Source organism: Lycium ferocissimum, chromosome 10, assembly GCF_029784015.1.
Source record: "Lycium ferocissimum isolate CSIRO_LF1 chromosome 10, AGI_CSIRO_Lferr_CH_V1, whole genome shotgun sequence".
Lineage (NCBI taxonomy): Eukaryota > Viridiplantae > Streptophyta > Magnoliopsida > Solanales > Solanaceae > Lycium > Lycium ferocissimum.
In genome coordinates this window covers 41,714,099-41,786,187 of record NC_081351.1, presented here as the reverse complement: position 1 = coordinate 41,786,187, position 72,089 = coordinate 41,714,099, and the positions used below count along the sequence as shown (strand labels likewise).

At 34.5% G+C, this 72,089-nt stretch overlaps 4 protein-coding genes across 4 annotated transcripts; 3 read left to right on the top strand and 1 right to left on the bottom strand.

Annotated features, from left to right (window-relative positions):
- The first annotated feature begins 11,871 nt into the window (after window positions 1-11,871).
- On the top strand, window positions 11,872-18,254 carry LOC132033908 (uncharacterized). Its single transcript, XM_059424054.1, has 5 exons — window positions 11,872-12,092; window positions 13,179-13,252; window positions 13,326-13,429; window positions 13,556-13,618; window positions 17,696-18,254. The coding sequence occupies exons 1-5, from the start codon at window positions 12,034-12,036 to the stop codon at window positions 17,954-17,956; spliced, it is 561 nt and encodes a 186-aa protein (XP_059280037.1). The 5' UTR covers window positions 11,872-12,033; the 3' UTR covers window positions 17,957-18,254.
- A 1,202-nt stretch (window positions 18,255-19,456) lies between these two features.
- Window positions 19,457-27,801, bottom strand: LOC132033907 (uncharacterized). The gene is given in 8 exon segments (XM_059424053.1): window positions 19,457-20,595; window positions 20,598-20,622; window positions 20,805-20,876; window positions 22,468-22,653; window positions 23,100-23,223; window positions 23,670-23,821; window positions 24,457-24,535; window positions 26,740-27,801. Coding segments are annotated over 8 exon segments (1,905 nt in total). The 5' UTR covers window positions 27,237-27,801; the 3' UTR covers window positions 19,457-19,825.
- An 8,384-nt stretch (window positions 27,802-36,185) lies between these two features.
- LOC132033906 (fructose-1,6-bisphosphatase, cytosolic-like) lies at window positions 36,186-41,005 on the top strand. The gene is made up of 12 exons (XM_059424052.1): window positions 36,186-36,600; window positions 37,844-37,891; window positions 37,982-38,056; window positions 38,139-38,200; window positions 38,280-38,346; window positions 38,447-38,560; window positions 38,713-38,799; window positions 39,382-39,452; window positions 39,536-39,601; window positions 40,262-40,348; window positions 40,435-40,510; window positions 40,592-41,005. The coding sequence occupies exons 1-12, from the start codon at window positions 36,439-36,441 to the stop codon at window positions 40,700-40,702; spliced, it is 1,026 nt and encodes a 341-aa protein (XP_059280035.1). The 5' UTR covers window positions 36,186-36,438; the 3' UTR covers window positions 40,703-41,005.
- Window positions 41,006-44,088: 3,083 nt separating this feature from the next.
- Window positions 44,089-62,931, top strand: LOC132033904 (exocyst complex component SEC5A-like). The gene is made up of 21 exons (XM_059424051.1): window positions 44,089-44,670; window positions 45,819-45,970; window positions 46,059-46,153; window positions 47,227-47,421; window positions 47,513-47,640; window positions 47,765-47,923; window positions 49,916-50,020; window positions 50,610-50,684; window positions 53,847-53,984; window positions 54,071-54,262; window positions 54,594-54,737; window positions 55,935-56,061; window positions 56,134-56,344; window positions 59,376-59,491; window positions 59,572-59,803; window positions 60,164-60,257; window positions 61,248-61,325; window positions 61,400-61,456; window positions 61,608-61,757; window positions 62,123-62,338; window positions 62,484-62,931. Exons 1-21 carry the CDS (start codon window positions 44,251-44,253, stop codon window positions 62,703-62,705), a joined length of 3,306 nt encoding a protein of 1,101 aa, XP_059280034.1. The 5' UTR covers window positions 44,089-44,250; the 3' UTR covers window positions 62,706-62,931.
- Window positions 62,932-72,089: the final 9,158 nt, after the last annotated feature.

The window sequence follows — 72,089 nt, the reverse complement described above, 5'->3', positions numbered from 1 at the left end:
AATTAGAGTAGGCTTACCTTGGTGTTCTTGATGATGGAAGAGGGTAGGAGGTCGTTCTAGGACTTGAAGGAATGAAAAATAATGATTTGAACTGATATGACGAATATATACCGTTTCCGGAAAATTAAATTTTACACTCGCTAAATACCGTCGTATTTTGAAATACTGGCCGTATTTTGAAATACTGGCCGAATTCCGTATGGACTGCACTGCGTCTCTTCAGTAAAATAGCCATAATTCTTTGTACATATGTCCGTTTGACCCTCATAATATACCGTTGGAAAGGTATTTCAAAGCTCTACAACTTTCATCAAGGAAGTTTCCCAAATTCCAAATATGTTTTGAAATACAGGCCGTATTTTAAAATACGGTCCGTATTTAAAGATGTAACCTCTAAGTGTCAAATTCCGGTAACTCGTAAATCTTCGGGTACCGCTTACGACTTGAAATACGGGCCGTATACTGGAATACGATCACTGTTATGGGCGTAAACCACCATCTTACAACTGAAGAGGAAATTTCAAATTCCCACATTCTTTATCTGGTTTTATAAGTCTAGGATCATGGTCAAAGCTTAGGTTAAAGGTGTTGAACCCCCTTAGGCTAGATGTATAAGTCTAGATGTTGAACCCCCTTAGGCTTCTTCGTATGTTTATTTTTTTATATTTTGAACCCCCTCGACGGAAATCCTGGCTCCGCCACTAGGTGTTACAGTAGGTTTGTCCCTGATTATAGAGTGTGTAATATATAATTATGAAGTATGTTTCATGTTGTTAGCACGTAGTTTAGTCACCAATTATAATATAGTTAAAAACATTTCATGTTGTTCACATACAGTTATGTCACCAATTTCAAGCAGTTAATATGTAGTTATAATTATTAACAAGTCATCACAACATTTTCATTAACGTATGGTTAACATTACTCATTGATTATCATCATTAATTAAATCACCAATTTCATGTTGTTAAAATATTGTTCAGTCACTAGTTTCAGTTTTATACTTTAGATTGTGATACGCTCAAATTACATCTACTAAATGGCGTAAAGCGGACGTGGTCAAATATAGTAACCCAACTAGGTTGGGGTCGAATCCCACAGGGAGTAGGGTGTGAAAAGGTTACTAAGGTAGTTGAGTAATTACTTGCGGTCTACTTTCGTATTCCGGTGAGGTTGTAAAAGATTATTTTGTTTACTAACTATTTTGCTTTGGTTGTAATTAGTTGGATTAAAAAGAAACCAAAGTTGTGTCCCCCCTTAGATGAAGTGTAATGCTATGGGTATTGATCTTGATATAATTCTAATGTATTGTTATACGAATGCACTTAACCTCTAATTGACTCCCTAATATTTCCAATAGTTAAGAAGTATTTCTCTTTATGATTTTCTCAAATATAAAAGAGTTCATATGAAGAACGGTTAATATGTGCCAAGTAAATTCCTCTTATTCCTAAGTGAATTTATTAAACGAGGGTTAAAGCCCCGACTTCTTGTTACCTGTTCTTGCCAAACCCTAACTTATTTTCCCAAATAAAGCAAGGTTTATGGCTTAAGTTAATGTTTGCAACCATCAACTAACATTGAAGAATAAAGAAGAAGTAAACCCTAACAATCCATTATGCATATATCAATCCCAATTATCCAATCATCTAACACTCATCATTGGGTTCACAACCTTATTATTAAATTTAGCTACTCATATTGAAGAACGAAGAGCAGAATATTAAAGAAGTCATAATGCTTACTATTGATTAAAGAAGACGAAAAGTAATTGTCTTATTCACCAAAAGCTCCAAAAACAATGAAGTATTCAATGCTAAGAAAGTAAAGTAATTATATCTGACCAAGAATGCCCTACAAGAACCCTACATTAGGTATTTACAATGGTCAAGTCGTGGAAAATATTGTGACAAAATTGCCCCTGTCGGATCAACATACGGACCGTAAATATTATACGGTCCGTAAAATCTTCAACTCTAACCGTAAAATCCCATCTTGAAGTCCAGTTCTACGCTCCACTTTGACGGACTGTAAATATTTTACGGTCCGTAGATCTAGACTGTACATTCTTCTCCAAGTTTGAGACGTCTTGTTGCTAATCTACGATAGGATTTACGGACCATAAATAATATACGGTCTCTGTACTTTCAGTCGTGAATTTCCTTTCAAGTTAGCAGCTTTCTATCACTGATCTACGGTGGAATTGACGGGCTGTAAATGATATACGGTCTGTCTTTTTGCTCCGTGAATTTCACAGCTTCAGTCACTTCTATTTTTGCACTTCTTTTTAGTCTCTTTTCATGAATTTCCCCGACTTTCGCCATTAACACAATAAATACTTACAACATGTCAAAAACACATCAGAAACACAAACTTGCTTGAAAACAAGTGAAACTCGCCGTTAAAAAGCATCAAATGTGCCGAAATTACGTGTCACATTTTTTATTAAAAACCACTATTAGGTTGTAGTAGTTTATAATAAATCAGTAGATTGTTTATAATGCAGACTAAAGTTATTATATAATCAATAACAAGTCATCACAACCTTTTCATACATATTGTCAACATTATTCATCAATTATCATTATTTTAGATCACCATTACGTTAAGTCACTAATTTCATGTTGTTAACATATTGTTTAGTCACTAATTTCAGTTTTATACTTTAGAATGTCACATTTCTTAGTAAACTATTATTTTTTAAAGTAAAAGTTATTGTTAGATTATACTTAATAATAAATCAGTAGACTATTTTTTATAACGGGCAGACTAAAGTTATTGTATAATCAATAATAAGTCATCACAACCTTTTCATTAATATATTATTGTTATTACTTAAGTATTAATTAACATTATTTTAAACCATTATTACATTAATAATAAGTCATCACAACCTTTTCATTAATATATTATTGTTATTACTTACGTAATTAACGTCATTTTAAATCAGCATTACATTAAGTGTCACCAATTTCATGTTGTTAACATATTGTTTAGTCACTAATATCATTTTTATACTTTACAATGTCACTTTTTTTAATTAAAATAAAATTTATTTATTTTTAGCTTTTGAACACTTTTCAGTTGTTTCTGGCCTGAAGGCAAACATGAAAAGAGCTCTCTCTACATAGCTGAGGTAACTAGAGAATTTAAAGATCAGCTGGTGGAGGAAATTTAATTCTCTGAGAGCAATCTACCATTTATATATCTAGGGGTCCCGTTATCCTCTAGAAAGCTGAATGTTAGTCAATGTATGCTCTTTGTGGAAAAGATTGTTGCTAAAATTAGGTATTGGACCTCCAGATTCTTATCATACTCAGGTAGACTACAACTCATTAAAAGTGTTCTATTTGAAGTACAGACATACTGGGCACATGTTTTCTTGCTTCCAAAGAAGGTCAATAAGTTGATCACCAGTGTATGTAGACAGTTCCTATGGCATGGCACTAAGGAAAACAGCAAAAGGGCACCAGTTGCTTGGGATACATTATGCCAACCAAAGTCCACTGGAGGGTTGAACATCATTAACTCAGTACTATGAAACAAAGTTGCATTAGGCAAGTTGCTTTGGATTGTTGCAAAGAAAAAGGATAAGCTTTGGGTACTTTGGATTCACAGCATATACATCAACAGGAATGATGTGTAAACAACGGATACACCCCAGCAGGCAAGCTGGCTAGTCGAAAAAAATTTGATGAATAATACTACTGGGCTAACAGCTATAGATAAGTACACAAGTGGAGACAAATACATTATCAAGAAGCATACAAAACAGTTGTACCTGTCTGGCCTAAAGTTCCCTGGAAATCATTAACACTGCTATCCGGTATGCTTCCTAGACATCAATTCATATGGTGGATGGCAATTCAAAGGAGACTGACAACTGTGGACAAGCTACTTACATGGGGAATGCAAGTTGCACAAGAATGTGTTCTTTGTGAAGAGGATAGGGTGGAAACACAAGATCACTTGTTTTTTCAATGTCCTTATTCTAAATTTATTTGGCAAAAAATGTTAAGTTGGCTGCATCAGACTAGGTCAATTCAACAATAGGATGCTGAAGTGTCATGGATAGCTCAAAGAGTTAAAGGCAGAGATCCTGTCTAGAACATCACTGAGTTTGTATTTGTTGTTGTTGTTTACCACATTTGGATTGAGAGGAATGCTAGAAGATTTCAATTGAAGAGGAGAAGCAAAGAGGAAAGAGTTAAGGAAATAGTTCTGATGGTTCACATCATAGGACAAAAAAAGTCATTGGTTGCCGATTCTAGCCCAACTAGATAATTATCTTTGCTAGGTTAGATAAGCAGTCGTTAGTTTATATTTCCCAGATTCTAATTTTGTAGATCCTATCTCAAGAGTCCCATCAGCAGGGGTGTAAATACTTCCAGTTGGTTGAATAGAAAACTTACTTTCGACCAATAAAATATATATATATATATATATATATATATATATATATATATATATATATTAGATGTTAGGTTGTACTATAATAAATCAGTAGAGTGTTTATCATAATGTGCAAACTAAAATTATTGTTCAGCTTCAACCTCAAATTTGAATCGATTTTTAGGTTTTTTTTTTTTTTATGAAACCGTATGTTTTTATATGAACTTGTAATTGTATCAAATAATTAGGTAGATTTATTATTTTATAAAAAAAAATGGAAAAATACTGACTAAATCGAATAAATATACATGTATAAAATATATTCTATGTGTTTAATTTAAAAATACAAATCATTAAAAAAACTACCTTAGGACTCATAGAGGATTTTACAAGATGCCTCACACGTGCATCTCATGTCAATAAATTAAAAAAAAAAAATCTCACATGTATTATTAAACACACAACATTTCAAAACAAACAATTACTAAATTGACTAAACGTTTACTTCTTTAAAATTATAATTCAAGTGGTACTATTGTCATGGATGACTTCATGGTCAAATTCTCAAAAGCAATTTATAAAGAGGCAGTGAAGGCAATAGTTTTTGTTCTTAAATCAACTTTTAGTTCCTGCTCTTTACGTGAATTGTGCAACTCTGTCATTCCATCGGTATAGGTTGCCTATGCACTTATCCAATCTTGGGGGCCGGAAGCTTGTACTTATTATTGGATCTATACTTTCCCTAGTTGGAAGCGCCCTCATGGTTTGGTTCTCAAGTAATATTGTAGCATCAGTAAGGGTGGCGTTCCTAAATCAAGTTAGGGTTTTTCTCTTTAATTTTTCATTTATACATTTTTTTTCTCAATATCTTGTTGAAATTAATTAAAAAAAAATAAAAAAATTAATTCTCTTACACTACATATCATACTTGAAAAATTTATAATTTTACAGGTGATTACTTTCATATGTGTCGAGATGAATGTAGGAGATGCGCAGCACGGATCTCACTTATTTTCAATTTTATGATGCTATGTGGAAGCACCATAACCAACGCCGTCAACATGGCAGCAGCCTGTGACCTCTGATCTGGATGGCATTGGTCCTTTTGCCTGTTGTGGACTTTTGGCCTTCCCACTCATTCCATTGTCTATCTTTGTTAGTAAGTCCTGAGGATTCTCATTAAGAGAGGGCGAACTGACGAGGCAAAAGTGGCCCTCGGAAGGATACGCATAAATGGAGTGAAAGCAGAGTTACGGGACTTAGCAGGCTTGATAGAGAAAGAAGGCAAGGTGAAATGCAAGAGATTGTCACGTTCACCACATTTAGTGGTTAACATAGCATCCCAAATTCTACAGCGAGTCGTAGGTTTAGACTCCATATTATTCCTCCGGCCTATGTTGCTTCAACCCATAGGATATTCCTACCATCCCTCCTTTCTCACGTCGCTCATTGCTAGAGTCGTTCGAACTGGAGTTATCAGAATTACTTATTCGACTTACACCTTTTTCAGCCGACGGAGGACACCAGTTTCCACATGTGTAGGCAGTTGCTAGCCCAGACATTTTTTCATCTCTTTTCTTGGTTAGATTTCTCTTAAAGAGGTCATTTTCTTATTATCTAAATTAACATATCCAAAAAGATTGTCTTATTTTGACTTGGCACTAAATTTAAAAAATAAAGGAAGACTTTTGAAATGTGTGGTCCAAAATAAGCCTTAGATATTTGTGTGGCTGTAAATTATCTCATAAAGTTAAATTGTTTCTAAATATAGAAATGTGTCAATCTTTTTGGGACAAACTAATAAAGAAAGTAAGACAATCTTTTTGGGACGGAGGGAGTATAACTTTTTTCTACATTTCTAGGTTTGTTTGTTAGGTGTCTTCCTTTCTAGAGGAGATCCTATCTATCATCTTTCCAGACAGAATCCCGATATTGCCATATCATTTGTCATTCCACTAATAAGTTTGTATTCATTTTTAAGTGGACCTATCAATTGGACTGGAGCATCTTACCCCAAAGGAATCACACTACTGGGGGCATCTTTGGAGATGACCACGTCTTTATTCATGACACTAGTCATGAACCCAGTGATTTTGTGGCTTCTTTGTGTCATGAAATCTTGGATCTTCGCCTTTTTGGCTGTCAGTGCTCTATCTTGAAATCTTGATATGGATATTCTTAGCATATGACTTAGCATATCACCCTTTTTATATCTTTTATAATACTCATTTTTGTTCATTCATGTCTATATATATGGGTGTCAAAACTATGAAAATCGACTACCGAACCTAAACGAATAGATTTTTAGGTTCTTTTTAATGAAACCGTGTTGTTTACATAAATTTATAATTGTGTCAAATAATTAGGTAGGTTTTTTATTTTATAAAGAAATACAAAAAATATACTGAACGAATCAAATAAATATATATGTGTAAAATATATTTTGTATACTAAATTTAAAAATAAAAATCATTGTAAAATTACATTGCGCCTCAGAGAGGATTTGACAAGATGGGTCGCACATGAATTTTGTGCATTATATGTGCATCACACGTGCATCTCGTGCCAATTAAAAAGAACTTTTTTAAAAATACATATTTATTATTAAAACACAACATTTCAAAGCAAACAATTAATAATTTCACTAAACGCTTACTCCTTAAAGGTTAGATTCAAGTGGTACTATTGTCATGGATGACTTCATGATCGATCTCAAAAGCAATTTACAAAAGAGGCAGTAAATGCAACAAGAAATAGTTTTTGTTCTTATATCAACTTTCAGTTCCTGCTCTTTACGTTTATTGTGCAACTCTCTGTCATTCCATCAGTATAGGTTGTCTATGCACTTATCCAATCTTGGGGGCCGGAAGCCTGTACTTATTATTGAATCTATACTTTCCCTAGTTGGAAGCGCCCTCATGGTTTGGTTCTCAAATAATATTGTATCATCAATAAGAAAAATTTTACAATGGGAGAGGCATATGTATGACATGGTCTGTAGAGCTGCCAGTATGGGCTTGGCCCGCGAGGCCGGCCCAACCCAACTCTTTATTTAAGTAGGGTTGGGTTAAGATTTTTTTTGGCCCATATAGAAGTGAGGCTCAAAAGCCCAGCCTCTCTTGGCCCGCCTAGCTTCAAGGGTTGGGGTTTGCCGTAAGCCACTCGCGCCTTAAAAGAATAATAAATTAATTAATTTTAAAAAAAATATAAGTAAATTAAATAAAAAGATAAAAAGTAATGAGAAAAAAGAATGTACTTACTACTGAGTAATAATTGGAAACTGGAGTAATAATTTTTAGTCTTAAAATTTATATTATGTTTAATTTCTTTTGAACATGATCTGAATTAGTGATTAAAAATAAGAATTTATATTTTTTCTCTTGAATTTTTTCTTCTATGATATGGATTTGCGCAAGAATGAGTGGTAGAAGGTTGTATTTCACATTGCAAAAGTTCTATTTCATATTACAAAAGTTTCATGTTCAAATTGTACCAAGAATCACTTAAAAAATGTTATTTCGGAAGATGATAAAAACTTAAAGGGCTAGCCCGTCCTAACTCGCGGCCCACTTAGGGCTGGATTGGGCAGCCATTTTGCAGGCCCTTCAATTAAAAGGATCAGCCCGTTCTAACCCATTTAATTCTTTGGCCCTTTAGGGCTGGGCCAGCCCATTTTGACACCTCTAATGGTGTGTGAGGGACTATTTAATTGAATTATAATGTGGGACCCACCAGTTTATCCTCTCATGCTCCTTCTTTTTCATCCTCTTCAATTTCTCTCCCCTCTTTTCCTCTTTTTTTCTCATTTTCTGTTTTTCATTAATTTTTAAACCCTTTTCCCCTCTTCTCATTTTTTGTTTTCATTAATTCTAAAATCAATTCTATTATACACAGATCAAAATTTCTTTAAGATATTCTTCCATTTCGTTATCCAATTTTTCAATTTCTTCTTAATAATTCAGTTAAACTCCGAACTACCTTAAAAGAAAATATTTGGCCTTGAAAAAAAAAGTTTAAATTAAAAAACTAATAACTAAAGATGAAATTTAGGATACTTCAAAAAGTTTTTTTTTAATTAAAAACCACACAGCATGGAGTTGTTGGTGCTTTATTAGGAAAATCAAGATATTTACACAAGTAGACCCTGAATCGTAGCTGTGCAAAAATCGGTTTAACCGATAAACTGGACCAACAAAGTTTTCAAACATAACTGGTGTGGCCTCTCACATCTTTCACAAAGTTATATCACTGAAATATACTTAAAAAGATAATTTTAATAAGACCTTATGTTCTTATTGGGTTACCGATTATCCGTTAATAAAAATGTAAAAATCAAAATCGAACTGGTAGTCCAATAAAAAAAATTACAAAATCGTATGAAAATCATTAACTCAATAACTCTATATCGGTAAATCAATAATATTTTTTTCGTTCAATTTTATCAGTTAAACTGATTTTTGCGCTACCCTATTCAGGGCTTTGATGACACTTAAAATTTTGAATTTCTCGGGTGTAGAATGTAGTAACTTTGAATTGAATACATACCAAAAAAAAAAAAAAGGAAGAACAATAACTTTTCCAATGTGGTAGCGTGGCAGGTGAAGAGAAAAGGAAAGGTCACTAGCGAAAAGAGCAAAAATGTGAGACCGACTATGCACTTGTCAATTAATAGACACCCTCACACAACTATGACATGGCATACCTCACACATAGTAAAACTTTTCCATCAATAGGGGTGGCGTTCCTAAATTAGGTTAGTGCATTTCTCTTTAATTTTTCATATATACGTTTTTTTCTCAGTTTCTTGTTAAAATTGATATAAAATTTAAAAAAAAATTAATTCTCTTACATTGCATATCATAATTGCAAAATTTACAATTTTACAGGTGATTACATTCATATGCGTCGAGATAAATGTAGGAGATGCGCAACATGGATGTCACTTATTTTCAATTTTATGATGCTATGTGGAAGAACCATAATTGCACCATAACCAACTCCATCAACATGGCAGTAGTCTGTGACCTCCGATCTAGATGGCGTTGGTCCTTTGCCTGTTGTGGACTTTTGGCCTTCTCACTCATTCCATTGTATATCTTTCTTATTAAGACCCCGAGGATTCTCATTAAGAAAGGTCTAACGGACGAGGCAAAAATGGCCCTCGGGATGATACGCATAAATGGAGTGAAAGCAGAGTTGCGGGACTTAGTAGGCTTGATAGAGAGAGAGAGTGCAAGATGAAATGCAAGAGATTGTCACGTTCACCACATTTAGTGGTTAACATAGTGTCCCAAATTCTATAGCGAGTTGTAGGTTAGACTCCATATTATTCATTTGGACTATGTTGCTCCAATCCATGGGATATTTCTACCATGCCTCCATTCTCGCGTCGCTCATTGCCAGTGTCATTGGGACTAGAGTCGCCAGATTTACTTATTCGGCTGACTCTTTCTTTGGCCAACGGAGACACTAATTTCCACATGTGTAGGCATGTTCCTGGCCCAGGTAGTTTTTCATTTCTTTTCTTGGTTAGATTTCCCTTAAGGAGATATTTTTTTTATTATCTGAATTATCATATATAACTTTTTTCTACATTTCTAGGTTTGTTTGTTAGGTCTCTTCCTTTCTAGAGGAGATCATATCTATCATCTGAGCAGACGAAATTTCGATATTGTCATATCATTTGTCATTCCACTAGTAGGTCTATATTCATTGTTATGTGGACCTATCGATTGAACCGGAGCATCCTACCCCGAAGGAACCACACTACTGGGGCACTTTTAGAGATGATCACGTCTTTATTCACCCAGTGATTTTGTGGCTTCTTTGTGTCATGAAATCTTGGATCTTCGTCTTTTTGGTTGTTGGTTCTCTATGCTTGGGAATCATGATATGGATATTCTTAGCATATCACCCTTTTTATATTCTTTCGAATTCTCATTTTTGTTCATTCGAGTCTATATGTATATATGGGTGTCAAAACTATTTTGAAAATCGATTGAACCGAACCCAAACGAATAGATTTTTAGGTTCTTTTTAATGAAACCGTATTGTTTACATAAATTTATAACAGTGTCGAATAATTAGGTAGGTTTTTTATTTTATAAAGAAATATCAAAAACATATTGAACGAATCAATTAAATATATATGTATAAAATATATTTTGTATGTTAAATTTGAAAATACAAATCATTATAAAATTGCATTGCGCCTCAGAGAAGATTTGACAAGATGGGTCGCACGTGCATCTTGTGCATCACAAGTGCATCTCATGCCAATTAAAAAGACCTTTTTAAAAATCACATATTTATTATTAAAACGTAGCATTTCAAAGCAAACAATTACTAATTTCACGAAATACTTACTTCTTAAAAATTAGATTCTAGTGGTACTATTGTCATGGATAACTTCATGGTTGAATTCTCAACAGCAATTTACAAAAGAGCAGTGAAGGCCATGACAAATAACTTTTGTTCTTATATCAATTTTCGTCTCCTACTCTTTACGTTAGTTGTGCAACTCCCTGCCATTCCATCAGTATAGGCCTCGCCTGAATCCATTCTACACCTGGATGAATCAACATGAGAATAACATAAAAACACAATTTTCTTGCATGAAATTTTGAGGCGAGCCACTACCGGTTCGTGGAGGTTTTAAATTTTTTATCTTTACATTAAGTATTTTCAATGTGATCCGAACATGACAAGACGGATGTACTAGTACTTTACTGTTTGCTTCATGACTTTGAGTATTTTGGGTACATGTGTTGATGTGTATTTATACAATTTATTTCTATTCCACACTGTCTATCTACGAAACTTCTTTAGTATTATTGTTATTGTGCTTATTTCATTGTTATCAACATGTTTAGTCTAATGGTTTCGCCTAGCGGGATAGTGACTCATTGGTGCCTTGTCGCAATTTAGATGCATGTCAAATTTGAATCGTGACAATAGTCATTTATCACCATGTTGTTTTAGTTAATTTTAGCAAAATTTACATGTGGCTTAGGTTTGTGGTTCAGTTTAGCTTTCTAATATATTCTTGATATATAAATAAGATTATTTCAGCTATTATAATCATCTTTGAAGAAATAAAATAGTTTTAGCCCAAATATTAGCTCTTAGTTTTTACTTTCTTGTCGTATTTACTAAAGTTCCATGAGCCCAAATTCCAAATTATATCATGGTTGGAACGACAATACGAGAGAAACTTCGACTATAAAGTTTTGAGCTCTTAAAATCGATGAGAATCCTGGAGGTTGCCAGACGAGGGAAAACGAGCATGCATGAGAGGAGAGTGTTTTCTGAACTAAGGGTCCCACTTTTGTTGGGTATATTTGTTAAAAATACCCACAAGTTCCAGTAATTCTAATATGGTCCCCTCCTCACTTAAACCAATTTTTAATTATTTCTGAGGTAATAAAAAAGAAAAATAAAAGGGAATGGAAGTAATTTCCTTCATTTGAGACTAATACGGTGTCGTTTCAGTTAGCCAAAACACTTACTTGGTTTGGCCGGGAGCCTCATCACCGCCCTTTATTATTGTCTGTGTGATATGTGGCTAATGATGTAAATTCCATATAATTGGCCAATTAATTAGAAGACAAGAACAAAATAATATAGAGTTGGGTTATAGCAATGGTGGTGGCATCAGCATTTTCAAAAGAGATGGCCATCAGAAAACGTATTGCCAACATGTAATCTCTTTAATCCCTTCACCTCTCTTTTTATCTATGTACTACGTCTTTTTTACTCTATTGTAACACTTTAAATCATTAATCAGTGGATTAATATTTGTTTATAAATTTTGTAGAGCTGAGAACCTTTTTTTAATTTTGTGGTTTGCTAAATTTGTGGGTATCTAGAGAAATGTAGGTTTGTGTGTAAATAATGGGAGGGTGTGATTTTGAGTGAAATTAAGTATTAGCTTGACTTGTAAACTAGATGTGTTGTAGTAAACTATAGTTGAAACTTTAGTTTTGTAGTCACCTCTGTTTTACCTATTCTGTTTATTGGCCTTCTTTTTCACTGTATTACAACAGTGTAAATTAATCATTAATACCTATTTATTTATAATGTTTGTTGAGTTGAGAACTTTTTTTTTTTTTTTTTTTTGGGGGGGGGGGTGGGGGGGGGGGGGTGGTGGAATTCTGGTTTTTTAATGGCGGGTATTTAGAGAATGTAGCTTTATTTATAAATAATGGAAGGGAGTGAGTGAAATTAAGTATGACATGCTTAGGCAACGAGGTGAATTTTCATTTTAATTGCTGCTCAGTCTGATCCATTTTATGTGACATAATTTGACAAGATATTATGGGGTTTGAAGTATTAGGTTGACTTGTAAATTATATGTGTTGTAGTGAAAGAAAATCAATGACGACATGCCTAGTGTAATTCTACAAGTGGGGTCTGGGGAGGGTAGGGTGTACGCAGACCTTACCCCTCTCTTGGGAGGTAGAGAAGCTGTTTCCGATAGACCCTCGGCTCAGAAAAAAGCAATAACAAAGCAGGTCAAATAGGAAAAAAGAACAGTAACTACAATAAAACAGTATAAGCTAAGAACAAGAGATAGTAGTGAAAGACAGTATTGCCTAATAAGTGAAACTTTAGTTTGGTGGGTTAGTAAAATGTATTTGAATTTTCTGAACTTGTGAAACTTGTACACAGTAATATTGACAGATGGTGTAGACCCATTTTAGTTTTGTTTTGGTGCACTCTTTGTTTTCGTTTTAGTTTTTCTCTTTAATCTATAAACTCTTATATACTTCCATGTAATTTTGCAGCTATAATAAAAGAGAAGAGAATTTTCCATCATTGCGTGAATACAACGATTATTTAGAGGAAGTTGAGGATATGAGTAAGCCTTATTCACTGATTTTCTGAAGTTGAAAGTCTTAAAATTTTGCCTAACAGAAGACTGTTTTTTGCAGTATTCAATTTAATTGAAGGAATAGATGTTCCTGCTATTGAGGCAAGAATTGCACAATACCAGAGAGAAAATGCAGAACAAATCATGGTTGCTCAAGCACGTAAGGTTCGTCCTTAAGGTGTTCTGATTACGATACTTGTTTTCTAATGGAAATGAGCTTGTAGTAACTGCTGCATGCGAAGTGTTAGTATTTTGCAAACTGATCTTTAATATTGCTCTGTGGTGAACTAGGCTGAAGAATATGCAGCAGCCTTGGCAGCCAGCAAGGGACAGCCTACACAGTCCGATGGGGATGTGAGTTGACTAACGATTCTCGCTCTTAAGATTTATGTTCATTTATTAATATTAAGAAACTTTTCATAGTAATTAGCAGCAGCATAAGCGTGTCTTGAGCTTCTGCATTTTTCTTTATTTCATGTTGATGAATAAGCTTTAAGGATCATTTCCAGGGGGAGTCAGATATAGTTTAGAACAACTTTCTCTAACTTTTCTTCCTTTTTCAGTTTCACTCGTTATACAGAAAATCAGAAGTAACTGAATAGGGAGCTTATATAGCAATCAGAAAAACTGTTTTAAATAAGTGCTGCACCTTTGTCCCGCATTTTGTGTAATGAACCAGGATGATGCATGACTTTTATAGAGTACAGTGATAATTACTGGCCTAGTATAAACTGAAAAAATATGAGCTAAAAGCCAGAGAAGCCAAAGTTGTATGATTTTAGTTTGACTAAAATTGTGGAATCACCTGTTCCCTCAAACCACAGAGTAAAAGCATCTATTCTTTGACTTCATAAAAAAAAAAATAAAGCATCTATTCTTGGACTCAAAACAGAGCTAACTACTATCTTGCTTGAGTTTCTTTGACCGCATTTGCCCTTCCTTCATCACCTTGGTTAAACCCTGACATATGCATCCTTGTCATACTGGTGTATTAACCATAGCAAGGCCAAGTCTGTCACAAGCATAAGAATGGCAAACATCTAGGCCATGGTGCATAAGCACAAATCCCAGTAACCAAGTGCACCGAACTTCTAACTTTCGTATGCATAAGCGAGACTTCTTTCGTTAAATAAATTATGAGTGGATATATAATTAATGTTACACAAAGTTGGTGTGTCTTTACAATGTGTGGATTTATGGCGAACTCCACAAACTTAAACCATCTCTTTGTTACCAATGATTTCCTATTGTGTGAAGAGTTTCGAACCAGAGGGAGTTGATAGTCTATCAGATTTGTAGAGCATGAGGGGGGAGTAATGTTTCACGTCCTTTATGCATATTCTGGATCTTATGGCTGGAGACGAATAGAGCTTGTTTTGAAGGACAAAGAGATCATTTTTCTAGAATTAAGAACAAATGTCTGTTACCTTGTCAAAAAAAAAAAAAAAAAAATAAGAACAAACTTTTACAGAATCTTTTCTTATGGTGTAAGGGTAGTCTTATTGGTAGCACAAATGAGTATATAGAGTTTTTGGATTTGCTAGGGGGAAGACAGTAGATGTGGGATCTTTGTTTTGATCCGCTCTCCTTTGTTTTTGTACTTCTTGTACCATCTTGGTACTTTCTATAAATAAAACTTTACCATTTCAAAAAAAAAAAAAAAAAAAAAAAATTCACGTTTAGGAGAAATCTACAAGACTGGGAGATGGGGCAGTTTGAAAGGTTAATCGAGTTACTTTACAGGCAAATCAGGTCTCACTCTAATGATAACTGATGGAGATGGGCGCTAAGGAGTAATGGTTTGTTCCAAGTCAAATCTCTTTACCAAAGTTTGTTGGTGAGAGTGGAGACGAACTTCCTACATTCATCGATTTGGATTCCTAGGGTGCATAGGAAGGTGTGTTTTTTGCATAATTGGCAGCGAGAAAGCTATTCTGATAGCTAAGAATCTGAGGAAGAGAAATATTACTTATGTTAGTTTGTGCTATATGTGTAAATGTTCAGGTGAAGAAGTTGACCATATTTTGGTGCATTGTAAGGTGGCGTCAGGTTTGTGGAGGATGATCTTGAATTGTTTTGGCGTACAGTGGTGATGTCAGGTACTGTTAGAGATGTGTGGCATAGCTATGCTTGTAGACGTAGGAGTAGAAGACAAAGGGCATAGGAGGTTGCTCTATTAGCTCTTATGTGGGTCGTTTAGAGGGAGATAAAGGAGAGCTTTTGAGGGGATTGAAAATGATATCGTACATGCTACCATTATCCAAAAGAAATGACTTAGTACATTTTTGGAATAGCCTTTTGTCTTTGATTACTTTTTGGTGCACCCTTGAGATTACAACTTATATAGATGATCGGTGTCTTCGTAGAGAATGATGTTTTGTTGTATATTCTCTATTTTATGGTATTCCTCTTGTATACGGAACTTTTCCATTGTTAATAATATTATTTACCTTCTAAGAAACAATATGACATCCCTTTTACACCTGAAGTATAGAGAGATCTAACTCTCTGCTAAGAGTTTCCGTTATCTTCAAAAATTCATGTTCTCTCCAAATCAGCCAATAAATGCAAAGAGGGGTGGTCTTACACAATTTATATTCTCACTCTTCGTGGTTAGTAATGGCAGCCGGATCTAGGTTCATATTTGCTGTCGCGGCTTCTTTGTCTATTATGATCTAACATAAGATGGGAATCTCTTCTTTTAAGATTCAATGATGGCACCATACAACCACTTATCCCAAAACAAAAAGGGAAAGAAAGAAATTACCACATCATACTCCGATCTAAAGCAAATATGGCTGCCATTACCAACCACAAATTGAATGAACCTAGATAATTCTCTCATTTCTCTCATATGAGATAGTAACCTGTCTTGTGACATCAGCCATGCGGTGGGAAAACGTGATGTTATATCCCTCTTTCAAAGATGTTTGTTTCCATCTTATCTCTTATACAAGTAACACTCAACCAGGGCTATATTGGTCTGCTCCCGGTGGTTGTCGTCTTCTCCAGTGTAACCAACATTATCCTCTTTGCTTTCCAGGGTGTTCAATTCCTGGAATAAACTTGCAATCACTACTGCAATATGCAGGCTTCTCGTGCTTCTATTCACCTTCTTTGATAGTACCTCCAACTAAATTCGCATTTAAAAATCATTTCGACAAAGTGAGAGGATATTTAAACTTGAAAGAAGAAATCAAATGTTACTGTCAAAAGTTGCCAATACTAGCTCGGGGATTTTTTTATTTTTTATTTTTTGACTGGACAAAGTTTACGGGGAAAGAAGAAAACTAAAGCGATAGTGTCGCAGAAATCTTTTTGGTGAAATGTCGCAGAAATCTTACCGATCACATCATGAACATCTTGCGTATACTTAGACATAAAGTTGATGGCCATGGATGTGTCAGCTTTGAACAGATTCTGAGTGCACTGTGATCTTCTCTTGCTAACATGGTTGATGGCATACTATGTCATAAAAAGATACTGTTGGAGTTTATTCCCTTACTAATTTCTGTAGTATGTTTCGCTTTAAATTCTTTCTACCTAACTGGTTAAACACAATCATGTAAATTCCAGATCATTCATATCCCCTGGATGCTATTGACTGAATGAGCTAAAGAAAGTTCAGAAATCTACTTAGCATGTTGTGTTAGAAGCTGTTAGAAATTGTTGGTGTATTCACTCAGTTAATTGCTATAAACTGTGCATTGAGCAATGACTGAAAAGAATATGCTCATTGAGGCTTTGCACTTTTCCTCTTTCACTTTACTTCCAAGAGTAGCTTCTCCCAAATTCAGTGTTGAATTTCTATGGAAACAATTTAATGCTCCTCAGTCATTTAACGCTCTCATAATGCTGAATAAAAGGGTACTTCTTTTCCATCTTTTTTCTTTTTTTCTATTTTGACAAGTCTACAATAAAATAGTATCTCATGAAACAATTCCAAATGGTTTTCTTTAAGTATGAAAATGGTCTTAAATGAGATCTACCAAACCTGTAGCTTCCTGTTAAAGACATTTATCTATTCCTTTCATGTGCACAATCTATAAATTGTTGATGATCGTATGTTTAAAGTTAATTTAGTCAAGGCAGAGTAGTTGATAGCTTGAGTTCGTCCTAGTTGATAAATTATCCTCTACCAACTACATGTCATCTCGACCACATAACTGCAGAGTCTATAGTGACTGTTTCTTTTTCTTTTTTTTGCTTTTTATTTGAAATTGGAGAGAGTGAGGTTACAAATAGTAGAATAGGACAATGGGTAGTAATGGTTCCTGTACAACAGTGTATGCAATCACTACGAAAATGAGGGAATGCTAGTGGATTGTGATCCTACGCTTTCTTCATATTGAATCACTTCTTAAAATAATGATCATGTAAATAATCTGATATTATCATTATTAACCGCTTTTTTTATCTTCATTTCTGCAGGCTTTGGGCCAAGGCCCTGAGGCAGGGTCGAGTACTGGTACACAAGGGCACTATGCTCCTGCAATAGCCGGAGGAATAGCTCAGCCACGGCCAACACAGCCTCTCCCAGTTGGATCAGTTCCAGATATGCTAGGGGGAGAGTATGAAGATGATGAAAAGATGAAACTAAGAGTTGAAAGGGCTGCTAGGGCTGGGGGATGGAGTTTAGAAATAAGCAGGAAAAGGGCACTTGAAGAAGCCTTTGGAAGCCTATGGGTCTGAAAGTTGTGTACATTTGTTTCCAAGACTGGCTCTCAACTGTGTGATATTCTGCGGATTCTGGCAAAAATTTTGTAAAGTAGCTATCCATCCCCAATTACTCAAAGAAGTGCCATTAATGGAGCAGCATTTCAGCATTCGTCATGGACGTTTTTGTTCTTAGATGGTGTGGTGTAAGACTTACCAAATTCTGGCTTGTCATAGGATGTGTTTGGTCTTTGTAAGGTTTTTCTCAAGATACCTCAGTTTGCCTCTCCACATTAACGTTGATCTCGTGGTAATTATCGGGGATTTTGATTCTCATCTATTTTAGCCCTATATTTCCTTATATGCACAATTTAGGTTCAAAGCACTTTGTTCTGGATGGATAAAACTGGGCTTGCAAGACCACTGTTTGGCTCTTCCACTCTGCATTATGGTCAACTATTGTAACACTTGCAATGTTATTTGGGCCTCCTCACTTACAAAATGAATCTCTTATACATTTTTTTGCGCGGATTGCCCTTCTTTTGGGGTGGTCTTTAAATTTTGCCCCTCATATTTGTGGTCTTTAAATTATGCCCCTCATATTGTTGGTCTTTAATTTTTGCCCTTCGCATTGCAACTCTGAGCGTTCACGCAGAAATCATGAGGTTTTGAGTTCGAACCCCCGCTCAAGCATAAATTTAAAAAAAATTGCAAGGCAAGGTTTGGATCGCGTGTATGCCGGATCCGGCATATACTTGTTAAGAAATTATCAAATTTATGCCGGACCCGACATACTCATGCCTTATGGGCAAACTTAGCATAAATATGCCGGATTCGGCATAACTTTGATAATTCCTTAACAAATTTATCGCGGAGGGCATACTTTATTGGCAAACTTTATGCCGAACTCGGCATAAACTTGTGAAGGAATTACTAAAGTTATGCTAAGACCGGCAGACTTGGCATATAGTATAGGCAGTCCTTGGCATAACTTTGGTAATTCCTTCACAAGTATATCTTGCAAGGCATAGCAAAATTTAAACTCGCTTGCTAATTTTTTTTTTTAAAATTTTGACTGTGTGGGAATTTGAACCTGGAACCCATGGGTTTTAATCGAAGGACAAAATTTAAAGATTTCAAATATGAGGGGCAAAATTTAACCAAAAGAAGGGCAATTCTCTTATAATGGGAAGTTCCATATTTTCCTTTTCTTTAATTTCTTTGATTACTCTTTTAGTTTCACTTATCGTGCAGTAGATTTCCTAAGAGAATATAAATGGAGAATATGGATTAGCAAGTACAACCTACAGATATGCTTGAAGTAATGTTCAAGTGAAAAAGGCTTAGAAAATTGGGACTGGAAGGAAGTAGTCGGTAGCTGTTTATCTTTGTGGCCTCATAAGAATACATCCTGCCTGGTGCAAGTGCAAACTTGCCAACCCACCCACGTGTAGGAAAAATATAGTATAGTACTCCAGTATTCAAAGGGGTTTAAAGAATTCCATCCATTAAACAACAAAAATAGACCCCATGTACTTGAGACAAAACACTTCTCTGCATAAGATAATTCCCTAATCAACCGCAAAGATGAGAGGCTTTCTATAGTTACAACAATAATTAATGACCAGTCTGATGCTTATTTATCTCCCTCTCAGAGTAAAAAGGGAGAAAAACCTAATCAACAGCATATGAAAAAATTAATGCCCCAAAGTTCGAAATAACAGCACTGCCTCTCTTAACCCTCAGAATTGGACCTCTCCTAATCAAAAACCAGAATCTTAAAGTTACACTATCACACAGTTCAAAATGGTATTGCATTATGCCCATGACAAAAATCTCCCTGCCCAGAAAGCTTTCACCTTGTTCAGAAGTCAGCCTCAAGTTCAGACTATATCAGCTAACCAATCAAACGATGCTGGGCGGATCACCTTCCCAAGTACATGTGGCGCGGGCCCAGCGTGTCCGGATGCAGTCGACTAAAGCAGCATGCTGAGAAGGTTCTGGTTTTGAAACTTCACCAACAGAATCCTTATCACTTGTAGCTGGTCCGGCAGACATGAACTCCTCAGGAGTCCACTTCGGGGGAACCGAAACCCTCAACTTAGTGAGTCTAGGCCTTTGTACCGGAAAATTATTTCCAGAGTTCCCGTTCATAACTGATTTTGCGATCCCATTGAAGTGGTAAAGATCAAACACCTTTTTTCCACTTAATCCACTAGGATCTTTCAGCCCTCCCGAATTCTTTTCCAAGTCTAACAAGACCTGCCAGAATTCGCTCCATACAATGTATCCACTGCTGGTTAGGTTTTGAAGCTTGTCTGACGGAAGATTGACATTAGTCTCCCTAAGGACTTGATGAAAACCTTCCACGCTAATGAATCCGCCACCTCCACTCTGATCTTGTGCATCAAAAGCTCTACGGATCTTTGTTTCCCTGCCTTCAAGTTCATTCTCCTCCTGAACTTTTGTATCGAGAGCAAATAAGACTGTGTAATGAGAATCACTGCCAACAACCCATATTGGCCATTTCGGGCATTTCAAATGCAGACCAACTTTACAGAAGTTTAGGGACTCTAGCTGGGTAAGAAATCCAACTTCAACTGTTGTGGAGATACCCTTCACAAACATGCCACCACCCAAATCCATCCTCCCATCAAACACATTGGCAACAGCTTCCCAGAAACCAACAGGTTTACAATTTCCTGTTCCAGAAACGACAAAATATTACCACTTGTAAAATATCAAAAGAGAAAAAAAAAAAATATATATATATATATTATAAAATCTAGCCTGAGAAGGACCTAATCCATAACTGGCACAAAAGAAAAGAGCATACAATATAATATATTCACCAAAACTAAGCCTTTTATCAATCTCTGTGTACCTGTGAAGCATGTCCAAAAGGTGCTGTAACCAAAGGTTGAGAAGGATCATCCCTATCAGCTTGAACATTGTCCTGCACAGAGGGAAAGAACATGTAAATGCACGGCTAGTATGCAAGCTACCAAACCAGAAACGAAGACATTACAATCTGCTATATATAAACATCTGATCGCCATTAATTTATTCCTGCTGCAAGGATATAATTATACCATATTGAAGGATTTAGCTTTAGTGTCAACAATGTTAAGGAATAGACCTTGGACCTAAACTGAACTAAGTTATAGGATTGGGGAGAGTAACAAAAAGATGAAAGCAGCAAAACAAATAGATATGAGACAGCAACCGACTCAAATCAATATACAGTACCTACTTTGTCAGTTCATCATACTACAAGGCATTCTCAATTTTTGACAAGTACGAGAATTTCACAGCAAGGCATTTCACTAAGCCCAAGAATTTAATCTTTCGGCTTTAAAGACGTGATTTCATGGCAATTTTTCTGTTAGAGTAAGATCAGTTTAGATTTTAGAATCATCTGCAACTCACCAGAATTCACATACTTTAGTAAGTGTGGAGAGTGATGGCAGATATTTATTTACTAAAATGTGTAGAGGGTACTTGCCTTCCAGTTTAGGACTTTTTTTTTTTTTTTTTTTTTTTGAGAAGGTAACATCTTCCAGTTTAGGACTTTATCCATGCTTAGGCATGATAAATAACTTTTGGATGACATAATTGAGAAATTGATGGTCTTACATGAGTAACAGGGTCAAATCTCAAACCTGGTCAGGTAATACATACAACAACGACATACCCAGAGTAATCCCACAAGTGGGATCTGGGAGGGTAGGATGTACGCAGACCTTACCTCTACCTTTGCGGGGCATAAGGTGGTTTCCGATAGACCCTCGGCTCAAAAGAAGGTCAGGTAATACATGAGCCAGCTAATACCAATTTACCATTCTAAGCTGACCTAACCTTGAGATTTTGTATCCTTGGAGAAAATTAAAGTCAAATTTCTAAAAGGAGAAAAACTTTCATCAGCCTAAAGATAGTTGACTAAGCTATTAGCTGCTACCACTTGCCGGTTCTCAGTAAGTATCCCAGTTCCACTCCCACCGGTTTAAAAAGAAAAGGAGCATGATAAATTGGCAACTTCGATATAAGCTCCCTCTGTCCCATTTGAATGATTTGATATGAAGAACATTGACTTTCAAGGCATTTAAGAGAAAAAGTTGGAATGAGTTATTATATTTGAATTTACTAGATAAATGTTATAGTAGTTTGAATAAGTTATTAAGTTATTATAATTAATTTCACAGATATATGTTCAAATAGTGGTTGAAAATATGAAAAAAGGTATAAAGATGTCTCATAAAATTCAAAATGATATAAGTTAGTACCAATGTACATTAATTTGGGCTTATCAAAGCAGATAGAGTTTTCCATTAAAGGAAGAGGTCAGCATGTGGACAAACCAAAACAGAAACTAGGTCACAAATTGGATTCCGGAATAAGTTTTTATTTGGGCAAGTTGAGATTTCTCCTGCTTATCTTTTCACGACGAAATAAATTAAGTAGTAACAAAAAAGTTTTCCCTTCAAAAGATAGATAAATTTGCTTAGAACAGTCACAAACAAAGATTTGTCAAATAAAAAAGAGCTTACCAGTCCATGAGAAAGCAAAGCAGATATTAGGAACAGCATTGCTCCCATACGACTTCGAAATACTGGGAGCAGTGCTTCAAGCCTTTGAAGGGCATCTACCGGCGAAGTATATGTGTTAATGATTAAAACCTTTTGCAAGTTAGCCGCGGATTCAATTGAGAGGCCTTCAAGTGCTTTAGAAATGACCTGTATAACAAAACACAGTAGCTATTTAAATCAAGCATTAGTCATTCACTAATATAAAGAGATTTACAAACTGCAAGCACTTTCACGTGCACATGTCTCTTATCCGAAAAGGAAAAGAAAAAGGAACATGTAAAAATGGAGTCAGAATACATTCCCTGTACCAAAAAGAATGAGAGCATCTTGAGTACAACACTCAAAAATATTATTCTTCGATAGGGAACTCAACATTGATTCCTTAACTTTATTGAAATAAGAGTTACATATTTAGAAATTAGATAAAAATTATTATATATCACAATGTTCTTACTATATATTTTTAGAAGTAAGAAAGATTTATACTGAAATAAAAGTTGTTTGATTCACCAAACAATTAAATTGGATAGGAAGAGTAACACAGAAAGTAGTAACGGGAAAAAAAAAACACTAGGAGACATCTAGTAGCTTACCTCATCACTTGAACGCCCCTCGGACCCCTCAAGGTTACCATCAAGTGTTCTCAAAGAGGCTATCACAACCCTTCTATTGCTTCCACACATAAACAATATCTCACCCATGGCTCTGACCAATGCTCTGTCGCGAATCAGCAAAAAAGGAAAAGAAGAATAGATTTTTCAGGATTTGTCCAGTAATATCAGCATTGACATAAAAATACACCAGTTAATTCAAGAAGAGATAATTCAATTAGACAACTGACAATCAGTAGACCATGAAAGGAACACCAACAGCGTCAGCAGTTGTTCCTAGTGCTAAAGTTTCTCCATTATAATTTTTCATTTTTTTTACTTTTTTTTTTTTTTTTGGGAGGGGGGGATGGGGGATTACTTTTTTTTCTTTTAACTCATTAAAGAAAGTATTAACATATAAAAAGAATGTGCATAGATGTGCAATATATCTAATGCATGAGACTTGTAGCACTTAAATATGTAAAAGGGTCTCAACGAAGCATAAATTCAGTAATCCGCTTTATAAATCAAAAAATTATGCCCACGCAGGAATAAAATTCACAAAGCATCCACCTTGATTTTTTTTCTTCACTTAGAGATGAAAAAATATCAACTCCAGAAGAATCTTTATTAGCCAATCTTCTCAAACCCACATTGCCAGACAAGCTAGGTGAAGCCACATTTACATCATCCGAGAAAAACACTAGGTACTTGAGAACAAAAGCCTGCAGAATCATGGCACCGTAGTCAAAAAGAGATGGAAAACTAGGTGCAACTTAAATTCAGTCCAAAAAATGCTAACATCAAACAGGGAGTATGATGAATGTATAATCAAGTACAAATGAAAGCAAGGTGTGCAATCACATAGAGCGCACAAATAAATTACTAAAGCACAAGTGGCCAAATACTTCGCCATCCAGCAGAACAAAATGGCACCTGGTTATTTATTGGAAGTGACAGAAGATGCCCATGAATGTACAAGAAATTAATGCATACTTGCACTGCAACTTTTCCAAATTAACACTGGCATTTGTATTCGATACATGTGGCTGTAAAATCATATCAATTTCTAACTTTTAGCAATACCTAAACCTACTGTCCAACGGGGACACATTTCATTCTTGACCGCTAGAAGTAGCTGTGAGATTACCATAAACAATTCAAAGCAAGTCCAGACTCCAGAACTATCTTATCTGCTGTAGAAAGTAGCTGTGAGATTAACATAAGAAAATTAAAGAGCAAGTTCAAAACTATCTTTCCCCTGCAGAAAAAGTTCGCCAATAAACCAGAGAAAAAGTTCATCTTCATCTATAAAACTTTAATTTATTCCAAAAGAAACAAGAGGGAACCAAAGTATTACCTGTATTGCTGCTAGCACACCACAGGGCCCACCTTCATGCTGCACTAAACCCATAGATGTATCTGGATCAGGACTAAACCTATTAACAAAAATTGACACATCAGTAAATCAACTCAGATGAATCCGCGTATCAATGTTCAACCTAAATAGGCAAAGAATAGATTGAGGGAACCAACAATACAAGTAACAAAATTATATAATTTCTAAGCAGTACTAGAATTCTCCCTCAGCACATATCCAAGGTTCAGAAAGATGCAATGACAGCATCCTCTACATCCACACCACACAAAGGACATACTACGACAGACTCTGCATTAGGTAGCGCATATAAACTCTTCTAAGAGAAGTGAAATTTAGCATCACTCAATTAGTTATATTACATGGTGACCATGGACACCAAAAGGTCACAGTCGGTGATGTCACTATTTGAAGGAAAAAATGGGTCATCTCTAACAACATTGAATACCCAATATCAAAAGGGGTGTGCATGGTCTGTTGCAGTTCTTGCCTAAACCTGAAACCAAAATCAACCTTGAGCCTTTGGCTATAATTTGGTTTGATGTGGTTAACCACGTCAAAATGGTCTATTTAACAGAACAAGGAAGTTTTTATCTCATTTTAATTTGGAAAACACATTTTAAAGGATATAATTAGCAAATTAGCAAATCTTGTGTTTTTCAAAAACAGAACAAAATTATGTTACTTTTACATTGAAAAGTACAAATCTAATACTAGGAAATGGATTCGTAAAATGGTGTCTTACATGTCACAGCTCAAAACCCAAGCATACCTCACAGATTTGTCCCTCAGGCTATGCCATCATCGGACACAAAAGCGCATGTGCTATGTGAGCTTGTGGTCTGTCTTATATCGCACTTGACTTTTCTCTCTCTTCCGGTCTTCCCAATGGGATTTGGGTAAGGTAGAAGCCAACCTTCTCTTTGACCCACCTTCATTAGCTACGCCCTGCATCATAGGCGTGAATACAACAACCTTAGGGACTCAGCGTATCGCTGAGATTTACCCCACCATTGAACAGCAGGAGTTTGACTATGATACCATATTTGTGGGCCCAAGCTCATGGAACGTATTGTCCGCTTTTGCCCAACAAACCTCACTTTTTTTGTCACTTGGGCTACGATGTCATCGAGCCAAAAAGTGCGCAAACCATATGAACCCATACTATGTCTAATACAGCACATCATTTTTATCTCCCTTCCAATGTAGAATTCACCTAAAGATGTCATGAGCACTCCTTCTTCAAAAGCTTATCAGCTTAGAAGCATGACGGTCTTCACTTCAACCTACCCTCGTCAGTCGTCCTATGACATGGGGGTTACATAGTGGTATCAAAGCTGGTACCTCCGAAAAGTTAGAGGCCATATAAAGGCGAGTTCAAAATCCACATATTGAGGCGTCTTTTGGGTTAAAGACCAAGGGGACAATACCGTAAGACCCGACAGTCTTGAGATGGCCTAGAAGGATTGGGCCAAAGCAGACAATACCTTGATAATTGGGCCTAGGCCGTTAAAGGTGGTATCAACGCCAGTACCTTCCCTAGTACAGTGATAGGGAAATCTCAGCGAGAATGTTGAGTACCTAAAAGAACGAGTGTAGCAGCCTAAGGACCGCTGGCCATGAACTCAATAGGAAGTTCACTGTTAAACTTGCCTTAGGCAAATGCCAACATCATAGTGGTCGGGGAAATTTAGTGGTCATATAAAGGTGAGTCCAGGAATCAAAAGTTGAGGCTTCTTTTGGGTTAGAGCCCAAGGTAACAAAATTGTGAAACCCAAAAGGCTTGCGGCGGCTCAAAAGGAGTAGGACCATAGCGGATAATATCTTGACATTTACGTTATATATCTACAATTGTAACATTATCCATATCACAAGTCTTACTATAACTACTAGTTTCTATCAATCCCGACTTTTTGTGTTCTTTCTTGTTTTTTAATGATATTCTTATTTCTTTTTTGTTTTATACAAGTACCTAAGCACCTAACAAGCTTGAAATTTTGAAAAAAATATAAAAACATACCATAGCCCGTAACAACTATTTGTTAAACGGTTATCTACACAGGATAATAACATTCATAAGAACACTAAATATACTGTAAAAACGAGTCATCAAGGAGAATAACTAAAAATCCAATTGCCAATAGCAAGTGATCAAATGCAATTTTCAAAATAAACAAACTACCTCAAGATATTATATCACTAACACATCATGCTAACTCCACTAACATAATTTATGGGGATAAAAAAGCATCAATATAACCATACCTTATGCCCTGATTAGTCCACCGACCAAGAATACCTTCGGTAACTTCACAACCAAAGATCATTGAAAACAACTGATTAGCCTCAGCAACCAAAAGCTCTTCCCCCTTCACCAAGCTCACATTTTTCTCCTCACCCTTAACCAAGTTCACATTTTTATCCTCACCCTTAACCAAACTCACATTTTTCTCCTCACCCTTAACCAAATTCACACTTTTATCCTTACATACCACCACCCCACTCCCACTCCCACTCCCACTCCCACTCCCATCCCCACCACCCCCACTCTTCTTCACCACCACATTCTTCATCCTCTTTTCAGCAGCAGCAGCCATCAATTCCCTCTGAAGTCTCCGGTTTTTCGCCTCTGGCGACTCCCCTCCTTCCTCCCCACCACCAGAAACCTCCTCTCCTGGTTTACTCCTCTTAGGCTCAGGTGACTCCTTCTGCATACTCATCCTTAACGCCATTTTCAACTCCTCATCTTCTTGATCCACCATTTTTATCACACCCCACAACCTTTTTTTTCACACACCCAGATCCAAAAATTTCAAGAATCCCACAAAAACAGTAACAAAAACTGAATCTTTGGGCAAAAGTTTCAGTTTTTCTTAAAATTCCCAATACCCAGATCTTGGAATTTCAAGAATTCACCAAAAACTGAATCTTTGGGCAAAAGATTAAGGCTTTCTTGAAATTCCCAAACTTTAAACTTAGGGTTTTCAAACCCCAAATGAGAATTTCAGTTACAGATATACATAACATACATACACATAATAAAAGTAGAATTTGAAAAAGATCAGTATGAAATGTTCATACATAAATACATGTATATATATACATAGAACATAGAATGGATTTAATCAATTTGATTCATAGAATGAGAGAATATAGAAAGCTAATAAAAGCTGGGTTTTTAATTACTGGATATAATTTAAATCTAATATACTTTAACTTTCCATCTAAAGTGACTACAGATAGGCTTCCAAATAGGACAGGAAAAAGGAGTTTATACGACGACGTCCAGTGAGAAGTTCTTAAGAGCAGATGCTGAAATATACATATATACATAGTACTATACATATTATATACGTTCTTATACATATTATATACATATCTACACATTACCTTTACACTACATATACAGCCGAAATGTATGGGTAACAATCATATATCTTGACCATGTTTTATAAACTAGAAGGTCGAAGGGGTACATTGACATACTCAGTAAACTCGTAAAAAATAAATTTAATTAGTAATTTGGCGAAATATATTTTAAGAATATTTATTTGTTTTGTAAGGTAAAATATACAAAAGTGAGCATTATTACATATTTCTAAGACATTTCAGCAATAACAGCATACTTAAGGTAATCTCAGAAGTAGGGTCTGCAGAGGGTAGTGTGTAAGCAGACTTTACTCCTGTCTTGAGAGGTATAGAGTCTGATCTTGATTGGCCCTCAGCTCAACAAAAAAAACATTTCAAAGCAGTTTGTAAAAGAGATAACGGAAGTGAAGAAGTCACGCTAAAATACTAAAGATAGCATGACAGAGCGTTCAGAAAAAAAGGTACGTATATCATATGTATAAGTATGTATAGGATAATAAATATTTAGTATACTTGATATACTATCTATATATTGTATGAATATTTTATAAACTAGATGACCGAATTGTATTTGGTCGTAGTTTTCCTACCTTTTATAGCCAACTCAGCTCTTGTTATTACGAACTCCTCAGTGGACGTCGTCGTATATCCTCTTTCATGTCCCATTAAGAAACCTAATATGTGCCCTCTTTATATGTAGTGCTAAATTAGATTAGATTAAAATTATATCTAGTAATTAAAAACTCAGCTTTTATTAGCTTTCTGTATTCTCTCATTTTATGAATCAAACTGATTAAATCCACTCTAAGTATAGATATACATGTATTTATGTATGAACATTTCATATTGATCTTTTCAAATTCTACTTTTATTATGTGTATGTATGTATATCTGTAATTGAAAAATATGTCAAAGTAGTTTGGAAAAGGGATAACCGAAATGGAGAACTAAAGATAGCATGACAAAGCGTTTTGAAAAAGGGACAGTACCTACAACAAAATAATATGCTTAATAGAAGTGTAAGAAACAACAGACAGTAACAGAAATCAAAAAACAAGAAGCTATAAGCGTAATACTACGACTACTAATATGGAAAGATAAACAAGACAACGCCCAGCTATCTACTAGCCTTCCAAAACCTTTCAAGAACAACAAAAAAATATAACTAAGACCTTCAAACGGTGATGGGGAAGTAATACTCTTTGACGACATCTATCTTTTTGTATATTTTTTTAACATACCTTAACCAGTTATATTTTGATATGATTGTCTTTTCAAAGTTAATTATATTATATATATATATATATATATATATATATATATATATATATATATATATATTAAAATATCACTTTCTTGATTTTGATGTATATATCAAGCACATAAATTTGGAACCAGGAAATATTCATATATATATATATATATATATATATATATATATAACATATATGATATATCTATATCCGTAAGCATTATTTTTAAGTTAATAAAAACTAATAGCGTTAAGTTCGTTTGCAACACTTTACTAATACTTGAGTCAAAAAACTTTTTTGTAGACTTAAAAATTTGAATTGCACCAGGAAAACTTCCTGATTTACAGAAAGAAAGTCGGTTTTGATCAATAATAATAATTTTTCATTTGTCAATGCTGCAAACTATCCTATATCATAATTTAAGAAAAATGAAAGACATAGTCTAAAAATCTCAAATAATGAAATGTAAAAATCAACACAATTTTGTTCTTAAATGTAGAGTAAAATAACATAAAGTACTTCATGACTCTTCTGTATAAAATTCGAGAATATAAACATGATAAATAACCACGATATGAATTATGGTATAATTTTATACAGACACTTGAAAAAACTGTTTTGTATTAAATTATTTGACAGATACGTGAGCAATACCTTAAGAAATAACTTATTAAGTCAATAAATATTAATTTGAATAGAAAAAGATGGTAAATTTTGAAAAGCTCACGAAAAAAGATAAAACTAGAAGGTACGATAAAAATCTAAGGATGCAAACATGAGATATTATATTTTTATGATGGAGTGTTGTCCAATGTGTTGTGATGGAGTGTTCGGAGAAAAGATGACAATTCGTCTTTATCTGGGTTGTGTATAACTTTATTCTTTCTGCAATAATTCTCTAAATCATAAATTCCAATTGAACTTTTGCAAAAAAAATTAATCTTAACTGTTACATTCCAATAATTTATTGAATTTGCCCAATTAGGACATTATGTAAAACATAAATAACACGACATAAATTATAGGAAAATTTATAGTTGAGTAGCAACATTCCATTTCATTATCAAAACCTTTTTGTTATTTCACTTATGGTGAGGATTATCAAGCTACAATTATTGTCTTAATTTGGGTTTAATTACTAAGTATCAATAAGGGGGTAGGGGGTTGAAATTTAAAATGTTCTCAAATCGACATAATGATATAGAAAATCAGTAGGAAATATGCTAATTGTTAAGTAAATGATTAAGAATATCAAATTGAAGAATGCTTTGAATATTTTTATTTTTTTTAATTTTGCCCTCTTCCTTTTTTTGTGCTATATATATATATATATATATATATATATATATATATATATATATATATATATATATATATCCATTTTTCCTGATATATATGAAAAAGACAATTAACAGAAACGATAGAGATCTCGAACAGGTTTAATTTTTTTTCTCAACCAAAACTCTAGCTACAAAATCAATTCAAATAATTTCTAAACAAAACGATAGATCTCAAATTTGCAAATCAAAATTACATATCTAAAATGGAAAGCAAAAGGGGGCCACTTACATGTCAAGACAACCAACATTGAGGACTGATTTTGTATTCAAGGTAGATTATGTCGTCCTAACTTTTCAATTTATTTATTCTAACGACGTTTGAAGCCAAACACTCTTGCAAACTTTGAATTCTTTTCTGTGTCTGCCCTGAAAAGATGTTACAATAAAAAATTGTAGAATCAATACAAACTGGAAATTAGTTAAAAATTTTGACGAACTATAGTCAACATAAAACATCAATCACCTTCTTTGAATTTATGAATAACAAGCAAGAAAGTAAAAATAAATTAATTACGCAGTGGCAGAAAATAAGAAATTAAGCCAAACAAGAACATAAGGAAAGATGAGAAAAACATGTGTGAAAAAATATTCAAGATGGAGATTTTTACTAGATTTTGTTTTCATTATAGAAGAAAAAGAAGAAGAGAAATAGAGAACTAAGAGTCAACATTCTAAAAATGATGTTGTGTAACGCTTTTATATTATGACACTTCTAGTGAATTCGAGTAATCGGGGAAGAGATTGTTTAAATAAATTTAAAGAAAGGAATAAATAGGGATTTTTACTTCTTTTTTTTCCCGCAAATCTTTAAAAGGGGGTGTGGGTGGGGGGGGGGTGGAATATGGGAAAAGGGTTTAAAAGGGAATAACAACGCTGCCTCAATTGTTTTCATCAAGATTAAGACGTCTAAATCTGAATACACATCTAATTGATTAGGATGTTGTCGCTAGATCTGAATACTGATTGATTAACATTATTTGTTTTTCAACACCTGAATGCATAACAAATATACAGTTCACATAAAAAAGTAACCAAATATTTTAAAAAATATGAATATAATAACTTGAAATCATTATTTGATAAAAGAGATGAAATATTTATGTTCGCTAGTAATGGTGGAGATGGTTTATAGTGGCGGCGTAATGATGGTTGGTGTTAGTGGCTAGTAATGATGATGGTGTTGGTGGAGGTGGTTGGTGTTGGTGTTGCAGTCGCGACTATGGCAGTTGATAGTGGAGTTGATTGATGTTAGTAGTTGGCGGTGTATTGGCAGTGGTGACTGAAGAATGTGTGGTCGTTGACGATGTTTTGGTGGTAGTTGACGGCGGTGCTAGTTGTAACGGTGGAGGTGGTTAGTAGTAGGGACAGGCCTCTGTGGTGTTAGTGGTGGCGGTGTGGTGGTAGTGAATATAATTACGGAAAAGGGCCAAAATTACCCTTGAACTTTGAAAAATAGTTCATTCATACTCGCGTTATCTTTAACGATTATGCCGCTTTGGATCTTGTGGGATTGGCATAGTCATCTTCAAAATTATTTTACCCTCAAATAATTTTTTTACCCACTAAAATAACTCAGCTCCGACCCAAATTTTTTTTTTCCAAAGAAAAATACATGGATAATTTTTCCGGAAGAAAAAAAAAATTAATAATTACTTATTAGTTTGAAATTTTGAAAAAAAAAATAATTTTCGTATTAGTGGGTAAAAAATTATTTGAGGGTAAAATAATTTTGAAGGGCTAGGATGATGCCACGTGGCAATAGTTACACGAACAATTATAATGATAGCAGATAATTGGCCCTAAAGTTGTATGGATGAACTATTTTTCAAAGTTCGAGGTAATTGGGCCCTTTTCCGATATAATTATAATGATAGAAGTCTTTTATAGTATTGTTATGATGGTAGTTGTATTTGTGGTGGTTGCGATTGATTGTGATTGGGAGATAGTTGGTGGTGGTCACCGGTGGTTAGCGACAATAATAGTGGTGGTGCTTATGATGGCAGAGGTGGTTAGTGGTGGTGGCCGGTGATTGTGATAGAGCGCTGGTAAAAATTACCTACACAAAAGTACTTTCAAATAAGATTAATACTTTGTTCAATAACTTAATGATTAAGATTAATACTTAAATCAAAATGAGAATAAATACACTTAATAGCGCAGGTGCGGGCGGCTCGCATTCGGATGCCAAAACGCGAAACAAATGAGGCAGAGTGTCTGCTGAAAAAAAAAAAAAAAAAAACTATATTACCCTATATATTGTTTTAAGACAAAATTCTGATCCTAAAATCTCAATCTCAAGTTCCCATCTTCTCTCAGCTGCCTTTCCCCAAATTTTCTCTATCCTGCGACTCTTCCTTTCTTTCCATCATCTTCCTTCTTTTTCTTCATCACTTTTTCATTTTCCGTCACTTAAAATTGAGATGTAAAGTGTTTTTTTTTCTCTCCCATTAAAGTTTTCCGGAAGGAATCCAGCGGTGGTTGTTGTTGTTCTTCGTTGATTGCCTCATATTCAAATCTTGTATTACATGGCATTTCCTTTTGAAGACATTTTAATAGAAGAGTAAGACGGTGGAAGAAGATGGTCAATGCCCGACAGGAGACACTTCATTTTTAGTCATGTATGTCAATCATTAGTAGTGTGTAATAAGTGCATATACATTTTTTAAATACATATTATACAGAAGAAAGATCGTATCAAGGATTACAGTAGATGTTGTATAGGATACTGACACGTGTATATAATATGTATATACTATGTATACACACTGTATTATTTATGTACTAATATGATATACATTATGCTGATACATCTTTGTTGTACTTACTGTATAATATATGTATATATCGTATAGATACCTTAAATGCACGTTCTATTTGTTTTCTCTCACACAAACATGCTCATTGTTGTTCCTTTTAGTTAATAATGTTCCTCATAAATCATTTTTTTTTTTTACGTTTTGCAATGATTTTTTCTCAAATCTAAAGAGGATCATGTGTATTGAAATGATGTTGATGGAGTAGGGCGTTAATATAAGGTTGGAAAATTCAATAGAGTGGAGCTTCAGAAAATATTTTTATTGATTTTTTTTTTTTTTTTAACAAGTGAGGATATAGAAGAGGTGCTTCGAAAATGTTTATACATGTGATGAAACTGGGTTCCAAATTTGTAAATTTGAGGCTGAAATTGAAAAGGTGAGTACTAGTTTTTTATGGTGGGTTATTATAGTAAGAAGGGGATGACGTATTAAGGCTATTGCATTTTGGAGAAGGTGAAATTGTTTGGATGGTAGAACTAGGCAGCGGTAATGAGCGAAAATGGCAGAAAATTTTAGGTGGTGATAAAAGCGCAACAAAGAGATATTTATATGAAGAAGTTGAGCTTGGTCTAGGTCTTAATTTTTAAAAAATATAATATCTTATTGGCTACAACTTGTAATTAAGATTAGTAGGGCTAAGCGGATGTCTTATATTAGTGCTGAACTGCTACGTATATCTCGAGACTCAAAAAGTCACAAAAACATACCCACTTTTTGTATGATGATCAGACTATTCTAAATGCCCTTTAAATTATTGGAAAAATCTCTTGTCACACGACAATTTTATGATGATCATATAATCTAATTATAATTTTTTACATAAAGTGCATGCAGAGGCGGATTCATTTTTTAAATTTCATGGGTTCAGTCTTAAGATTTTTTATATTGAACTTATTATATTTTTAAAGTTATGGGTTCATATTCACTATTTGTTATAATTTTACTAATTTTTTTCGTAAATATATATTCGGCGTGAAAGTTAGGTATTTAATTAAACGAATCTTCAAGATAATGCGATACGCCAATGAGTGTATGCGCGCTTTCCTCCCCAATCTTTTTTGTCGAAAGTTCTAAGATGAATACTAGAGATCCCCGATGCTAGACTATGATTGATATTTGTAAAAGCGAGATGATCATTTAGATAAGCAAAATTGTCGACCTAAATCCTTCATCAAATCCAAGAGAAGAAAAAGAATAGTCTACTTTCTTGGAGGTGTTCAATAGGGCGTATGTTTAGCTTTACTTGGACGTTAAATGAACATGCACCGTTATCTGGCCAACAATGCATTGCATCACCATGCAATAAGAAACTTATCCTAATCTTTGAGAAATCAAAGAATGCCTAATTGTATGTCCCCTTAAAATAATGGTGTGTATCTACTGACTTTTGGGGATTTTGGTGCTGGCAGTTAATGTCAACACGATTTTCATGCAATTGTCCACTAATTTATCGCAGTTGACCAGATTTAATTTTTTTTCATTTCTTTTTACATTGTACAATTAATTAGTTACATCCATTTAGATGAGCTTTCACACCATGTTGATTAGTTAGTGGCTGATATTTTATCATCATACAACTCTTACTCTTTTTAAATTTCACTAAAAATTTGTCATCAATGAAGTTCCAAAATTGAATTTTTTTTCCTCTTTTTCCCTTGGTAGAATTTTTCTTAAAGACTACAATCTCCTTGATATTTAACTCCATTTGCAAGCACCCATTCTTGTTATCTTAAACACTTCACCCGTTTTACAAAAAATGCAATTACTATAGCTAAGAACTTTCATCTTGTATATTTTATCATCATATAACTCTTTATTAACTAAAGTAACTGGTGTAAACCAAAAAACACAACCAAAAAACACAAAACAACTGTATGAACTAACATTGGGCCAAAACAACTTCAAAATCATAGAATTATACACATTAATACCAATTACTCATAAACATCTTTACAGATACTAAAAATATTTATAAAGTTTAACAATTTTCAACTTATTAGTACTTCTTTCTCTCGCTATTAAAAAGCGTTGTTTAAATGTATTGCAATATCTAATTCTTGGAGTCTAGCTATGTCGACATGTGGTAGCAAAAAAAAAGGTTTATCTTTTGAGATAGTCAATGGCCAATAAAATATTCACTAGAAGAAAATATAGTTGTACGGTTTTTGTTTAATAGTTTCTTTCTAACAAATGGATTTGACGGTTATATAAAAATAACATCTTATAAAATATTAATTAAAATAATACTCCATACGTGACCACTAATGAAGTTGTGAAATTATGGAATATTAAGAGGCATATTCTAGTAGAGGCTAAAAAGACAAAGTAAGTAATCTTCAATCCCGATTTATGTGTTATCTTGTGAAATTATGGAATATTAAGAGGCATATTCTAGTAGAGGCTAATTTCATAATGATTTTATGTGTTATCTTTTAAATATTTTTAAATTATTAATTATTATGATTTTTTATATTTTCATTTAATATTTTGAATTGTTAATTATTGTAAAAAATTAACTTTTTATTTAATTTTTAAATATGTAAATTTTATTTTAAAAAAATAAATTCTTTATGTCCAAATATACATGTAAATTGAGATAGAGAGAATACTTTTTTTATCCATGCCTAACCCTTCATTGGTTGAGTTACCTAATATTTGTAGGGATAGAAATTAAACTAGCATGCAACTAGAAAAATATTTAGATGAATAACATATATATTTATAATAAAAAATAAATTTGAATAATAACTAATCCTTTTTGGTTGATCTAGGGAGTAGTAAAATAATAAGGATAAGTCCTTGAAATCCACGAAACATGTGACGTCGATAATGATCAAGAGCCAAACCAGCCAGTGGGAAGATAGAAACAAACAAAGCATAGAAGAAAGAGTACAAACATTCAGTTTTGGAACAGAACCAAAAATTAGCCAAAAGACAATTTGGATCGCATTATCTTAGTGCCAACCACTGATTGCATGCATCACTCTCTGCTTTCCACGTGTCATCCTAAACTTCCTCTGACATCAGATCAGATATAGCCCCATCTCTTTCTCCTTTTTTACTTAAAGATTACCTTCAGTTACGTATAAGTAATATACCAGCATTGAGTAACGTGCCCAAGTTTCAAGAAAGAAATATATAACTAATACTAGTATCAATATAGTTGCCGGAAAATCAAGAAGAGCGATGGATCATGCGGCGGATACATACCGGACTGATTTGATGACCATAACGAGGTTTGTGTTGAATGAACAGACTAAATACCCTGAATCTCGTGGTGATTTCAGTATTTTGCTCAGTCACATTGTTCTTGGATGCTCTCTCTCGTCTGTACTGTGTGTTAACAAGGTACTCTTTTTTTTTGTGTGTGTCTTATTTGTAGTGTATGAATACATTTTCTTTATGTGTGTTCTTTTGGGGGTGGTTGATTAGGTTTATCTGTTTGTGTGGTTTTGGCATGGTTGTTGAGAAAGGTGGTGGTTTTCTTTCGGAGTGTATATGGTGTTTGTTTTCATGTGTGTGTGGTTCTGGGGTGGTAGTTGAAAACGGTGGCGCTTCTGCATGTTTCTCAATCAATTGGTTGAAAAAGGTGGTGCCTAGTAGTCAATCAAGCGGGGGGAGAATTATGAGGTTTTAAGTTCAAATGGGGAGGGCAAAAGCCCTGGTGATTTCTTCCCATTTGTTTAAGCTTTGGTGGACAGAGTTATCAGGCCCCATTCCGCATTGGTGGGAGTACTTAACATGTAACCGTTAGTTGAGGTGTATACAACCTGGTCCAAATATTATAGTTATCAATAAAAAATTAGCGCTTTTGTTTTTCTTTTTTATGACTCAGGTCCCAGGTAGAAAGAATAAGGGATGGGTTAAATGAGTCTTATCATTAAAAAATGGGTTTTAATATGACATGCCAACGTTGGCTTTTGTGGTGCCTTTTATTTATTTGAGTAAAAAAGCTACAGTTTGATGATTTTGGTGATAAAAGAAAACATAGGTGACTTTAGTAGGTTATTTGCATGACTTGAAATGACCATCTAAGGAATTACCCCGATTAATTTTGGTTATCATCCATTCATGGTTACCTGATTTTTCAGGTTCAGTCGATGTCTTTGACAAGAACAGCTATATTATCATACATCAGGTTGACTCCACTGGGGCATTAATACAAAAATGAGAAGAGTCTAACTTGTTTCTGCAGTTTGAACTGGAATTTCTGGTTACACAATTTGGAAATATGCATCAACTCCATTCTGAAAAGCCTAAGCTTTTTTGTGGTTCATTTATTTGTCTTTTAGGACCCAATTTAGTGGAGGAATATCAAATCTTCCTCCTCCCTTCTCTCTGGAGTATTAATTTCAGCAGGGAAAACAGATTAACGAAGTCATAGTGCAAGAAACTAAGTTGACTGCAGTAACTGATGTATAGAGCTCAGTAGCTGTTTCTAACCAATTTTTCATTGTTACCAAAATGTAGAAGGCAGAGAAAGCTTCACTAAAATGAATCTTTTTTTGTTAGTGCACATATACTCTGCCTTGTTTTTTTTCCCCCCTTTACTCCTATATTGATGTATTTACATGTCGATACATCTTTCCAGGCAGGTCTGGCCAAACTCCTTGGACTTGCTGGTGAGACTAATGTTCAGGCAAGTTCATTCAGATGTTTCCCTTATAGTGTTAAAGCATTCAATCCGTTTCAACCTTGGAATTACTGTGTTATTGATTTCTAATTGTAGGGAGAAGATCAAAAGAAACTGGATGTGCTCTCAAATGAAGTATTTATCAAGGCTCTGGTTAGCAGTGGCCGAACAGTAAGACAAGAGACACTCATTTTATTGCTACACTCTTCGAAATACATAGTGATATTAATCTAAAAGATGTCAAATTATGTAGAGCATTCTTGTTTCTGAAGAAGACGAGGAGGCCACATTTGTGGAGCCAGCTAATCGTGGAAAGTACGTGCTATCTTTCTCTGTAGTTTGACATTTGTCATTATGTTTTGAGAGCTAATCTGTTAATGCAATTTAACGACAGATACTGCGTAGTTTTTGATCCTCTGGATGGGTCCTCGAACATCGATTGTGGTGTTTCGATTGGAACGGTATGGTTGTAGTTTGAGCAATATTTTTATTGTTCTTACTGGCTAGCGACTACTATATCCTTTTTCATGTCACAATGAATAATACATCTCATTTATCTAGATCTTTGGGATTTATATGATCAAAGACGGTCAGGAACCAACACTAGATGATGTCTTGCAACCTGGGAAGAACATGTTAGCTGCTGGTTATTGCATGTATGGAAGTTCTTGTACGGTATGGGGCTCACATTTAAGTTTAATATACCTCAAATTAATATTCTGATCTTAATTCTTTTGATCAAATTAATATTCTGATCTTAATTCTTTTAAGACAATGATGAGTTTGAAATACAAGTAATAATATTTTCCGAGATCCGTTATTTGCAGCTAGTTTTGAGCACTGGATCTGGAGTTAATGGTTTTACTCTTGATCCCTCTCTTGGCGAGTTCATCCTAACTCATCCTGACATCAAGGTATCACTGTTCCTAAGCTCCTTAGATTTATGAATAACATAAAACTTCTTGTTGACTCTTAATCTTGAAAGTCTTGATCATGTCTTCAGTACTCAAGATTAAAGTTGATATTGTTCAGAAAGGACATAATTTGGATGGAAAAATGTCCTAATCAATTTTTAGACAAGTTTAGGAATGCTATCAAGATATCTTAAATCTTTGTTAATCTTAAATGTGTTTTAAATAGTCTACTGGCTTCTCTGGGGTTGCTGAATACTTGAATGGTTTTTGAACTACACCTAATCAGCTTTCAGTGCCGTTAGTTAGTAATACAAATGGTACTAACATAAGATTGCTTTAGCATTTCTGGTGCACTGTGTCCTTTTTGAGCTCTGCGTTTACCTCAGATTCAAGTCAAACATCTAGTTTTTCGCCACATTGTTTTGCATTATAGATTGTGGAGCTTATCTGAATTTTTTAAATTTTACCTCTTCAAATACCAACAACGCTTTTCCTATTTGATTTCTTTTTTGGGCAACTTCTTTGGCATATTTCCTATCAGATTTCTGGTTAACATGATTTTCGTTTTGCTTTTACTTGCAGATTCCTAAGAAAGGGAAGATCTACTCAGTAAATGAAGGAAATGCCAAGAACTGGGATGGGCCAACATCCAAGTACGTTAGACGCTTATTAGAAAGCAATACCTACTAAGGTTGTTTCCCTTGTTCATGATGTCCTACCATTATTTTAATTTCAGATATGTGCAGAGCTGCAAGTACCCCACAGATGGTTCTTCACCAAAATCTTTGAGATATATTGGAAGGTAATTGACATTTCTATAGATGCTTAGATTGCTCAGTTTATGTTGTTGCGGCGTCTTGTATGATCCAATTCACCTACCTATAATCTAAATCCATTTATAATCATGCCGGATTTTCTGTTTCTTGACATACTAGGCAGCAATGTTATATGCATGACGCAATTTGAAATTTGCTGTAAAGTTGAAACACTCTACATATGTATAAATCTGTTGAAGATGAGCTCCACAGAGTAAACATGTGATTTTGGATCTGTATTTATTATTCTTTTGGACATTGGGCAATTGAGGATATCAAGCATCCTATACATTTTTACTTAACTGATAACTAGAGTTTTAGGAATCATTACTTGACGACTCTATAAGCCAACTGTGGTTGTAATATTCAAATGTTAAAGGTTCATATTACATCTGCAGACAGGGTTAAATGGAGATTTTTTTTTGGATTTCTTATCAAACGAATCCCTTCAATCTTGACCGTTATGTGCAAAATTTAAATGGATTATTGTAAAGCGATATTGAGCCTTAGAGTCATGCTTGTAGCATGATGAAATGCATAATTTTCTTTAAATGATCTGCCCATGTTTTTGGATTCGTTAATGCTGTATAGAATGTGAATGAACATATTGTTAATCAACTTAGATGAATCTGGACTCTAATTTGCAGCATGGTTGCTGATGTGCATCGTACATTACTCTATGGAGGTATCTTCTTGTACCCCGGAGATAAGAAAAGCCCCAACGGGAAGCTGAGGTAAGTTATGCACATCTTCGGAGTTACTGAAGTATTTCCTCAGGAATAACTTTCTGAAAGCTTTGCAAATGAATTATATGAAACAGGGTTCTCTATGAAGTATTTCCCATGTCATTTCTGATGGAACAAGCAGGAGGGCAAGCATTTACTGGGAAGCAGCGTGTACGATTTCCTTAGCAATAACTTTCTAAAAATTTTGTTTTACAATTATAGTTTGACACTCATAATAATGTTATTATGCAGGCACTTGACCTAGTTCCAGAGAAGATACACGAACGTGCTCCTATATTCCTTGGTAGTTATGATGACGTTGAGGAGATCAAAAATCTCTACGCTGCTGAAGAGAAAAACTGATGGATGTGTATATACCACGTAATCACTTCACTACTCTTGCTGGTGCAGATAACTTATTTCTCAAATTAGAGCAAGTTGCTGGTTATAGTTCACAATAGCTACTGTGACACGATAATACGTGCACATTACTGCCTTGTTCTAATTTTTTTTCTCAATGTATGTACTTCTCATTAACAATAAAAGGTTGAATAGAGAAGTGATGCCTTACTATTGTTCACATATATCTCCTTTAAACCAAAGTTCTTTTGTAATATCATCCCTTTAGATTCTAGCTGTATTTTCCTGCGGGATGATTTCTGGTTTTCATAGCATTGTTTTCTTTCATAGGTTGTTGATTAACATCTATTACTAGTTTACTTGCTCTGAATATTCTTTAAAATGAAACTGAAAGATCGTAAAGAAAAATTTGAAGCTCCAATTAAACAAAATTTCTAGGTCAGAGGACCGGAATAAGTGCTCATTTCCTCTTTCAAGGATCATAATTCATTCTAGGCAAAGGTGCAAATATACCTCTCAACTTTGCGATTTAAAGCAGATATACTCTTCGTTAAAAAAGTGGTGCATATATACCTCTGCCGTTACGAAATGGTGCAATATACCCCTGCCGTTACACAAATGGTGCAAATATACCCTTTTCCCCGAAGGAATTTTTAAAAAAAAAATCATTTAACTTTTTTTTTTTTATTTTAAAAAAAAATCCCAAAGTCAACCCATTTTTTTTTCAGTAGACATATTTTTCTAAAGCCACATGGTAAATTTTTTTCCTGGTGGGTCGGGTCTGGTTCTTTTAAAAAAGTATCTCTGTGATTTAAAAAAAATAAGTCTACCCATTTTTTTAAACGAACCAGATCCGACCCAACAAAAAAAAAAAATTACCATGTGCCTTTAGAAAAATATGTTTACTAAAGAAAATGGGTAGACTTTTTTTAAAGCCACGTGACTTTTTTTTTTTATTTAAAAAATAAACTAAATGATTTTTACGAAAAATTCTATAGGCAAAAAAGATATATTTGCACAATTTTATAACGACAGGGGTATACATACACCACTTTTTTAACGGTAGCAAAAAGGGTATATTTGCCCTTCATTCTATTCAAAATATTTGTTCAGACTAAAGAGCACCTTTTAATAAATTGTTTAATAGTCTAAAGTTTCATGCAAGTAGTAAGCCATCAAGTGGTGGAAATTAACATGTAGAGAAATATAAACCATATCCTCCTGAAGATAAAAACATTTAGAACCTTTATAGTTGGAAGGATTACCCGAAAAAATAAAAAACAAAGTTCAATGTCTAGACCACCAAAGACTTCACTTATGTGGTGCATAATCATGAAGCTTATGAAAACAGGAACAACCAAATACAAATTATGATTATACATGATTGGCTTGCCAGATATCTGTTGGAAATTAACTTTTTTCCAACAATTAAAATTTAGTTTAAAAGTCACATTTACTAAAAGATTGATCGTAATGTTTAGTAAAATAAAATTCAATGAGGATTTGGTTCATCCGACACGTACACGTCACGGGCATCCCGCCTTTTTATGTTCTATAGACTTGTATGTAGTTATTGAGAGTGAAGTTATTCTACATAATCAGTGGCGGAGCCACACTATGCCGAGGGTGTTCATCCGAACCCCCTCGGTGGAAAAAAAACACTGTTTTTACAAGGTTAAAATTATTTTTTATGTATATATAGTAGATGTTGAACCCCCTTAGGCTTCTTCATATGTTTACTTTTTTATATTTTGAACCCCTCAGCGAAAAATCTGGCTCCGCCACTGTACATAATATAAATATTCCACCCAAAGTTTGCGCCTCAATCCAAATTTGAGATGGAAGAGAAGGCTGAAAAAGTGAAGACCAAACCATAATTAGAATATTGTGGGGGATTGTTCGGCTTTGCTATTTTGCTAGTGAGCATGTGGACATGAAATTTGAAGGCAGATACCAATTGAACTTAAAGACTGAAAAATGATATATTTTGTATCTTAACCTCATTGTAGTGATCTAATTATGGCGGAAAATCTGACTTAAAACATACTTTTTTTTATTATGGGAAGGGGATTACGGGATTCAGAGGCGGATGAAGCACTATAATTTGGGGTTGAACCCAAACTTTCGATGCGGGATATAAATTTATGTGTAAAAATTTATTAAAATTACAATAAATAGTAGACATGAATCCATAATTTTAAAAATACAGTGGTTTAGTGCTAAAAATTTAAGATGTTGAACCTCTAGAATTTAAATCCTAGATCCGCTTCTGATAGAATTCAAACTCTCATCAAGGTGAAAGTTTAGTTACCAACGGAGCTACTAAGATCCCTACAGTTAAACATACAAATTACCATTTCTGAACATAAAAAAATTATGCTTTGCGTTGAATTAAGAATATTCATGAAAGACAAGTGGAGTTTCTCAGGTACTAAGCACCTTCCACCTCCAACCCTAAAGGCAGAGGTGGATCTAAGATTTAAATTTTATGGGTTAAATGTTAAATTTTTTAGCATTGACACATTATATTTTTAAAATAATGAGTTCATATCTACTATTTATTACAATTTTAATAAATTTTTACACATAAATTTATCTTTCGTGCCAAAAGTTAGGGGTTGAACCCCAGCCGACAAGGTTGGATTAGCCTCTGCCTAAAAATTATAGGTTCGAGTCACCAAAGGAGCAAAAAAGTGGAAGCTCCCATGGAGGGTCAAAAAAAATATCCATAAAAATTGGTAAAATCATTTTGAAATATAATGTGAATGTAAAAGGGAATTGGAGAGGTTCAGATATGAAATATCATCACACGGAATATTCAAAGGGAAGACTAAATAAGATATTGATTCCATGAACGGTAATTTGGTCAGAGACTAATAAATGAGCTGTTGCTTTGTGGTCTTTGTATCATGTAAAGTAAGTAGTACTTTAGTTTGGGCAAAAAACTGGTATTGTTATTTTTTCAAAGATTTTTAAATAAAATTTCAGAATGTATATGCAATTAAAAGTTTAACATGCGATATACACGCGAGGCATGTGCTTGAAACTTGTAAAACAATAGACTTCAGATACTTTTAAACTAAATGAAATTTATTTACTCTAAATAATCTTTGACAAAATAAACTTTTAGGAGAGACGTTCGTTATACTATCACCAAAATAAAAATATTCCTAAATCCTAAACTAGAAGAGAAAAGATGAGAGACATTATTGATTACCAAGTATAGCAATTTCACCCGTAGATGAATGAGCCGAATTTTCGAAAATATGACGTGGCAATCAAAGAAACAAAGTTGTAAAAGTTCCAACAATATTACTAAAACACACGATTCTCTATCCTTATACCCTCCTTCTTCCGGTCTTCCCCACTTCCCCTGTACATTTCACTCTTGTATTAATCACCAACCAAAAGAAAATAAACTAATCATCACAATCACAATCCCCACAGATCCCAAAAATATCAACAAATTTCCCATTTAATTTTCCCCTAGAATAGTAGTAGTTTAATTAATAATCTTCAAAACTATAAATAAATAAATATAAATCTCCAAAATGTCAATAAGCGAGAGTGAGGACGAAGACGAACTCTTACAGATCGCATTACAGGAACAGTCACAACGCAACATCAATTACTCTAAACCGGTTCAACAACCTTCTAAACCGGTTCGCAACTTCGTTCAACCGCCTTCACAGCCGAACTTGAAAACCGGTAGCAGTGCTAGAAAAAACCCTAGTATTGCCGGTGCGATGCAGAAGAGTAGTAATAATAAGCAAAAGAAATCTGTTGAAGATGATGATGACTCGGAAATCGAGATGTTGAGTATATCATCTGGTGATGAGGATTCTTCGTCAAAGGATAATCGAAGCGGGTTCGGGTCGAGAAATAACCGGGCGGGAGGTAGAGTTGAGGATGATGGTGGATTGTGGGATGGTGGTGAACCTGATTCCTGGAAACGTGTTGATGAATCTGAGGTAACACTATTAGTACTAGTAATACTATCTGCTTCTATATATATGCAGCTCTAATTGTTGTTACTGATGGTTGATGTAGTAGTAGCTGCTTCTATATATGTGGATTCATTGTTACTGATGGTTGATAGTATATGTTGAGCATGTCCTCCTAGATTTCCTGAAGATATTGCCAGGGTATTTTCAGTACTGACTACTCTTGATGCTTCGTTAACAATTAACATATCAACTGGTAAAAAGGTGCATACTTTAGTGCATTAGTGCTTGCACTGAAGCATTGCCTAAGCGACGCAAAGGCCTAACTTATTAGTAACTCTGTTTTAACAGCTTGTTTGGGTGGTTGTTACATATTGTTTCATAACGTATCATATTGCATAGTATAGTATTGTATTGTTTTGATAAATATAAGGTTTGGATAGATTACGTCGTTTTCTGTCGTTACATAATGCCGCATATTAGTGATTTGAAGAATAAACTTACCATATAATAGAAGAAAAATAGGGTATGGATTAAAGTTATTATACAAAATGTCGGGTGAAAGATAAAATAAGATTATTAAATAATAATCAAAGGCAAAATGAGAAAAAAAAATAAAATGAAGTGATGATAAGACCACACCAAATTGGTCGTTACATAAAATGAGACTTTTTGTCGTTACATAACTATGGATTGGAAGATATGATACAAAAAATTTAAGTAACAACATTGTTTTTGTTAAATAACAATACGATACTATGCAATATCTAACAATCATCTAAACAAACAATCAAAAAGATTGCTTCAATGGATAACCTATTTGTACATGTCTGTTGCACTACAGTTGCTTACCAAATATAGTGATGTTCCTTTTACATGTCTGTTTTCTCTATTATTGCCCGCTTTGCTTCCGAATAATGCTAGGAATTCACATATACTTGGATTGTTCATATAGGGGAATTAGTCTTTGTTCTTCTGGTCTTGTCATATCAATATGCAGCTCTATGTAAAATTACTTAACTTAATGAAACATAATCATAAGGAGCTATGCGTATTTTATTTTATTGGTTAATTTGTTATAAATCAGAGGCTGTAGTGGTATTTCCCTTTCTGCATGTTAATTGATTATTAAACATGCTTTAAATAAAGAGATTCATATATTGAAAATCTTGCAGCTAAGACGCAGGGTCCGTGAGATGAGGGAGGCAAGAGTGGTTGCAACCATTCAAAAGCCTGAGCAGGAGAAGACAGCAGTGCCAAAAAAGGCTCTTAATAATTTGCAGTCTTTTCCTCGTGGCATGGAATGCGTCGATCCTCTAAAATTGGGGTACTTATGCTCTTGCTTAAAATCTGGCTTCGCAGACTGGTTTCTCTTGATGCTTGTGCTAATTGGGATGCTGTTTTCTTATTGACAGGATAGTTGACAACAGAACATTAAGATTAATCAGTGAGAACTTATCAAGTTCCCCATCCATAGGCGACAGAGATCATTTAGATCCCAAAGTTCGTGGTATTTACTTCTGTCACCAATTTATTAGGCTGCCTTGTTTCTCCTTGTTCATTATTTTCCTCGGACCATATTTGTGTCAGACCTACCTGGGAAAAGGGGAGAAAGAATTTTGGTGAGCCCCTTCAAAGTCATTGCTGTTAAGTGTAGGTGTAGATGCGGTGGTAAATATGAAGATTGACCACTTAGACAAGCTTAAAGAGTAAATGGTGACTGCAGCATTGGGCTTTTTCCTACTAATGAGTATAATATGCGGCCTTAGTTGCTTGACGCACTGATGTATAAATTTGTTTTGGACATTGCTCAAAATTGGCCTTCTCTGTTTTGGTATTTACTAAAGAAAGGGTCCATAATGTAACGTTAAGTTTATCAGTTACCTAATTCTCACATGGTAACTTTTCGAGAATAACATTTGTAATGGTACATGGGGAACCTACCATCACTATAAGGCTAATTGTAGGATGTTTTGAAAAGAGTTATCAGGTTGCGACTCGTTTTTTATTTTATAGTTTATAGTGATAAACTTTCACTCTAAGTAGCCGATAGATGATGGGGTCTGGTTGTGTCCACGGGAAAGTGCAGACATAAATTAGTGCAATATGTTTATCGGGAAAAGAAGAATGTGTAGTATATTTTTCTCTCTACTCTTTTTTTTTTTTTTTTTTTTTTTAATCACCGAGAGAACCCCCCCCCCCCCCGGGAAACAAACACCTGATGGGCTGTCTAATTAAACACCACTTTGAAAGAGCGTTAAAACTCAATCTATTGGAAAGATAACCGAGAAATCCCCGACAGGTGGTGCAGGGTTCAAAACTCAGTGGATGATGGGCCCGTCCCTTTACCCTTGATTAAATACTAGGCTTTTGTCTATGGTGGGGTTCAAACCTGTGATGTACGTCTAACCCACACATAGCGCGCTGTGCTCTTAGCCTCTTACCACTAGATCAAAGCCCCGGGGGCATATATTTGTCTCTACTCTTATTGGTTATATTTAATGGAATGTTCAGTCTGTGTCACCTATTCCTTTCCTATTTTTCTGCACCAGTTTTCTGACAAGTTTGTGTCTAATCTTGCAGAGAGGTTGAATTACTTCTCTGAGAAATTTGACCCGAAGTTGTTTCTCTCTCGAATTCACCAAGACACTAGCGCATCAGAGTTAGAATCAGGTGCTCTTGCTGTGAAGACTGATCTTAAAGGACGTACCCTGCAGAAAAAACAGTTGGTTAAAGAAAATTTTGATTGCTTTGTATCCTGCAAAACAACAATTGATGGTGAGCTACGTGTTTGGTAGGACATGCTATTTTGGTGTTACCTTCATTTATGATAGGAAGTTTTAGTTTGCCGGCAATGTTTTTGTTGTAGATATTGAATCAAAGTTAAGACGGATTGAGGAAGACCCTGAAGGTTCTGGAACCTCTCACTTATTTAATTGTGTCGAAGGAGTCAGTTCAATTGCTAATCGTGCTTTTGGGCCGCTATTTGAAAGACAAGTAGGTAGAGTGCAGTTCTTTATATTTTATGAATACTTGTATCAAAATTTGAATCTGTGAGTTTGGTTCTTTACTTTTATTGTTTTCTTTTTAAAACTTCTGTGAGTGTAACATTACTGTGTAGGCTCAAGCTGAGAAGATAAGATCTGTTCAAGGAATGCTGCAGAGGTTCCGAACATTATTTAACTTGCCCAGCACGATTCGTCATAGCATTAGTACTGGTGAATATGATCTGGCAGTCAGGGAGTACAGGAAAGCAAAGTCAATCGTTCTTCCTTCTCATGTACGGATTATCTAGTTAATGCTGTAAATTTAACATATGCTTTGTGTTGTATGCATTACCCTCCACATGAGAATGGTATGTAGAGTTTAATGTGTTTATTTGTACGCATGTCTCTCTGTGTTAGCCTTTATATTTCCTGGACTTGTGAGTTGGTTTAGGGCCTGTTTGGAAAGCCACCCAAGTAATTGGAATTGGGTGTAATTATACAGTTTGACCTGTTTGTTTGACCAAATAATTACACAGTTAGGTGGGAATTTAGTGTAATTGAGAGGATGTAATTACACTCTTCAATTCTCGTGGGGGTTGAGAATTGGGTGTAATTACACCTTGTAATTACAGCGTTACTTTTTAGTTTGTTTCTTTTTTGTTTATTTTAATTTCTTTTTATTTTTAATTTATTTTGATTTTAAATTTATTTATTATTTCTATATTTTAATTTCTTTTTTATTTTTTACTTTTTAATTATTTTTATTTTTTAAAATATATTTTTCTTTTGATATTATTTATTTTTCATTTCCTTTTTTTCTCATTCCCAACCTTTACTTCTTGTGGTTTCATATAATTGCTCATATTTTTTAATTTTTTATTTTATTCATTTAGCATAACCGTGTTATTATTCTAATTTTTGAAACTATACCTCTTAATGTTGGAAAGAATGAGTTATTGACAAACTTGGCATATAACGAGTGACGTTATTAAAGTAGAATTTTGTTGTCAATGAGGTTATAGACTTATATTTTCCCTTTCGTTTGAATTATTTACTTAAGTTACGTTGGAACTTACTTATGTAATGTTGGAATTTGATATAAGAGTATTATGTTAAATTTTTTCTTTTGGATTTTGAATTTAGGTTATATTTTCAATTTTAAGTTATTTGCTTTGACATTGCATTTTGTTTAATTTTTCACTTACATTTGATGGATTTTTTGTGCCAAACATTTGAATAATGTTATGGCATTATATTTATATTTTTTTGTCAAATATCCAATCCATGATGTTCTCACAAAAAAAGTCTTCTTTTAAGTTTTATAATTAATTAAAATTAAATATTATTAATTTGAAAACTATATATCAATTATTTTTTACAATATTAGTTACAAATATATGATTATTAATTAATATATTTTCAAGAAACAATGTGTTATTAAATAACTAATTTAATATCATTTATAAAGGAATTTTTTTAAAAATATTTTATAATTAAAAATTTTATTTTTAAATTAAACTAACTGTGTAATTACACTTGTGCAACCAAACACCACGCTTGTAATTATACTGTAATTACATTATGACAAACAAACAGGTCGTTGTAATTACACTACTGTGTAATTGCTAGGTTGTGTAATTACTACCGTAGTAATTACACCAATTCCAATTACCAGGTGGCTTTCCAAACAGGCCCTTAATTGTCGTTGTACTTTGGGCTACCAGTAATTGATTAAGCTCGGATCCTATCATATATTGTGGTTTGGGAATGCTTTGCAGAAGCTTCTTGTATTTATGCAATAGAGATTTTGCTTTTTTCCTAATGACTTATTTAATGTAGAGGTGCGATGGCATCCTTGATGCCTTATTAATGACACCTTATATTTAATTATTAGGAAAAGTATTTTAGGTGCTTTTTCTTGAGCTGAGGGTCTATCGGAAACAGCCTCTCTACCTTCACAAGGTAGGGCTAAGGCTGCGTGCGCACCACCCTCCCCAGATCCTACTGTGGGATCACATTGGGTATGTTTGTTGTTGTTGTTGTTGATTTTAGGTGCTTTAGACATCCTCTGCTTATGACTGTGTTCTGATTAGTCAAGCTGATTAAAACTGACAGCGTTCCACGCTTTCATGGCGTAGTTTTGATTTAATTGTAGTCATGTGCCATTTGACATAGTGATATGCTCCATGACATGTTTGGGTCAATAATTGACTGATGCTTGACCTTTTTTGGTTAGTTTCTGACCTGAATTGAGTACTTGTTTGCATTTCTTTGTCTTTCTTCAGGTTGGAATTTTGAAGCGTGTACTTGAGGAGGTTGAAAGAGTTATGCAAGAGTTTAAAGGCAAGCTTTACAAGTCTATGGAAGATCCTCAGATTGATCTTACAAATGTAAGTTATAGTTACCAACATTAAAAAGTCAAAAGGATTATGACCTGTGCGTGAGTGGGAGATTACTGTAGACTGTGTGGTTCTCTAAAAGTCCACCAGGACTGCTCTTTAATGCTGTATACACTTGGATTGTTGAAAGGCTAAAGATCTCAAAACTCTTCTCCTGCTATACTTGAAAATGTGAAATTGTATCCTGAGCTTTCAATATGTAGATTTGGGAATAGTCCTTGGACCTTTCAACTGGCTTTGCTTCCCCTCCTCTTTCTATCAGATATCCACTTCTGTTTTGGTAACCAGTCAGTATTGAAGCCGTTCTATTTGACTACTTATCTCATATCCATTTGGGCTACCTATTTTTGGGATAAATGGAGATCACATATTAATAAATGGGATGATATGTTCTGCATAACTGCCGCATACGAGTTTCTTTAAAATATTGTCGTATAAATTCTTCTTGCTGACTATCATTCTGTAAATACTGTAAATACTTCTTACTGACTCACATCATTCTGTATCATTCTGCGCAGAATTTAAAATATTTTCCTATAAATATTTGTTACTCATATTTGACTTTTAATGCTTCATGCAGCTTGAAAATAATGTGAGACTTCTGTTGGAGTTGGAACCCGAATCAGATCCTGTATGGCACTATCTGAATATACAGGTGAGGACTCTAAGGTCCAATCAACTGTTCCTATTTTTGTTCGTAGTTTTTTTTTTTTTAATTAAACATAAAACCTAATGACACTAACAATAGAAAAAAAAGATCGACAAATTGACTTGATACAATACTACTTCATGAGTTTTTTTTTTTTTGAAATTACTTCATGAGTTGTTTTATACCAACCGTCAATTCCACTATGAGTTTATATGTTCCATCCGTTGATTGAACTCTCAGTTTGATGTCTCCTAAACTTCTGATTAAACCTATTATTATGGAAGCGGGCCCCTACTGGTAGTGATACCCCGATCTCATGGATGAAGGCTAACGTTTTCTATTGGAATAGAGGGATGTGCAAATCAATTTGACTTTTCACTTTGCCATCTAGAGATAGTTTGCCCTGAGTTAGGATATGGAGTTGGAAGAGAATGCCAGTATATTAGAGTCCATGTTGATTGATCGAGGATATGAGTTGTCTCTCTAGGTGGTTTTGGACAATTCTTACCTCATAAGCAAATTTTTCGCATTGGACCCCGGGGCTTTAGTCTACTAGTAAGGTCGTAATATTGTGATGTGTGGGTTCGGCAAACGTCACGAGTTCGAATTCTACAGCGGGTAAAAACTTGATATTTAAGTGGAGAAGGGTAAAAGTGTGGGCTCATTATCTACCTAATTTTGATCTGTGTGCCACTAGTCCTCGGGATTTTTCTGATATAAAAAAAAAAAAAAAGCAAGTGTTTTTGATTGAGTTAGGCTGAAGGTCTATTTTCTTAAGATGGTATAAGATCCAAGCCCATCCATGTCCTTGGTTTATACGACGTTTTGTCCTTATGGTATGTAATCCACGTTCCAGATGTCCAATCTTGGTTGTGCAAAATGAGATTGTTAGAATCGCAGAAGGTGCCAACTGCTGCCTTCTTATATGGTCTTAGCTAGCTTGGTGTCTAGTTGGGTCAAGTTTCATTTTCTTTACATGGTATTAGAGTCAGACCTATCCATATTCTTTGTTTGCTCAGTGTTAGGCCTCCATGTTATATTTTCTATGTTCTAGATGTCTAGGCCAATCTGTGAGGGGAGGGGGAGGTGCTAGGATGTCCAATATTGGTTGATGGGATAGGTGGTTGTCCCCAGTCTTGGACAATCCGCACGCAATGAGCTAGCTTTTGGGGTTGCGTTGGGACCAATGCTCATTTTCTTAACCTAACACCCGTCCTTTGCACACTCTAGATGTCTAGGTTCGGGCATGCGAAGGGATAGAATAGGTGGTTATCCCCTTAGATAGCCTTGGAGAATCCTCGCCGCATGAGTTAGCTTTTGGGGTTAGTTAGGGCCAATATCTGTTTTCTTAACCTAACACTCGTCCCCTTGGGCTTAGACATCTGGAGCATGCACAAATATAATACGCAGGGCTAACATTAAGTAAACCAAGAATAAGGATGAGCTTGGCTTTGATACCATGTGAAAAAACATGGACTGAACCTAACTCCACCTGATAAGTTAGTTCAATAGGTGAGCATTGCCAAGACCACATGAGGAGACAATAGCGGATATCCTCGACCAATGTGAGACTTTAACACTCCTCCAAGCCATTGGATATCTGGAGTGTGGACGACATAACATGGGAGCCTAATGTAGGATAAACCAAAAATAATGATGCATTTTGGCTTGATAACATGTTAAGAAAATTAACCTTGAGCCGTACTCAATTTCAAAAGATAACTCATGACGTGAGGATTGCCCAGGACATAAAAGGAGACAACACTACTTTCCCTCAAACAAAGTTGGGCATTATAACAAAACTCATTATTGTAGCGAAATGGAATCTACCACCTATCAGAAACATTGGATTAGTCACAATGTCTTAATAGATCTTAGCCAACTTGTCTTTTCTCATGACTGGTCAGAAGAAAGATCATAGAGAAAATGTCCAAGCCTTAGTGGATAGAGTTGCTTGACACTTGTGCTTGTGGGAGGTAGCACGTACCCCTTGGAATTAATCGAGGCACGCGTAAGCTGGCCCATTCACCACGGTTGTTGGAAAAGGGAAGACCATAGAGAAAAGTTGAAACCTAAAAAGTATGTCTGGATCAGCTAGGAAATGGAGAGATTGGGGAAGAGATTATTAAACATGAGTAAAAGAGAGAGACCTGTTGTTTGAGATAGATCAGTTGCTGTGTTGTGATAAATAGGATTTCCTCAAAATGCTAGAATGAATGAGGAAGAGAAAGGAGGTAACTCCTTTAACTTGTTTTCAATTGTTGACTATATACTCTTTCCGTCCCATTTTATCTTGCAAAATTGGACTTGTTGCAGAGTTTAAGATGCTAATTCTGAAAATATATTGTATTACTCCCTCCGTGTCAATTTATGTTTTAGTTTGCTTGGATATGGAGTTTAAGAAAGACTTTTGAATCTTCTAGACTTTTGAATCTTCTGGTCTTAACTAAAAGATGCGTATAATGTACCAAAATGTTCTTTGAATCTTGTGGTCCTAAACATGTCATGTGAGAAGTTGGAATTAAAGAACTACTAAATATAGACCGTGACGTCCTTTTTGAAATGGAGGGAGTATTGACTATTGAGAGGGGACGAAAATATTAAACCAATGATAAAGAGTTTATTTGACATTACTGTTTAAATTAGAATAGTATACGGAGTTGAGAATTTTAGTTCTTTAAAGTTGTGAAAATTCCTTCTCAAAAAAAAAAAAAAAAAGAAAAGAAAGAAGCTGTATAGAATAATTTTTGTGGGGAATGGAGACGAATATTTTAGAACATCCCCCAAAATGCTGTATAAAGTTGGAAGGAGGGAGTATTAATGTAGTATGCTTGTTATTTTTGTGAATGCTGCAGCGTCACACGTACATTACTTTGATCAGCAGAGAACTTAATTAATTTTAGAAAGATTTTTTTAGGGTTTTTTGAGGGGGAAGGGGGGGGGGGGGTTGCACGTGCATATGTACTATGAGAGAAAAAGATTGGGTTATGATTGCTATATTCCAATAAAAACAGAATACCCATGGTTGGTTGTGAAACCCTCTCTCTTCTGCATATAGGATATTTGGCACTTTGTTTTCCTTAGTGGAGGTAAATGATACGGTAAATACTTCCTTATTTTGTGATGGGAAGTAATTCTGCAATGTCCTCTTTGTTGTCCATTTGACAGAACCACAGAATCCGAGGTTTGCTTGAGAAATGCACTTTGGATCATGAAGCAAGAATGGAAAATTTTCGGACTGAGATGCGTGAAAAAGCTTTATCTGATGCAAAATGGAGGCAAATTCAGCAAGATTTAAACCATCCTGTAAGCTTGACTGCCTGTCGTAAAAATGTTGATAATTAACTGGACTTCAAACTAATGTACTAATTTTTGTCCCAAATGATCATCAGTCAGATGCTGATTACGCTGATTCTCTTGAAAACACATATCTGACGGGTGATTCACAACAAGTGGAATTTACTGGTGAAAAGGTTGATGCTCTCAGAGGAAGTTATATAAGGAGGTTAACTGCTGTAATTATCTATCATGTACCTGCCTTTTGGAGAGTGGCTCTTGCAGTTTTCAGCGGGAAATTCGCCAAGGTAAGGAATGTTTCTACCCAGTATACTTTGTGTAGGCTGGTGCAAAACCAAGGATATAAACAAAACATTTTCTGATAATTTACAAATTCAATGAGGCCAGAGAGCTTTTTTATGTTTTCTGCTTGGTTCAGTCTTTGAAAAAGAAGCAGCTAAATTTGCACCTTGCACTTGTCATTTTTGGGGGTTGTAAATCTATTGTCCTTTACTAAATGCATTGCCCTCATATATGGTGACCATGGTATAAAATATGCAGTCTCATCTGTCAATGTTTGTTATTTATTTCCGTCTGCTAATTGCTTTGATTTAATGGCCCTTTCTTCTGGTTCTGTAGTCTTCTCAAGTATCCTCTGATTCAAATGTGAATGTCTCTGCGAATAAAAGTGAAGAAAAAGTAGGAGATGGGAAGTACGCAAATCATTCTCTTGATGAAGTTGCTGGGATGGTGCGCAGTACTATATCAGCTTATGAATCCAAGGTAAATGTCCAATCTTGATGGTAGGAGAGTAATGTACAGATGGTTATGTTTAGTTCGAGTAGTTGTGGACTTAGTTGTCTTCCATTTATGGTTGTTATAGAAATTGTCTCCATTCCATATTTGTCCTTACCAAAAAAGAAAAGAATTCGACGCTCACTTCCAAGTTTTTGCTTTTCAACTAATGAGGATTGAGCCCTGCTGCATATACTTCTTTGGTTCTATTTATTCTTTTCCGGGGAGGGGTTTTATTCTTTGAAGACAGTAAGATTACGGTGTAAAATCTAATCATGAATACCGCTCCAATTGTACTCCATATTCTTTCTTTCTTTAAATAGTAAAATTACTGTGACAAATCTCTTTATGATTACAATTCTCATTGGACCTGGGACCTATCAATTTGGCTTTCCTTGCGTATGGTAGAAGTGGACAATTTTTTGTTGTAGTCGACCTGTTGTGCTTTGTAATGTGGCCAAGATATGGTCGAATTAGATTGAGACATTAAGTTTAGTTCTCACAGCTGTGTTGAGGGAGAAATTACTCATAGGGTGGATAGGATAGAAAGTTCGACCGGAAGTCTTCCTACTGAAAAGTTGCAAGTAAGAAAATCAAAGAAACACAACGTGATCAATACACCTCTATAGTGCTACACAGTGCGAGCAGTACACCTCTATAGTGTTATAGGCACAAATGCAAGGATAACCACCTGCCGTTCGAGATGTTGTGGATTATTTTCCTGAAAATATCCCTGTTCTCCTCTCTCCTTTTGATAAAACATAAATTAATGTGCAACTCAAAATCCTAATATCATTAATTATTAAAAAGATAGTTGGTTAGATCTAATCAAAAGAACAGAAACTTCTAGGTGAGGAAGCAAATTCTTATCCCCACAGCATGATATCCCTTGAATCCAAACAGGTCCTCAGTCTTACGATGTATGCTTGTATCAACTGCTTAAGCTCTTCTTTTAAGTTCTGTCTTCGTAGCTTCGTACCTTTTTAAGTTTTCACATTCTTTAACATTAGTAGCAAATTGTAGTTAGTCTTTCTGTTATCAATCTCGTTTTGGCATATTCAAGAAAAATATTTGCAACTAGGCTTTGCAATTGATTTCTACGTTTCCGGGGTGAAAGAGTTGTAGTCTCTTATTATTGTGTTGCTTCTTTCCTTATGTATCTGAGTATGGAAATTACACTCACAGGTCCAGAATGCATTTGGGGATCTTGAAGAATCAAATATTCTTGGCCCATACATGAGTGATGCCATAAAGGAGATAACCAAAGCATGTCAAGCTTTTGAAGTGAAAGAATCAGCGCCTTCAATTGCTGGTACTTAAGTTTACGAGTTTCTTAAACTATCGTACGTGAGATGTATCTAAAGATTTTATTCCTTCACAACAGTTGCAGCATTGCGAACACTTCAATGTGAGGTGTCAAAAGTTTACATATTGAGGCTCTGTTCATGGATGCGGTCTACACTTGAAGAGATATCAAAAGATGAATCGTGGGTCCCAGTATCTATTTTACAAAGGAATAGATCTCCATATACCATTTCTTCCCTGCCTTTGGCTTTCCGTTCAATTATCACATCTGCAATGGATCAGATCAATGCGTAAGTTGTAGAGTTTGTTACATGCTGTACATATTTGTACGTAAGATGAGTTTTCAATTAGCCCCCTACATATGGCAGTAAGTTGAACAGCCTCGGTAGCTAGGTTCTTTCTCATTATGTAACATGATTGATACTTTGACATTTATTATTACATTTTTTTAAAAAATTGTTTGACGTTACTCGTCAAAAAATTGGATAATAAGCTTTGACACCAGGAAGTGATTCAGATTAGAGTTGCGAGACTTTAGAATGAGTACGTGACTTAAGCAAGAGTAAGTAAGTGGTAGTTTGCACCTATCTTAGCCTTTGAGCGGCTTTGTAAAACATTACTTGTCTCTCTTGATGAAGGAATTTTTAAACTCTTGTTGCCTTTAGAAGCTATAAGCCCTTAAAACTCACTTAACCAAAGGTCATTTGTGGCTTTGCATGTGAAGTCCAAATTTCTATGCTGAAAATTCTGTCTAGGTTCATTACATTTATATACCACTTTTATTTTATTTAAAAATTTAAATCTTAGCCAAAGGTACCTCTGGCTTACCTTAGGAAGACTGTGCTACAGTTATAATGATTTATAAAACTTACTTTTTTGAATAGAAAGGAAATTTCCGCTAGTTAGAATAGATGTCACAAAGAAGAGTTTAAGCTGAAGATGACTAATTCTACTTTCTCTGGGATCTCTCGAGGAGATAGAGATGCGGCCATATAGAGGTTGCAACCCAGCCGAGCTCAGTAACGTGGGCTTTTAATCCAAGTGGAGGCAAAAATTATGGACTTAGCCACATGCTATCATAGAGGACTGTGTGTTAGTCTATCTTGACAGAGCGGACTCTACTACGTTGTAGCTGCTGGCCCAACCTGATATAATACCATGTTCGCTAAGTCCATCTATTTTTTTTCTTCATCGAAAAAGAAAAAAAAGAAAAAAGAGAAAGAAGGAAAGAAAGAAAGAAAGAAAGAAGAGGTTGCAACCCGCTTATTATGTACTAAATTGAAGGAGGTTTTAGAATTTACTGGTTCTACACTGTCCCAGTACACCATTCACTGGCTAGTTGCGACAAGGTGCTATTTCCTTGAACCTTATGTTTCCAGCTATGACCAAGTCTTGGAGTTTTTAGTAGCTAAAAAGCTCATCAAATGAGTGTGAGAGAACAAAATATTCCTTAAAATATTCTTGCAAAACAATTACATTAACATATTTCAGAATTACATTGTTAGTTAAGCTGATGTACCAAGGCCTTGATTTTTCTAGGTCTTCTCAAATGTGATGGTAATTAAATTCTCTGTATATCCCTTAATTTAAGTGGAACATTTGCTTAATAGAAGAGGCTAAGGGAAATTTCTGAAATATGTTGAGGAATGAGGAAGGGGATACGAATTTGCGAGTAACACAATATACCTGAATAACAAAGTATTGTATAAGGAGAAACGAAAAGGATTGTATATGTGTTCATGTTAGCTATTACTCAAATTCTGGCGAGGATGGATGTTGCAAGAAAAGGAGTCACCTACTGAAATGTGAAAAAGCTAAGATGGAAGCATCTGAAGGCACAAAATCGCGGGAGATGGATATTGCTAATCCTTTAGAATAGAGTTGAGGTGTGATTGCCTGCTCTTAATGATAGAAAGATCGAATACAGATGGATGAGCCTGTGATCATGAGGTCTAAAAAAGCATCCCGAGGCCCTAAGAGTCCTTCCCTTTTAGGAAGAATGCAATCTCTTAAGAAGAGGTTGATTCTTCCAACACCTCCAATCTATCTCCTCAAGAGAGTTATGTATGATTTAATCTAATTCTGACTCTCTTGGAGTTTTGTGAATCACCAGCTGAACTAGTGTTTATCTTCAACAAAGTCAGAACATTCTAGTAAGTATTGCCATCATACTGTTTCTTTTGTTGTTGTTGGAGGGACATGAAGTCCAATGTCTGTTAGGACAGGTGGAACCTTACATTTTTAGCTTTAGGTATTGACTATTGACTCATTTTAGTTTGTCTGGGATGTGGATATCCTTATGTGGGTGAATGTCTCATCCATTTCAGACCTTTATCCCCCAAAAGAAAAGAAAAGAAAAGAAAAGGCATAATCATTTCTGGTATTTGAATAAGTGGGTAAATGGTAATACACTTTACTGAGAACCATACTAATATATTTTGCCTGAATCTTGTGCATTTGGTGGTCCTTTTTTTCCGGTTGTGGACCCCTTCGAAGAGGTTCTAAGATCATGCCTAATACCATATCCTGCTAGAAAAGCATCTTGTTTTCAGTACATATGGATGGCACAGCTTTGACATTTTTCCTATTTTTTCCTTAGTTAACCTGCATGGGGAGCTTGTATGTCCCACCACATTTCCTGTTTCAGTCTGGACCTGTTTTTGGTAAGTATAGAAGGTAGCAGCACTATATGATAAGGAGGTGCAAAGATGTAAGGGAGCTACGCTTCCTTAATTACACAAGGAGTCAATGAGCAGTCCAAGAAAGTATCCCTGTCATTTTCTTTCAAAGTGTCTGGACATTGGAGGACGGAGTTTGGAACTTTCTGCTTTTTTGCTGTCTACCTCTAGAATTGATTGTGTGCATAGCATAAAAAACAATATCAAATGGAAAATAATATACGGATTTTGTGTTTCCTCAGTGTCTAACAGTCATATCTATGTTCATGCCATGTAAGGGTCCCTTTATCTCATTTGAGTTGTACCTTACCTTACCAATAGATAATCGTAACATGTTTTATATTACCATTGAAAAAAAAAGAAAAGAAAAGAAAAGATAATCATAACATGAAATGCTTATTGACGTCAATTGCCTTTCACTTCAAGCACATCTCCTCCCTATTGGTTAAAAGTTTCAAGGAAACCTATCAAAAGGTCGAATAATTCTTTTAAGCTAAGTTGAACTCTTCTTGTCCTAAGCCGTGTTGACAGTGTATTTTAGGCTGTCAGAGAATAAGTCTGCTATTTTTGGCGAGGGTTTCAGTGTGTTCAACTTTTGTTCAGTTCTTTCATTTTTCATTAGCTGTCCTTTTATCATTTTCAGAATGATTGAGTCTTTGCGGAATGAGGCCATGAAGTCAGAAGAATTATTCTTGCAGCTTCAAGGAATCCAGGAATCTGTTAGACTAGCCTTCTTGAATTGTTTGCTGAATTTTGCTGGTAAGTATGAAATTTATACCTTAGCATCTTAGTAGCTGAAAGACTTTGGAGTGATACAAATTGTTTACCCTGATAATTAGGTCATCTGGAGCAAATTGGAGGTCAGCTTAACCTGAATAAGTCGAACAGAGAAAGTCCGTACTTTCAAAATGGATATCTTGAACTAGAAGAAAAATCATCTGAACCCCTGCCAGGAAGTATTGTTGATCCGCATCTACAGCTGCTGATGGTTCTAAGTAATATTGGATATTGTAAAGATGAGCTTGCTCGTGAATTGTACTGCAAATACAAACAAATTTGGCTGCAGTCTAGGTACATAATTACTCTCTTCTCTTTAGCGTTCACATTAAGTGAAAAGCACTTCAACGGTTTCTTGCTCCAAAATATGTTAGAAATTTGGAAAATCCAGCAAGTAAGCTGGATAGATTTAAGGAATCTATTTTGTTATATTAACATCACACAGAATGAGATTCAAGGTGAGTTGCGTAAAAGTGTTGGTTACTGGGCATTACTAGTTTGCACTTTTTGCATAAAATTCTTGTTCTTATATCAAAAACGAAAAATGTAAAGACTATATTGACCATTTCCTAGGCCGCCTTCCCTTGATTAGACAACTTTTGTTTGACTGCCAAATATTGGTTTAACATCATGTCATTATTATACCTAATTTAGGGGAAAGGATGAAGAGGACAGTGATATCCGAGATTTGATTATGTCTTTTGCTGGGCTTGAAGAGAAGGTCCTTGAACAGTACACTTTTGCAAAGGTATGACTAAGTTCAGGTCTCTTATGTGTCAAGAACTGTTACTTTGTGTGAGATCCATCAATCTGGTTGTATTGTTTCCATTCTCCACCTATCATATAGACATCTCATGCCTACCGTTTTCGTAAAACTGTTATACCAACTTTTACCTGGAAAAATCTGAAGAGAAACGAAACTTTGTGTAGAGAAATTGAGGCACGTCTTTGGAGATTCTTGAATGAGTAATATTTGCACAATACATGTTGCAAAATGCACATATTATCAGTTATACAGTAATAAGCATTGTTCTTTCATATAAATAGCTTGTTCGCGTGCCTTCTCAGAATCAAAAGGTTTATTGTCCAAATTTTCTTCTACAGCAGTTCCAATCCCATTTCAATAGTATTCCTCATTTTAATTATCAAAGTGTTTTTTCAAAAAAGAAATGTCCTCTTTTTCTGATAAGGTTAAGAATGGTTATAAGATGTTTACCTTTTGTTCTGCGGACTCTTTTGTAATAGGGAGCACACGTGTACTGACATGTGTAGAAATTGGCTAAACTTTGTTAAAAACCGATTTTGTTGTATTATCCTATTATGGTATATCTTGAATATGGGTTTTCCCCTACTTGTCCTTGATAAAAAAATTTAGTAATTAAAAATTTACCAGTTTCAAAAAAAATTTAGTAATTAAAAAAAAAAAAAAAAAAAAAAAGAAAAGGGAACAACTCTGGTGTCATTAAGGGACATACCAATGACCAAATAGCCAATAAGTTGCTATTAACCCCCACCCATACCCATTTAATTATATATAATTGGGAGACAGGTAGTTAGATGATATATAAGTTGCTCCCTCATGGGGGTGGTAAATATGTCCTCAAAAAAAGAGGAAGATGCAACATTTATGCCTTGCGCTTGATATTTATTGTACATTCTTTATTGATTGAACTGAAGGATACTGATATTTCTTAAATAAAGGTTCCATAATTTCTATTTTTTGGCGTATATTCGTCAGACAAATTTGATTAGAGAAGCGGCTATAAACTATTTCTTGGATGGTGGTGTACAATGGGGTGCTGCGCCAGCAGTTAAGGTGAGAAAAGACGCTTCCCATGAACTTAGTGTGTTTTAACCTTTGAATGTTAAATGACCGTCTATGTCTTGCAGGGTGTGCGAGATGCTGCTGTGGAATTGATACACACTCTAGTAGCTGTACACGCGGAGGTAGCATTTCCTGAATGTCTTATGGGCATATTGTTGCTTTAGAACTATATTTCTGTACCTTTTAAGAATGTAGTTTCTTGGTGAACTGGTTAATCCTTAATTTTCCTTATTACTTGGGTATTCTTTGTAATACTGATTTTTCTCTTCACAGGTTTTCGCTGGTTGTAAGCCTCTACTGGACAGGACGCTTGGTATTCTTGTTGAAGGCCTAATAGACACTTTCCTAAGTCTTTTCCATGAAAATCTAGACAAGAATCTTAGAGCATTAGATGCAAATGGCTTTTGCCAACTTATGCTTGAGGTGAATTGGCAGTCTACTGAGTCTTATAAAGTGTATAATGAAAACTAATAACAACATACTAAGGCCAAAAATGGACACTGTACTTTTGCGATGTTCAGTTAACTTGCACTTCTAGGACACACTTTTGTGCTGTCAGATGACTTCTGCTATAATAGTTAAAATACAAGTTGGTGCTTTGCATTTACTTTTTGAGGGCTTTTGGTTGCTTTAGGTTCTATTTTATTTGGCCAACAGGTTTTAAAACAAGTAGGTAGATTTTGATTTCATGTTCACACTTATTTCTGTACAATTTTTGCAGCATTCAGTAGTGAGCCAAAAGTTGAATCTGGAATTTTTTCTGATTCTTTGTGGGGTTAAATGTGCAGCTGGATTACTTCGAGACCATATTGAATCCGTATTTTACACATGAAGCAAGGGAGTCACTGAAAACATTACAAGGGGTGCTCTTAGAGAAAGCAACGGAGTGTGTTGCTGAGTCTAATGAGACTCCAACTCACAGCCGCCGGCCAACACGTGGAAGTGATGATGCATTTGTGGATGACCGGCATCAAGGGCTGACTGTATCACCAGATGACCTGATTGTGAGTAAAACTTGCCCTCTATCCACCCTGCAATTTTACTGCTTTGACTGGCTGCCTTCCACCAAATTGTCTAGTTTAGACAGTGTCATTGAGACGTTTCTCTCCACCTTTCTTACTTGCATTCCAATTGTATCTTACTTTTCAGGTGCTTGCTCAGCAGTATAGTTCTGAGCTACTTCAATCTGAACTTGAGAGGACTAGACTCAATACAGCATGCTTTGTGGAATCAATTCCCCTGGATTCTGTTCCAGAATCAGCAAAGGCAGCACATGCCTCTTTTAGAGGACCTCTGGATTCTCCTAGTAGAAATTTTAGGGGATCACAACATGTTGGTTCCCCGAGTTTCTCCAGGCCAAGACGTAGATAAGTTAATTTCTTTTCCGTGAGATATTTTCTTTGTAATGCTTGTGCAGTAGTTGTATTTTAGCAGTTCATACATTCTTTTGTTAGAAGAGATCATTTTTGCTGATAATGAGACCATCACCAACCTCGTTTGAAATTCATTCATGTATGTAGAAAGAAATGAAGTTGTTTTTCATCAGAACAGTTTCAAGGATTTTATGCAATTTTCATCACATATTGTTGACTGAAAATTTATATGTTGCATTTGGTCATAATATTCCACTTTCGATCCCATACCATATATATGTCTGAAGGGTATACAATGGGGAGAGATTTTATATGGGCATAATACATGGATAGACACCTTAACTTAGGACTCAGCTGGCAACTAAACACTGGAACTTTGAGAATGCACAGCTAGACAACTCAATTCATCTCCACTGTGTCTATGCATGTATCATATAGCTGCCTTTTATTCATCACCTTTTATAGCTGCAAACAACCAATTTTTCCGTTTGGTCTGACCACACCAATGGGTATTTGTATCCTGCTAGTTTGCTCAATTCGTTGTTAAGAGTCTCCTGTTTCTTAGCTGGCTGTCATCTGGGATCAGTGTGCTAGACTATTGATTAGGATAAGAAGTGACCTTGGGGATGGATAAAAAATGGATAAAATGTGAGGTAAAAGAACGTGGGAACTGCTGATCGGCATTGGGAATTCATTCATGTGGTGTGGCGTTTGTTTCAAAGAAGAAATTCTGCGAAATAGTTCTTCGATTTTTTCCAACTTTTCAGGGATTGTTTTTCAATCTAACATGAAAAAGGATTTGGGACTTTTGCGAGTTCATTTGTGTGGTGTTTGCTGAATCCTTGAAATAGTGGTCGACTAGATATTCTAATCGTTGATGGAATGGACTTGGGCAATGAGGGAAGCGCCCCCTATCCGAATCTTTCCCATACTTAGGGCTTGAACTCGTGCCATCTGGTTAAGGGTGGAGGGATTCTGTATATCTATACATTCCACCACAATTCTTGGTGGTAGTTCTTTCAGGCTGGTGTGCTTCACTTCAATTTGGTTATTATGGATTTGCGTATCTGGTTTGGACCGTTTAATCTGACAAAGATGTTGCACTTGCGGTCTCAAGGCTAAATTTCACAGTTCACTAGAAAACAGGTTATTTTAAGGTGTTCATTTGACAGTAAACTTTGTGTTCATTTGACAGTAAACTTAGTGTTGTGAAGAGGAAGAAACATTCACTACCTAAATATCCCTAGGATAAAAGTGAAGATTTATCGTTTATTCCATAAAGTGTTGTTACACGTTATTGCAATCCCATCGATCTAAGATTGATTTCTTTGTTTCGTCTACAATTTCTCCCTTGTGATGGTCCATAATTGGAGGAAACAAATGTCAGATAATGCAAATTCGTAAATGGGTCCTCATTAATCAAACTGAAAGTCTAAGCAAATTTTAGGATTGACAAAACCGGGGGTTGAAAACGGATTATGAAACGGGTCATAATCCAACCCATCCATATTTACACGGCTAAAAAACCGGTTGGGTGTGGGTTCGACCCATAGTTTATACAAGATCTGAGGGAATAATAGAAAATATAAGTTAATGCGATAAATCTGGTAATTATCGTGCTTCTCTATGGGAAAAAAATACATTTCATGTTGTACAAAAATACAATGGAAGTTTCAGTTTTTGTAACTTTTCAAGTATTGACAACCTTAACTTCTTGCCATTTTTCCTGGGAAATCATCGTGACCTCTACAAAAACAAATAAGCTTTTCCTTACGGGATAAGAGAGTTGTACATTTGCACTACCAATTCCATTTTGTTAATTAAGGTTAATAAAATTTAGCTTCTTATTTTCAGCTTAAAGGCATATAATCCAATGGATATTTGATGATCTCCCAATAATTTCATCCGAACAACTTGTCAATTCCATTTTCACTAATCGTATTTAAAGCTTAACCAACTTGACTCTAATATTGTTCTTCAAGAATGTTTGATACACTCCAAAAAGGTTTTTAGGTAGGTTTATAAAAGATAGCATCACTTCAAGGAAGTTTCAACTTAATTTTAGAGTAAATTAAATATCGTTTAAATTAAGCAAACTATGGAGCCATTTGGACATGTTTTGAAATCATGATTTGAAACCATGAGATAAAATCATGTTTGGACATGCAATTTGGATTTCTTAAGTTGTATTTTTTCTTATAGACATAAAAACACCACAAGTTGTGAAAACTATCAAAACTTTCCGAATTCTTATACAATCTTACCGAATGAGCAAGTCATAAGTTCATAACAAAATTAATACGCTACTAGAATGCCTTTTTAAAAAATACAACATCAATTGGTCAAACTTTAGTTCAATAAAGAGGAAAATTTAACATGAATAGTAATGTAACCACTCTTTAATATAATCCTCCTACATGGTACGAACATAAATAACGGTTGGTAGAAGTTAATGAGGTTGGTAAATGGTTGGTGGGAGTAATTGTTAAAAATATCTACCAGCTTATGAGTCTTTTTTTTACAAAATATAAACTTATGGGTCAAGTTTTATATTTAAATTTTTTGAAATCGCACATCCAAACGCCTACACTATGTAGTGAGCAGGAAAAAAAAAAATCATGGGCGAGTGTATAGTTGGATTATTATTGGGTTACCTAGTAACCCAACCCATTTTACAACGGGTTGAATATCATTCACCCAACCCGTTTAAATGTGAGCGGGTTGTTCAAAAATGGGTCTCATCTGCCACTACTACCCACATCTAATCAACAAAGTATAGTTGGGGTCGACATATGAATCTTCACTATATATTTCACATACCATATGTAATCACATTTCATGAAAGCTTAAATTAGTTGCTTGTATCTGGTGTGTTTATTTACTCATGTTCGAGTTTTTTCTAGCGTTGTTGAATATTCTATCAACAATCATATTATTCAACTTTAGGAATATGTATTTTATTTAAGTTATAGATACTGATAATGTAAATAATTTTTATACTAATAATCAATAAGTTAACTAGCTATAATGGATTGTCATTTTATTTCCAGTTTATTATACTAAATTTTCTATGAAGAGTTAGCTCTGTTGTAGATCAATTTTACTTTATGGTATAAAAAAACCTATATACTGTCAATCCATATGATTAATGCAGACGAAGCCAGCTGTTTTAATACTATTATTGTTACAAACTGATTCCTCCGTACATGTCAATCCAGTTTCTCATATTAATTCAATCAACAATGACAATAAAGGTTTTAATAGAATAATTTAGTTAACTTTCTTAGAGCAGGGACTTCCATTTGGTACTTTGCAACACTTAAATGTGATTTTTATTAAATTGCAAGTAGTTGCTCAATTACTTTTTAATCTTTAGCAGAAAATGTGAATAGTTTAATGAATTTCTTGAAACATTGGTAGAAAGGACAATAGATTGATTTGAGATCTACAATTCATGTTTCCAGTTGCATTAATAAATTCAAGCGGGATCAATTTGGGGTACCAAGTGGATTTTTGTTTGAGTTTTAAATTCAGTTTTACTTAAAACTAGTTTAGTCTAAGTAAGCGTTTGGACGTGATTTGGTTAAGATTTGAAAGAAAAAAAAGTTAGTAGTATTTGAGGTTAAGTAGAAAAAAGGTATTGAAAAAAAGTTGAAGTTTTGTAGGTGAAAACTTGAAAGCTACTAAAACCTGTTTTTCAAACTTAAATTTTATATTTCAAGTTTGAATCGAAATAATGTGACTGTTTAATTAAACACTTGGAACTAATACTTCTTTTCGTGACCCAAATGGCTTTATTTAGAAGTACATAATAGTTGTATATGAAAGATAATTTTGAGATATATTTCACTGAAAAACAAAAGTACAAACCAAAAAAGGAAAGAAAAGCTATGATACTACTGACGTGAGATTTTGGGGTTTACAGTTATCACTTATTATATTATAAATCAGTAGCAGATTTTAATTTTTGAGGTTTTCTTTTTTGTTTTTCCTGTAAGCAGGTTTTTTTTTTGTTTGGGGGGGGGGGGGGGGGGGGGGGGGGGGGCGGCCTTAGCACAATTGCAGTTGGTTGCAATATTATTTCTTCCAGGGGATGATGGAATTATCCAATAAATCTCCACTGTCTTGAAATAATTATGGGAAGAATTAAATAAATGAAAAGAATATAACAGCGTACAATTCCAATTCTCATTTTTGATGTTGATATATATGTTGACCCGAACTCATCTGAAAAATATGATACAACCTTACTTTCAAAATTGGGGGGTGAGTTATTTTATTCCTGAACTGCCACATGACGTTCCGTCTAAATTAAGGGCATATTTGCACCAAAGTAGAACGGTAGGAGCATAATTGAACTAAAAGTATAACGGAGGGTACGAGTAAACTATATTTGAAAGTTTAGGGATATTTTTGACCCTTTTCCGTAAATAATTTGAAAACCGATAAGGCGGAAATATTATGCAAATATTCCATTATAAGATTTCATTTTTTGAGCAAGAAGAAAATTAAACAAAGTATTTGCTGTTGCAACTTCATCTGAAGTAACTATGACTAATCTTAGAATTTGATTCTATTTGAAGCTAGACAACTGTAAGATTTCGACTTTTGAGTTCAACTTTGACTTTTTATTTGTTACAATTTTTTATTCGAACCTGTTACTATCTCGAAAATCAGATTTGGCTGCATGGCTTCTTCCACATCGTGTTTGGAATTTTCTAATTCTAAACTTCAATTTCCTCTAATATATATTCTTTAGGTCTTGACTATGTGTCTTGCTTTTTAGTCTATTTGAAGAAAAATGTCACTCTTATATATAGTAACTTTTCAATCCAACATTTTACAAGACTTGTTTCAAGATTATAAAATTCAAAGGACATTCAGATACATTATACACATCTTAAATTTAAGAATAAAAGATTCAAAAACCTTCGTATTTTCTTAAACTTCGTACTCAAATAAACTAAGAAACATAAAAATAAAACGAAGTATATAATTCATGTTTTTATGAATTTTGTTGTGGAGCTTAGCACTAGAATGTCAATAACTACGCCTTAATTCTTAATAAGTAATCACGGTTAGCTTTATATGAATTTTCACTATTCATGCATGTTGTTTCACTTAGATGCGTCTCAATCTTATATTATTTAGGTCTAGTTTTAATTTCGTACAAAGCTCCTCCCCTTTTTTTAGTTTTTCATTAGTTCCCAAATTTCGACAAAATGAAGAAAGAAAACGACGTTTCCAGCTTCTGGTCTTTGACATAAAGATATAAGTAATACTAGAAGTGAAATTTTCTAATTATCAGTTCTTGTACTACTACTTGATTGACTGGTAAGAAAAGGCGGATGGACGACTTTCAGTACTTTCCACCAACTCGATTTCAATACTAAGTAAGCTCCTCATCACATAAGTAAGAAAATCGTGCGCTAGCAAAATTTGGCTTTGTCTAGATCATAAGTTTTAATGCATATATAGGAGGTAGTTATGATATTTATTAAAAAAACAAAATATGTATGAAAAAAAAGAAAGTAAAATAAAAAAAATCATAAAGTATATAGAAATCTTATCCATTTGTGGGTCTTACATCATAAAAGAGGACATGAGTAAAACCAAGTTTTTTTTTTTTTTTTTTCCAATAAATATAAAGAAAATGGACGTGAGAGTAACGTTAGCCAATTTGCCCACAAATTCCTTTCCTTTTTTTTTTTTTTTCCCAATTGTGGCCTGTCATTTGAAAGTCAACATTTAACAGATTTTTCCCTTAAATTTCATTTTACAGAAAAAATATTGCTGAATGCGGGCTTTTTTATTGGGCAATTCGCAGAATTGCCCTTCTTTTGTGGTGGTCTTTAAATTTTGCCCTTCATATTTGAAATGTTTAAATTTCTTAATGCCTTTTGGCATGGGTTAGGAGGGTTCGAACACGCGATCAAAATTTTAAAAAAATTCATGCGCTTTTAAATTTATTTATCATCGCTAACAAAGATACACTTGCATTAAGGAATTACACATTTTATGCCGGACGCATACTCATGCCTTATGGGCAGACTTGGCATAAGATCTTAGGCCCCAAGATAAATTTGATAATTCTTTCACAAAGTTATCTTAGGTGAGGCATACTTTTAATGGGCAAACTTTATGCGGACCGGATAACTATGAAGAATTATCAAAGTTATCGGGCCCTCTGCAAGATACTTACGCCCATAAGGCATAAGTATCTGGGATAAAGATGCGTAAGATTTGATAATTCCTTCACAAAGTTATGCGGGGTGGGGGCATACTTTTAATGGGCAAACTTTTATAACTTTGGAAGGAATTATCAAAGTTATGCGGACCAAGATACTTATGCAAGTGCCTACTTACATAGGCGTGATAAGTATGTCCGTTCGCATAACTTTGTAAGTCATCAACAAAAGTATGCGGTCCGTGGCTAAATTTAAACTTGCCTTGCGAATTTTTTTTTTTAAAATTTTGACTGCGCGTGGGTTCGAACCGGAACCCATGGGTGTTAATGAAGCGAAATTTTTAAAGATTTAAATATGAAAAAGAAATTTAAAGACCACCCCAAACGAAGGGCACTCCGCGCAAAAAAATGTTTTTTATTTAAGTGCTTTTCTTTGAGGTCCACTCTTATGGGCCCTTTAATAGCGACCTTTGGCGTGCACTTTCACTTTCATGGGCCTTACCTTTTAAACTTGTTACCCACTTGTAATTTTTTTTTTCTTTCTCTGAATAAAGCTGATTCCTCTCTCACACACATATATATATATATATATATATATATATATATATATATATATATATATATATATATATATATATATATATATAATCTATATATCATCAGTAATGAGTCTTAAATTAATCCCAAATTATAAGAGCAATTCTATTGATATTTTTCGTATTATAAAAAAAATGATCTTATATGTTCCTATATAGTTTACTGATTTTTTGACAAACTTTTAGGATGAAAACGAGGATTGGTATAAATATATAGTAAATACTTATGTGCACCCGATATTTATACCAACTCAATTTCAACTTATCATAGTTCAATGATTTAATGTAGTGAAAAAACTGAATTAATTCACGGTTAAGTGACAGAAGTCTAGATACAAATGCATAACATGCATGCATCTATTGATTTAATGTAAATACCCGTTACATATAATTTTAACCCAAAGATATTGTGGAAGGTTGAGAGAAAATTTATCTTCTGAAGCATTAATATTGCATTGTAAATACCCGTTACATCTATTGGTTTATTTTTAAGAATAAGTTTCCCATAATGGCAGGCAGGGAGCTTCTTTTCATTAATTCCCTATGATTTTATGATTTAGAATTTATATCCAAGACTTAATTGCTTTTTTCCTAAAAATCCAGGAATTATAATTGGAAAATTTAAATGGGAATTTATGTGTTACAACTTACATAAAGAAAAGGAATGAAACTTTTATTATGTGAAAATTGATCCCTTTGTCATCATATCCTTGCGGGGAACACACGGCCAACTAGTCCCCACCTCTCAAAAACAAATAAAATAGAAAGTAAAAGAAAAAATTGAGACTTGTTTTTAGAAGTTTTATGAGTTGAGTCCTTTATATAAAAGGAAAAAATTTAAGATTAGAAGCACATCTGACATAATTGTTTCTTCTTCAATCTTTACTATATTTTTCAGATTCTTTCTTTTGTGACTAGTGAATTGGATATCCGAACTTCTTAAAAACATAATTTTAAAACTATAACAAATATCGGATGTTGAAATTTTCAAAATCGATTTGATAATATCAAATTGTGCACACCCTTAACTGAATTGGATATCAATTTTATCCAACAAATTGATTGACAAATTAAAGTGTCAAGGTGCAGCACCTGGCCGAATTTGCTAGCAGAAATTGGTGTTGCAACACTAATCCATTTTTACTTAAATCTTTGAACTCCAATTCCATCAAAAGCCTTTCCTTCTTCAAACATCGTCTATTTCTATACTATTGATGTGCCCAAATTTAAAACAAGGTATACCATATAATCTTCTTAGTTCTGGCAGAAATGATCCAACAAAGCCTAATTATTTATAATGAAGAGATAAATCTTTCAAGTTTACATTACATTTTTAAAGCAAGGTTTTGAGAAATCATGAATTGGTAGATATCTCACGAAAAGGTATTATATAATTTCTCCCTCCGAGTATAAAATAATCTTCAGAATTTCATGTAATATCCCATGAAGAGAGTATGATATATACATCAGGATATCACTAAAGATTTGTGTACTTTAGTTTAGATTAGTTCATTATATTTGAAATTCTGCGGAGCATGTTCTTAAGATTTGGCTAATATGATATTCAGATATAATATTGCGGAAATAAATTAAGTTGATTCTAAATAATACTAAAATATGATAAACTATTAAGTTAAGTGAGATTATGAATCCTTATACTTCCCTGATCAAATGTATTATTTAATATTTTTTAAGTGCAAAAATAGCAGTTGATAGATCTTCAATATGCTTTGCTGATAGGATCATCACATGACTACTTTGCTTGCCCAAATTGTATTAAATTTCTCAGACTGATTTCAGGTTGTCTTAACAGTTTTATGTATCTCTTTTATTACCAAATTATTCGTTTATTCTCGTCCAGTTTTTCTACTTTCTTAGGCACCACGCATTAGTATTCAACTGCTGCAAAATAACTGTTGCAATAAACCCAATTTCTAGTAGTGAAATAGATAAAACATTAAGGGGTCGTTTGGTACGAAGGATAAACATAAATAGTCTTGGGATAAGAATTTAGCAATTTCTTATCCCTTGTTTGGTTAGTAATCATGGGATAAGTTATCTCGTAAAAATAGTCTTTGGGATAACTTATATCTCAGCATAAGTGGAATAAGTTATCCGGGATAAGTTATCCCGGGATAAGGAAGAAACGTCTTCTTTTTAGAAGTTATCCAATGTATAATACTTTTAATCCAACATACTGCTTGATCAATAAAAAAATAACTCTGAATAACTAATCCCAGCATAACTTATCCCAACGTAATTAATCCCAGCATAACTTATCCCAGCGTAATTTATTTTTAAACCAAACGACCCCTAAGTGTTGAAGGTTGAAAAACGGCAATTCGGTGCACGAAATAGTCTAGTTAACATAGATACGGGAAAAAGGCCGCATTCTAAAGGGGTGGGATGCAGGCAGCCTAGCTACCATGACACTAGAATTTGTGATGGATTCCACGATGCGAACCCACCTTTGACCTATAGATCACCCTAAGACAATTTTACCGTTCCTCCAAGGCTCCCCTTTATGTAGGCAGTCTAACGCAAGTATTCATGACTAAATCTGTGGTGTGAACAGTATTATATAAGTCATTCAAAAATA

What these genes read in the sequence shown, in the direction of transcription:
- LOC132033908 (XM_059424054.1), top strand. Translation starts at nt 12,034, where the DNA reads ATGGTGGTGGCATCAGCATTTTCAAAAGAGATGGCCATCAGAAAACGT. An exon ending in AGAAAACGTATTGCCAACAT is followed by an intron (nt 12,093 to 13,178) that starts GTAATCTCTTTA and finishes GTAATTTTGCAG; the next exon opens with CTATAATAAAAGAGAAGAGA. An exon ending in TGGTTGCTCAAGCACGTAAG is followed by an intron (nt 13,430 to 13,555) that starts GTTCGTCCTTAA and finishes GTGGTGAACTAG; the next exon opens with GCTGAAGAATATGCAGCAGC.
- LOC132033906 (XM_059424052.1), top strand. Translation starts at nt 36,439, where the DNA reads ATGGATCATGCGGCGGATACATACCGGACTGATTTGATGACCATAACG. An exon ending in TGGGATGGGCCAACATCCAA is followed by an intron (nt 39,453 to 39,535) that starts GTACGTTAGACG and finishes TTTTAATTTCAG; the next exon opens with ATATGTGCAGAGCTGCAAGT. An exon ending in AGCCCCAACGGGAAGCTGAG is followed by an intron (nt 40,349 to 40,434) that starts GTAAGTTATGCA and finishes TATATGAAACAG; the next exon opens with GGTTCTCTATGAAGTATTTC.
- LOC132033904 (XM_059424051.1), top strand. Translation starts at nt 44,251, where the DNA reads ATGTCAATAAGCGAGAGTGAGGACGAAGACGAACTCTTACAGATCGCA. An exon ending in GGCCGCTATTTGAAAGACAA is followed by an intron (nt 47,641 to 47,764) that starts GTAGGTAGAGTG and finishes ATTACTGTGTAG; the next exon opens with GCTCAAGCTGAGAAGATAAG. An exon ending in ATCAGCGCCTTCAATTGCTG is followed by an intron (nt 56,062 to 56,133) that starts GTACTTAAGTTT and finishes CCTTCACAACAG; the next exon opens with TTGCAGCATTGCGAACACTT.